The sequence below is a fragment of the Cimex lectularius genome, unplaced genomic scaffold, assembly GCF_000648675.2.
Source record: "Cimex lectularius strain Harlan isolate CLEC.00 unplaced genomic scaffold, Clec_2.1 scaffold174, whole genome shotgun sequence".
NCBI classification, from domain to species: Eukaryota; Metazoa; Arthropoda; class Insecta; order Hemiptera; family Cimicidae; genus Cimex; species Cimex lectularius.
The window spans coordinates 628,588-681,198 of record NW_019392881.1 but is presented as its reverse complement, the minus strand read 5'-3'; the positions used below and the strand labels follow the sequence as shown (position 1 = coordinate 681,198).

Here is a 52,611-nt window from a genome sequence, read left to right as displayed (position 1 = left end):
ACGTAATTTGGTTGTTTTCTGTATTTATTGTCTCTTAAGTGTTTTGTTCAATTTTTACATGTTTGTGAAAGTTCTAAAAAGGTACATTCTTAAGGAAATTTAACGTTCTTTTCATTTTTTTTTAAATTTCCCCAAAATGAATAGTTCAAGAGCTACCATTACAATTAAGACAAAACCGTAGAAGTCAAGAAACATAAAATATTGAATATTTGCGAAAGGGTTGAAAATGGACCGTGGTTCATACGAACGTTGTTTTTTTTTTTTTTTTCATTTGAAGTGTAGACACACCTGACAAAATTTGTCCCACGGATAGCGAATCATCCTGTATAAACCTTACAGTTAGACAGTTCCTCACTGAAGATGGCGCAATGCCGAAACACGTTCGAGTAACTCGGAGAAAACCCGCGAGTGGAAACAAACCCTGTCCCGGTTCAACCCTGTATACTCGCAAGCAAAAATTTCCGTTCTGTTCTGGGCAATTTTCATATTTTTTCATTGTTTGATAATCAAAAGTTGAATCCAATATTTTTGCTGTATTTCATTTCTTTCGTAAAGACACGATATTAGCACGTTTCCACAAATTTTGAAACCAAGAAGAGGATAGTGAAATTTGAAAGTTATCCCTATGTAATTGCCCTTTCTAAAAGAATGCGAAAGGACAATTTTTTTATATAACAGCCCAGTTGGCCGGGTGAATAAACAACGTTAAATTATCTACACAAAAAAAAAGGTAAACTCAACCATGAAAGCAAATTGGTGGACAGCACGGATTTAATTCTCACGACAGGAAGGCCCCGGGCGCCTTTATGTTATATCACATTAATTATCCCCAAGGGCCATTGTCCCTTCTTGTTGCAATTTGCAAATTTCAATTTTCCAGCTAAAACTATGAAAAACAAATTCAACGAGTGTATGAAATGTTGAAGCAGTAAAAGTCATAAAACCTACAGCTTTATTGAGTAAGGACCAAGGACGGCTGTACCTTGTAACAAAATACTGCTATTGTTTTATCTCCTACACCATCTGGTTTCCAGATCCGGTTTGTAAACGTTTCCTGATTTATTTAATTGATAGAAATTTTTTAATGTGTTTATTTCCCCTACATATACCACATGCTGTTATTCTAAGATACAAAACGGAAAATTACTTGCATTTCTCGCGACAAAAATATAATAGCGCTTTTTTTTAAGGCACTATCTTTCTTTATTTAAATTGCGATTTTGATCAATATAGTTTATTATCCCGCAATTTGTATTTTTCTTTTATTCCATTCTTCCACTCCGGCAGCCTCAAAAGTTCCTGTTAAAAGAAATCTTGCACGCAGAACTCTCATTCAAACACGATCAGATAAACATTCAAAGGTATAAAATTTTGAGCAAAGCCTATATTTTATTATAAATTCCAAAAAAATTTTGGTGTGCTCTGCGAAACAGAATTATTATTATTATTAATCTGGGATTAAATGAGGGGGACATTGTGAGTAGATTTGGATATCGTCAGCACATAATTGTAATTTGGAGTAATTTAAACAAAGGACGTTATTAAAAATTGAAAACAATAAGGGTCCTAAAATTGCACCTTGAGGAACGCCAGACAACAGGAAGATCAGGGGAGTTTTTTTATTAGATATTTTGACAACTTGTTTACTACCTGACAAAAAATTACATATTAATTTAAAACTGAAGGACGAAAAACATTATACATTTGGTACTAATCACGTGGTATGAATAAAAAAGTTAAATCGCAGACAAAATGAACAATCACACATAAAAGAACCGAGGAGTAGAAAATAGAGCCGAAATTTCTAATCAAAAAGCAATCGAATTCATAAAAGGACGCATGTCATGGGCCGTGTACACACGGATTCGTCGTCGTCAGGGGGGAAGAGCTGGAGAGGTGGGAACGGTCCTGGCCACGTGGTATGTGTTGCGTAAGAGAAGAGCTCCTCCAACATCATGCCATCCTGTCACATATGTGAAAGATGTGACTTTGGTGCGACGACGCGTGGTACGCAATGTGTGCATGCATGTAAAAAGTACACACCCCCTTCTTTACGCGAGGGGGTGGGATTCGTAAAGCTAACATCCCCTAATGACGACCACCCTTTGAAAAGATGTATTATTATTATTATTCTATATCGCTTTTATTTGACTGCATTTCTTGTACCGTTTTTAACCTAATACTTTTTCTTCAAATATGATTATTATAACAACGTAATAATTATTTATTTTTAATAACTCTATTATAACCAATTAAGGCATACAGAGGAAGTTGATTGCAATACAATGTATAGTACATAAACCAACAAAATGAAATAAGCGATACAAATAAAACATAAAAAATATTGAAATTAGACAAAAGAAATTATAGCATATATTGTATAAAATAATAAAGTGGTAAAAGAAAAATATAATAATACATTAAATAAAAGTTAAATTGAAGGGAGACTCTTTAAAGCTGCACCTTCTACACAGAATATAAAAATTATCATTGATTTTTTAAAAATGGAACTTAATTTTAATTCAAAAGCCCAGACATCCCAACCTTTAGACTTAACTACCACAGCCATCTAATGCTAAAAATACAATAAAAATGTAATTAAATGAATGGGGTGGCGACGGTGGATTGAATCAGTAAAGAAGCTTTATAAAGTGCTCTAAGGAATATCTGAAGAGGGGGGGGGGTGTCTTCCTCACCCGACTAAGGGTAGGCTATGTGAAGTTGACACAGACATTTTAAGGCCAAGGCCAGCATATGTGTCTGGCATGTCGAGAAAGGTTTCTTGATGTATCCCACCTAACTGAAGTTGGAATTCTTTGGCTCCATATGGAGAACACATAAGAATGCCACCTGATATGGTGATGGTGATGAGGATACTTGGAACTGGGGTTTGTGCTCCCCAGACACTGCATCCCTCCGGCTTATTGTACCTTCCTCGTTCCTTAGTTCAGTGCAATAGACTCAATCCTTCTTCTTACAAGTAGGTCATTGACTATTACTGTTACAATTTCATTTCCTAGATTTTTTTTGTAAGGATAAATCTCCATTGAGCATTGCTTCACATTTGAAGATGGCTGTTTCGTTTTCTCAGATGCCAGTGACCGTGTAATAGTCCTATCACTCCTCTGAGTCTAGCCCTCTCCAATTGCAGCAGTGAATTTGCCAGTCTTGGTAAGGGCTGTTTCATCATAAGTTTACTGTGTCTAACATCACTAGTTTATCCACCCAATATGAGAATTTTTCTTCAGCATGACAGTGACTATCTAAATTCCTTGTTCCGATTCTTGAATGAAACAGGGTTGTTTTATTGGACAATGCTGTTATCATTGTGTATCCTAGTGTGAGTTGAGAGTGAATGAATTTATTAGCATGAATGTATAGTATGAGAGGATCAGTGGTGAAATATTGAGTCATCAACCCTCATTAGGTTAGTTGTATAATAGATTTATTAGTCAATCACCTAGACGAGAACATGACACCCCACCAATCTGGGAAACATAAGTGCAATAATTAAGCAGTTGGTCGAAGGGTGTTGCACATCCAGGTGGGAGCCTTGTGATGTTTCTCATAAATCTGAAAAACAAAGTTGCCATAGTTGGACAACAGTTCAAATAAATAACTAACGTCGAGTTTAGTGTTGATTGTCACAAGGCCAAAAATGTGTAGTGACGTTGTACATAAATTGGGGTTGCAACAACCAGGCGCATGACATCCTTCTTCGTTGGTTCACCCGCAGTTTGGGAACTCCCCAGACTTTTATAAAAAGGGATGATTTGGAAATCAAGTCACTCAAGACAAAAAACTCACTCCAGGAGTCAATATGGAACAGAAGCAGCCACACTTCATCTAAGATTCAGCGAACCAGAGCCGGTGAGGACCAGCCATTGCGACCCATCAGATCAGCTCAATGATCGAGAAACCAGAAAGGTGCTGGGGATGCTGATCATGGCAAGCATTGCTTGGGTAAGTCCCTTGTTAATCCGCTCAACCCAGATTTAGTTGTTGCTGATTTTTTAGATTAAGATTTTGTTGTTTGTGTACATTTAAAAGACGAAACTATTTTAAAGTAAATGTTGAAAAATACACTCTCTGGTTTATTAAATTCTAGATCCGCCCCTTCCCTTACACAAGAATAAGTAATGAAGTGCTTACGCCAACTACTCTCTTATCGCTTAGAGAAAAGCAAGCGAATACAAAAAGATTATTCTGAATATGCCACTTACACCACTCCAATCTTTTCCCATATGTCGAGTACCTAGCTCGATCATCATAAAGGAAATCCCACTCCAAATTAGTAAACCATTGCCCATCTTAAATTAACAATTTATCCTCAAAATCCTCGGAAATTGACGAATCATTGGCCCTGTGATCATTTGGAGGAAAGCTGTGGGCCTCCAAGGACAAGGCCATACTCGGAGAGATCACTTGATAGTCACTGTGTATGACTTGCCTATGTATGTGAATCTACTGTACATTATCATTTTTACTTGTTGTATACATGCAATCGCAAAATAAAAATAAATAATAAAAAATGGTTTATCTAGATTAGGTCTAGATTTTCTACAAATCTCTTACTGTACAGAAAACTGACCTAAAATAATATTTTTAAATTACAAACTTTATTAATTAAATTAGTAAAGTCAATTGATAAAAATGTAATTTTCAGGCCTCAGGTGGTATAATAAAGCAACTATTCAAAAATATCACAACATTTATACTTTACAAAATTTTACAATATTTTTTAAAAATTAATAACTAAAATATTTCACTGTACAAAAATATTTACATTTCAAAAATTGACCTAAAAAAAAACCCTACGAAAGGTAATGTGCAGTCATTGCTCTCATAAAACGCCCTTTTCTTATGTTTTCAGCCTCTCTTTTAATCTCATCGTTGTTGTTGGAGTTCAATTCAAGGAGACCAATGGTTCTGATCTGAAACATACCATTATGAGACAGCGTACTCTCCCACCTCCCGGACTTTGCACCTACCACTTTTTGTTTTCTGTGATGCTCCCCTCGTTTGGTATGTAAGTGGATGAGAAACTCCAATATATTTACATCCCAAATGCAATCGTAGTAGGAATCCATCGAGTCGTTGCAGCACCCTTCGGAAAGGCTCTTGAAAGCTGTCGTGTAATCGACATCTTCCAAGAACTGGCACAATATCCCAGCCTAAAAAACCAAAAACAAAGCTGTAATGAATGTGGAATGGATAACAGGATGATTTATACCTGTGTATAGCATTGCAATGCGGTGCAGGAAGCTATCATTCTCTTATAAACGTGATCCTCGATTATGTTTTTATGCAACGGCCTTGAGAAATAATCCGTTCCAGCTATGGCCGCCTCTATGTAACTTTTGAGAGCCGCAGAATGATGACCGTTTGCTTCAATTAAAATATTAATTAAAATATCAATCAAGTAAAACTTAAACTTTCTTACCAAAGTGAAGATCTCCCTTTAGTTTCAACCAGGGTACATTATTTGGAGCTTGTTTCAAAGCGTGTTCCAAAACCTCCATTAAAACTTCAGAAACGTACTTCACATTGTACTGATTTGCGCTGAAAAATAATTGTAATTAAAAATCTGCGACAAGAGGCAACAATCAGACTTCATACTTTTTTATTGTATTCGGCCAAACTTGTGTCAGCTGTGCATACAGTTCCAACTGTGGTTGATCAGCAATTAGAACATTATGCAATTTTGCCAGTAAAGAAATTACAATAACTAACGCATTCAGTTCAACTATTACACACAAGGCCTGTGCTATTACAGGCGGAACATCTCTCCGTTTCTGGTTATATGTAGCAAACATTGCTAAAACTGAAGAAAAACATTAAATATATAAATAGCGCTAAATTGTATTAGAAAAAGAAATTGTTAAATATACTTTTATCCCAGGCATCCGTGGATATTTTTTTATTGTACTTGTTGATGTCTTCACAGGCTGCTGCTATAGCCGTGTAAAGATCACCAAGGGCAACAGAATGTTTGATCTGTGGCGTGGCAACTAGCGCCGACCACTGCCCAGTGTTTAAAAGCGTCAAGGCGCATTCTTCTCTCAGAGTCACTCTCGGAAGACACCCTTCGATTTTAATAAGAACCTGAATACATTTTTGCCCGAGGCCAGACCAATCTGTAAATTGTAATTAATTATCCTTCCTGAATTTTCTTGAACAATTTCAATTAATTTCAACCTACCTAATCTCTTCGCAGGCCACTCGGAATGAAATTCGTGGATCTCAACTAAAAGTATTTCCCAGGAAATGAGCTGAATTATTTTTGATGTCGCATTCTGGTTTGGAATTTCTTTGGAGATCTTATCAATGGCTGCTCTCATCAGAGCTTTTGCCTGACTGTAATTCTAAAAAAGAAGGGTTATATTGGGCTGGTACAAAAATAATGCAGGTTTTGAAAAGGCAGTCAAAACTATATTTTTAATGTTTATAAAACCAAGAAAATTCATTTATTTTCCATCACAATCTATACATCTTTGCCAATATGTAATAAGGGCTTTTTATTCCGCGGACATAAAAATATTTATTTCGACTCACAATAGTCATGAAAGGCGTTTTCGGCTTCACCGCGTTTTCTAAAAATTTTATCCCTTAAGAAGTAATCAAAATGCCTTAACGGGCCGTGGTAACCGAGAGGCTGAAGCATCATACTCTCAGCTATTAAATCCCATGGTCATGGGTTCGATCCCCACCGTCACCTCTAGACTTTTTTCTGACGCCTAAGGGGACCTTTGGCTACAATTGAAAGAAATTGACATGACACTCATCAATGGAAGGTCTGGGGTGGGATCAGATCTCAGCGACCCTGAATTTGATCCCAACCCCCTTCAAAAATGAGTTTCTTTGATGGAAGAACACTGGCACACTATATATAGGGGACAAGTAATTGGTTTAAAGAATAATAGCTTTGAACTGTTTCAGGACCTAAGACAGGACAAGCCAAGAGCGTGTGTTGTGGCTCACAAGGAACTAAAACCAATTCTCATAACTAGGTTTTGTTCTAGGGATATCATAACGATCTCTATTGATTTCAGGAGAAGGGGTAGTCGACATAACCTCTACATAGCGAGTGCCTACCTACCCCACGATGAGGACTGTCCAACCGAGATAGTCAGGGAACTCACAACTTATTGTGAGGATAATAATATAGTACTTATACTGGGCTGTGATGTAAATGCACATAACATAGCATGGGGCAGCTCAGATAATAATACAAGAGGTGATACATTCCTGGAATTTACAGTGAGTAAAAATCTATCAATCCTGAATGTAGGCAATACTCCCACATTTATAACAAAAAATAGAAGGGAGGTCTTGGATATCTCACTAGCCACCATGCCTTGTGCCAATTGGGTAAAGGGGTGGAAGGTGACACCAGGTAAGATCTCTTCAGATCATTGTTTAATAGATTTTTGGATCTCAGGTGAAGTTGAAAAAATAAGGTTTAGGAATCCAAAACAGACAAATTGGGATTCCTACATCAATAATATTAATAATAATATTACAGGTACACCTGCTCCTACCAATATAACAGAGCTGGAGCAGGCTGCTAACAAAATCATACAGGTCATTAACTCTGCATATACGGAGGCATGCCCTGAAAAAATACTACGCCAGAATCGACATCATTGGTGGAACAGAGCTCTGGCTAGTGCGAGGAAAAGGGTCAGAGTCTTACACAAGAAAGCCCTGCAGGAGAACTCTGAACTGTCTTGGAGAGAATATCTCTCCAAGAAAAAAGAATACAAAAAAGAGTTGAGGAAAACCAAACGAAAGGCCTGGAGGGAATATTGTCTGAAGACAGAGAATATTAAGGAAAGTGCTCGAATTTTTAAACTTTTGGAAAAGGATTATATTAATCCACTAGGTCTATTGCAGGACGAAAACGGGGTGTACTGCACAACAAGCGAGGAGACACTGAACCTAATGGCAAGGGCCCACTTCCCAAGTTCAGGCTCCTCCGACACCCAAACCATGAATAATACACCTATGCCGAATTGGAGGAAGGCATATGAAGTGATCTCTTGGGACGCATACAAATGGGCGGTATGGTCCTTCAAGAAGTTCAAGGCTGCAGGGATGGATGGAATATTTCCTGCCCTCTTACAACAGGATACACCTGGTTTATCCAGTGCTGTATGGGATCTCTTAAGGAGTAGTCTGGCGTTGGGGTACATACCAAAACGCTGGAAGGAAACAAGGGTAATTTTCTTACCCAAACCAGGTAAGGTCTCTTATCAATTACCTAAATCATACAGACCTATAAGTATATCTTCTATTTTCATTAAAATAATAGAGAAAATTTTAGATAAATATATTAGACATGACTGTGGTATCAATACCTTGATACATCCTAATCAGCATGCCTATTTACCAGGAAGATCAGTGGAAACTGCTCTGCATACACTTGTAGGAAGGATTGAAAAATCATTATACAATAATGAGTACACCTTAGGATGCTTCTTTGATATCCAAGGAGCGTTTGATAATGCAGATACCTCATGCATTATAGCAGCACTAAATAAATATAACATTCACCAACACCTCATAGGATGGGTGAAAACATACCTAGAGGGTCGGATGGTAAATATGTGCTTAGGTAACAGTACTCTGAGAATCAGGGTCACTGGAGGCTGTCCACAAGGAGGATGTTTATCTCCTCTATTGTGGTTAATCACAGTAAACAGCTTATTAGAGCTTCTGAATAACTCAGGCTTTTATAGCCAATTATATTCAGACGATGGTACCATAGTGATCACGGGTAAGGACCCTCTGACTCTATCACTACTGATGAAGGAGGCGATGGGGTTGCTAACCGGATGGTGTAGCGACAAAGGTCTTGTGATAAATCCTGCTAAACTGGAACTGATAATGTTCAGCAGGAGAAGATCAATAGGTAATTTTAAAAACCCAAAATGTCAGGGCATTGAATTAAAATTAAAGGATACAATCAAGTTCCTAGGGATAACGCTAGATAGGAAACTTGATTGGAAAGGCCACATTAAAAACATACATAGGAAAGGCACTATATCCATGGTGCAGTGTAGGAGAATCGTTGGTAGAACATGGGGTATTAAACCATGGGTGGCCAAATGGATATACACCGCGATCATACTACCAAGATTTCTATTTGCAGCCCTAGTTTGGTGGAATGGGCTAGAAAACAAAGGGGCTATTAACAAGCTAAGGTCATTCCAAAGACTAGGTTGTATGATGATGACGGGAGCTTTTCCCACTACACCAACCCTAGCTTTGGAAGTGATAACAAACACCACACCTCTACACATTGAGGTCAAGGTTAAAGCACTAACCAGCTGCTATAGATTAATTAGTGAAGGCAGCTGGAACCATAAGGGAAATAATATAGGACACTCGAAAATTTTACATTTATTGAGTAAGGTCAACAACCAACTACTGGGTGTAAGCGATAAAAAGGTGAAAACACCTTTAGGGAAAAAATACTTTCAGGTAGTCACTCCCTGTGACTATAACTATAGGTCTGATGATGACCATCGTAGTCTAGATTGCTACACCGATGGCTCACTCATTAAGGATAAGGGAAGTGGTGCTGGAATACACATACCTAAATTAGGGATCAGCATCTCCTATCCTCTTGGTAATAACACCTCGGTCTTTCAGGCAGAGGTCTGGGCCATTAATGTCTGCTGTAGAACACTGATGGATAACAAGATTAAGGGAAAAGATATTAAAATTTTTTCCGACAGTCAGGCCAGTCTAAAATCATTACAAAAAGAACTATCAACATCTAGACTGGTAGAGGAAACCGTTGAACTCATTAATAGGACTATCACCAGGTATGAGAATAGGGTAACCCTCGTATGGATACCTGCTCATAAGGGGCACTATGGCAATGAGGAGGCGGACAGCCTGGCCAAGGAAGGTTCAAATACTGAGTTCGTCGGACCACAACCGGTATTACCCCACTCTTTAAGCACAGCAAAAGAGAGTATAGGTAGCTGGGGCATGAAACAATTCCTAAAGGAATGGAATATGTCCCCAGGATGCAGACAATCGAAGGAGTTTCTGAAGGAAATCAAACCTAAAGAATCGAAATGGCTATTCTCTAACTCTAGGAGGGGAATAAGGAGGCTGATAGGTATCCTAACGGGCCATTGCCCCTTGAGAAGACACCTCTTCATAATGGGTACTCTACCAGACCCCTTCTGCCGCTTCTGCGAAACAAAAGAAGAAACGGCCCGACACTACCTCGCAGAATGCGATAGGTATGCTAGGGAAAGATTTAATACTTTCGAAGGAGAGGACATAACCAAAACACTCCCCAGGATAAAATGGTCCACAATCCTGGGGTTTGTGAATAGGTCCAATAGGTTTATACAGGACTCGTGAGCCGACCAGGTCCCGGACCTTCTAGGGATGGGGTACGGGCCTACTCAGGCTTTTAACCCCTCGGGTCCTGGTCGCCCGCCCTGTGTAATATATATAACACTGGCACACCGGGAGCTCAATTCACACACGTGTTGCGAGCTCCCAAAAAAAAATGGAGCCAGAAATAAAGTACTATAAGCTGTACAGCTACAGTGCTCAGGGAAACCTCCTCCTCCAGTTCCTGGTATCCATTGTTTAAAAAAAATTAGTAATAAATAAATAATTTAAAAAATAATTCAGGAAATTAAAATGAACAACCCCAGCAGTACACCACAAGTCATCATAATCGTTTTCATTAGGTTCTATTAATTAAATTACATCTATTAGGGACTATCTATTAAGGAAACAACATTCAGGAGATGAATGTTAAAAAAAATAAAATAAATTTTTTTTATAATACCTCTATTTTATCCAATTCGTATGCTTTGGCAAGAAGGACAAAAACGTAATGCTGAAGATTCCCGCCACCAAGACTTACGATTGCATTAGATAGAGACACTGGGATTTCCCACTAAAAAAACAAAACAAGACAATAACATTACAACAATAACATTAGAATTAATTAAGTTTTTTAGTCGAGATAAAAAGTCAATGGCACGAGCGGGATTCGAACCCACGATCTTCGGCTAGATATGCCGCTGCTCTACCACATGAGCTATCATGACCTCGATCCGCTCGGACATCAACTTCCTATCTCAACTGCACCTTTTGAATCTCAAGATACGGTTGAGATAGGAAGTTGATGTCTGAGTGGATCGAGGTCATGATAACTCAAGTGGTAGAGCAGCGGCGTATCTAGCCGAAGATCGTGGGTTCGAATCCCGCTCGTGCCATTGACTTTTTTATCTCGGCTAAAAACCTTAATTAATTGTAATATATTAATTGGTCAAGCAGACCAATTAGTGAATTTAATAATATTAGAAAAACAAGGTGGAATTGTAGGAATATTACTTACATTCCTATTCAATTTGGTCATATTGATATTCATGTTCCTTGCCGTCAGTTTGGAAATGGCTGTTTCGATATCAGTAGAATCATAACTTGTTGTCAATGTTCTTTCTATTGCGGCCATACGTATGCTAGGGGACTCTATACAAAGAAATAATTACTTTCCATAGTAGACTAAAATGTTTAAAAAAATTACTCACTGTGTTTGCTAGCTAAGGACAGACTAGTTTCAAGATCCATATTTAGTATCTCAGGCACAGGATCGGTATAATCAGACTCAACTGCTGAATTTATTTCTTCCTCGGACAGGAGCTCTTTGGTGGTTTCAAGCTCCACTAATTCCCTACATGACAAATCGCCATTAACAAGAGTTGTCCCGACCAAATATTTCAATCGGTTCCTTTCTACCTCTGAACTCCTCGGTATAACTGGGATTAGCGCCTAAATAAAAACAAACAAAAATGCGTCACAATAAGTTTTAATTAAATGAATATAGTTTAATTACATTTTGCAATGCTATCGGTGTAACTTTGGGAGCTTGCCATGACCCTCCTTCCAACGCCCTTCTGACCATATTCGAAGCTTGGATTTGCACGAGAGCATCTCTGTATACAGTTATTTTTCTAGCTGCTATTTCAGACGTTATATCGAGTTCGAGACAATCACGATACAACTGAGGAATCTCCTTTGTTAAATTGTCCTTTTCCAGAATTTTTTCTATACTCTAAACAAATGAAGTCAGCAGGTGGTAGTGAAAATGAACAGATTTAATAAATTTACCATGTATTGCTGAGAAACAAGCTTATGAAATTGTTGGACCAAAGATGGAGTGTGCTGCGTTCCCTTTGAGATACCTAAAGCCAAACACTGCCCTGCGATCATTTCAGCTGTAACTGTAGAATAGGGCTCGTCATCTTCTGGTTCGTTAGCTTTCCATTTGCTAAAAGCTGTACAACACATGTCCAAAGCTTTTGCCGCCTCTGAGTATATCTCTCTGAACATGAGATACTTTGTCAAATCCATGAGGAGCTAAAAGAAAAACAAATTCATTAATAATTTTTAAATTTAAAATTTGTTTTGTGTTTTTAGCAAACCTGACACTGAAATTGGTCTATTGAAATAACTTTTCCCAGGTTCCATTGATGTTCGACTTCATTTACATCGCCCGTGAGAAGAGTGAATGAAGCCATGGATGGTATGATGGGGCAAACGTCGTGTGCCATCTGCGACATGTCTTTAAGAACTGCATAGCTCCTTTCAGCATTCACATCGGAAATTTCCTCACAAACGTTCTCATTTGGCCTAAAATAAATAAAGACAATAAAAACCCTTAGAAAATGAAAATGCTTTTTTTTTTAACTAAAACACTTACATGAGTCCGTTGAGAATCTTAGTTTTCCCGTTAAGTGTTGAGTTGCAGAAAGTTCTCAACATCCATCTGTGGTATAGAAATATGGCAAAAAGGACTTGAGGTTTCACCTCACTGAATTTAATACTGTTGTGAACCGAAACATCTCCGTATTCATCGGACACTAAATTCAAAAAATCTTTTAAAAGCGTCGCTTGTAATGGCAGAGGTAATCTGAAAAAAATATGTCATTAAATACACAATTAAACCATTTAGAAACAAATGAACGTACTTATTTTCAAATAATTCTAAATCCCATTTTAGATAAGCGGCCACTTGCAAGGCGAGTATCTTCAATGCCTGACATCTCTTGCTCAATCTTTGAGGACCGTTCGTTTCAGCTCCTGGCTCTATTTGCTTTTCAGTTAGAGAGAGTGTCAAGAACTTTACAATTAATTCAGTAGGAGGTGGATCTAAAAAATAAATTACAAATTTATAGAAACACGATTTTAAATACGTGGAAAAGCATTTGACAGACCAAAACAGCACAGGTGGGCAGATCATCACTGAGGGTAAACCTGTCGGTATATTTAGTTCTAATTGGCCTCTAACATGAATACTTACTGCTTTTTCCTGTTATTTCTTTTGGACATGGAGGAAGGTATGTAATAAATGCATTTATGTTTAGTGGTCTAATTGACCATATTAATTATTTCAATTAATTATTCATTTTATGTAAGGTCTTGGTTGAGATGAAAATTTTGTTGTCACGAGCGGGATTCGAAGTTGGTGTCCGAGTGGATAGAAGTCACGATAGCTCAACGCAACAATTATTTAGCAACAATCCGGATTTCAAGCCCTTTAGCTCATCGTCAGGTTGAAGGGTTTCTAGGAACATGTCTCTCGACATGAATTGCAAAAGTGAACCTGATGATACCCCCGGCAAATTATTTCAATTAATTATTCTTTTTATGTAACGTCTTGGTTGAGATGAAAAAGTTAGTGTCACGAGTGGGATTCGAAGTTGGTGTCCGAGTGGATAGAAGTCACGATAGCTCAAGTGGTTACAGCAGTGGTGTATTGAGCCGAGGGTCGTGGGTTCGAACCCCACTTGTGACACTAACTTTTTCATCTCAACCAAGACCTTACATAAAAAAGAATAATTAATTGGAAGTATGTAATAAAATTAACACATTGACTGCAATGAAGATCCAACATCCCATCTTCCTGCCTGGTTCACTCTCATACTCGAGACAAGTGTTTACACTTTGATGCGCACTAAAAACGCAACAGCCGGTTAGTTCACCCCATTTCGCAGTATGGCTAGGTCTCCACAACGCGAGACAAGTTTCGCAGAACAGTTGCATGAGTGCCTTTCGCACAGTGGAAACCTGTCTTTAAGCTATAATAAATTGAATTTGTCTGACTTTCAACCCAATACAAGTATTGCGCTGCATTTTCCTCAAATATATTCTAGACAAATAATTTTTACAATATGCAGATAGAGAAAAGTGATTGTTGGACAATGAGCTTGGTGATTAATAGACAAGGCACAGGCCAAAAATGGGTAAACAATTGGAACTCTCATATTCGAAACAAGTGCATATACATGGAGCAAAACTAACAATGCGACACACTTTGATGTGCACTAAAACAAAACTGACAGCCAGTCGGCTCACCCGGTTTCGCAGTACGGCTATGTCTCCACAACGGAGACAAGTTTCGCGAAACAGTTGCATGAGTGAGTTTCGCACAGTGGAAACCCAACTTTAACCCATAGTAAATTGAATTTGTCTGACTTTCCTCCAAATACAAGTATTACACTGCATTTTTCTCAAATCTATTCCAGACCACCAATAATTTTTACAATAATGATGAAAGATAAGAATGATTGTCATTTGAGCAATGAGCTTGGTGATTAATAGACAAGGCACAGGCCAAATTTGGTAAACAATTGAAACTCGATACTTTCAGGTCTTGCTATATCCAACCTGATTAAGAACAATGAACGTAAATAAAAAAAAAAAAAAGCGTTTGACATACCTGCACAAGTGTTTTTGAGGTGTTTTTCCAGGTGGCTGGGGTCGAGGAGGAACTCGAACCAGAGCGAAGTGTCCGGCGAGATGGGCACGGTGCCCGGCCGAAGGAGGTCCACGTCCATCGGGTCCGATTTGTGGCCGGGCCGGCGTCTCTTCCAGGTCCTCGTCCGTTCACCAGGTTCTGCTGAAAAATGGCAAAACTTGCAGAAAAGCGATCATAGCTGAGCACGGCGTACGAGGCGTATACGCGGCCGCCGGAGGTTTCCACCCGGTTCAAACATGTCCGAACGCCGCGGTTAACCTGCGCCGCCAGCTTCCGCCCTTTTTAGCTCCCCCCACCAAAGCCGACATTCGGAGGGGACGCCTTTCCGCGAATTCTCACCTTTTCCAGATTTTTCCCTCGGTCTACGAGGCTTTTCCTTTCTCTTCTCCGATCTCTTGTGCCTCGATTTCTTTTCTTTTCTCTTTTCCTTTGCCCCTTTCATTTTTTACAATGCAAATCGACAGTTTCGTCGGATTTCCTCTCCATTTTTGTCCGCTGTCATTTTCGAAATTTTCATTTCTAAATTCTGCATAGGAAATGGCCACATTCACAAACATCTTATTCCCATGCTTTTATTTCTTGATAATCAAGATCATAACAATACAACTTTTATAATAACCTCTGCAAAATAAAATATTAATTTTGATAGTCAATTTTTTTAATCGTCCCGACCGCTTCTCATAAATATGAGAGGTGGAGTTATTTTATTTATTTATTAATACAAACCGACAAAAAAATCTGAAATTATAAAAATGCCGACAATACTATTCATTTAAAACAAAATAACACAAATAAAAAGAGATATGAGGGAATGAAAAGAAAATACGTATACATTTAACATGTATAACATAGCCATATATATTATATGTTAAATGTATACATAGTATTTTCCATCCCTCTTCTTCTCTTCTATTGTCTGGTCTCAGATAATGGATCTAATTTTTGATCCACCATCTTCATTATGATTAAAACTGTATTTCTGTTCTGAGTGTGGATATCCACATTGTCTTTTCCATTCCATCAGTTCTCATCTTCCTTAAAGTTCAATATTCTTTATTAATCCTCAATCAACGTCCCTTATTAATACATCAATTAACAGGTCAACTCTCGCATCAATAGAATTCAACTAATGAACAAAATAAGAATTTTCATCAAAATTTCAATTGTGAAGTTGACTAACCTGATCGGTAACCCTCATTGGCCGTAACCTGTCATTGGTGTTAAGCATTGCGTGGTTCGGTCTGTCTTGTATAACAAGAGGTTTTTATTTAGGTAAGCTGTCAAATTTTTTCCTTCAATAAAAACAGTTATTAAAACTGAAATTATTAATTATAAGTGTTAATATTTTGTTTTAAACGGGAGCGGTTTTAACCGAGGGTTGACGTGTCGGGGTAACCTTTCTGTCTGCAGGCGTGCTCTCTTTCAATACGGTTCTGTTTGGTTTTATCATTTTTTCAAATCTGACTTCATTTCAGATATTTTCTTCGTCTTTTGAATTGAAAAGATGAGTCGTTTCTTCGCAACTGGAGGCTCGGACTCGGAGGGCGATAGCGCGTCCGAAGAGGAGCAGGTAGTCAGGACTCAGGCGATGCCCTTCCTCACTGTAAGTACTTTTCATCAGTTTCACATTTTGCCCGGTATAAACGTCCATATATACGTAAAAGTGCCTTTAAGAAACTTAATGTGCAAAGTATTGGGCATCATCATTCAGTACTATGGAATTTTGTTATCATCAGGATAAGTCATCCAAGATCACGGATGGCCAATATGCTGGCAAATATTCAACCTTAGTTTAAAAAGGTTCCAACAGTGATAATTTGTTCTCTACTCTACAGCAGTTTGTTACTGACAAAATAAGTAGACCAAGATCAATAGTGATAATCATGCTATCAAATATTCAGCCTTAAACTAAAATGATCACTGTATTATGGAATTTTGTTATCGTCAAGATAAGTTGGCCAAGATCATGGATGATCAATATGCTGACAAATATTCTACCTTAAGAGTAAAATGTAAATCCCGAAGGAGACATTTTGTTTTCTGTACTATGGGGTTTTGTTATCGACATATAAGTTGTTCAAGAACTGGGATGAATAATATTTAAAAAAAAAAATCACCAATTTACACGTCCACATATACTAATGATAAGAACCAAATCATAGATGATCAATATGGTGATAAATATTCTTCCTTGGACTAAAATGATTCTGAAGAAGACATTTTGTTTCCTGTTCTATGTGGTTTTGTATCGTCAGGATAAGTTGGCCAAGATCATGGAATCAATATGCTGACAAATATTCAACCTTAGAGTAAAATATAAATCCTGAAGGAGACATTTTGTTTTCTGTACTGTGGGGTTTGTTATTGACAGATAACTTGTCCAAATACTTCGATGATCAATATTAAAAAAAAAAATTGACTAATTTTCACATCCACATACACTGATGATAAGAACCAAATCATACATGATCAATATACTGACAAATATTCGTCCTTGGATTAAATGATCCTGAAAAAGACAATTTGTTCCCTGCATTATGGAATTTGTTATTGTCCGGATAAGTTGGCCAAGAACTTGGATGATCAATATAAAACACACAAAAAAAAACAAAAAAAACTTATTTTTGTCCTCATACATTTATGATAAGAATCAAATCATGGATGATCAGTATGACGAATATTCTGACTTGGACTACAATGTTCCCAAAGGTGACATTTTGTTCTCTGTTCTGTTGAATTTTGTTATCGACAGGATAAGTTGGCCAATATCATGGATGTTGCTGACAAATGTTCAACCTTAGTTTGTGTGACAGTTTGTTCTCTACTCCACAGAATTTTGCTACCTACAAGAAAAGTAGACTATTAGCATGGACAGTTGATAAATAGGCTGATGAATATTATACGTTGAGACTAAAATTATCCTGAAGATGACATTTTGTTTTCAGCACTATAGAATTTTGTTATTGATGGGATATGTGGACCAAGATCTGGCAAGAATTCTATCATATTAAGGAAGGCAAACAATAAAACAATTAGGCATTTCAGAGAAACTGCATTATTCTGTTGAATGCCTGTTTCTGGGCATCCAGCTAGTGCAAGAGCGATAATTTTTATGATTCCTCATAGTAAATGCTTCGGTTATAGCACTGCGTGTGTCATAGCCTTTAACAAAGAGCTCTAGACAATAATGGAGATTAAATAAATGCATCAATATTGGTCATGTGGTGTGGTCTTTAAGGTCATAGATTCTTTTTAAACTTAACTTTATTTAAGAGTTAGAATTGAACTATGGTATGTGTAAAATGTCAATTAAAGTGGATTTGATTTCTCTTAAATATTTGCTTTTCATATCATTCTGAAATTTTTTGTTCGTTTTAGTTTAGTGATGATGAAGAGGATACAAAACGTGTGCTTCGGTCCACAAAAGAGAAACGTTATGAGGAGTTAACGAACAATATTAAACAAATCAGGAACTTCAAGAAAATCAAGGATATGAGCAGCATGTTAAACAGTAATTTGTTTTTATATACATTCTCTTATTGATTCTTCTCTTATTCTAACTTTTTCTTCAAAAATTGCCCATTGAATTTAAGGCTTTGAAGATATGATGAGGGCTTACCAAAAGGCATTGCCCGTCATCCAGAAAGAGGAAAATGGCAACACACCGAAATTCTATCTTAGATGTCTGGTTGAGTTGGAAGACTTCATCGGAGAAATGTGGGAGGACAGGGAGGGCAGGAAAAACATGAGTAAGAACAACGCCAAATCTTTGACTTCATTGAGGCAGAAGTTGAGAAAGTACAACAAGGAATTCGAAAGCGAGCTGGCCAAATTTAAGGAAAATCCAGATCTGATGGATGAAGATGAAGAACAGCCCAAAGGTAATATTAATATATAATTTGAACCGTCAACTTTTTTAAAACTGTATTTTGTTTTAGAAGTCGAGGAGGAATCTGAAGATGACACACCCGGACCGACACAGTTTAAAAAAGGACCTTCTGAAGGAAGTGGTACCGACCAAAAAATCTCCAGGGTATGTTTTTAAAAATATTATAAAGTTTGGTCATACCATAATTATGTTTTAAATTTTGACAGGATGATGATGAAGGAAGTGACGATTCAATTGATTGGGGCAGTGATTCCGAATCAAGCACAGAATCTAGTGAAGATGAAGGACAATATACAAGCATCAGAGAACGTTTCTTGAAGAAGTAAATAAAATTGATTTCAAATTTACAATAAAAAAAATATATCCAAAAACCTGTATAACAATAAATGTTTAGAACTACCGATAAAGAAGAAGAGGAGAAGAGAGAAAAGAAGAAAGAAAGGAAAGATAAAGATAGGAAAAAGGTTAGAAAAGATGAAGAAGAAGATGGTGAAGGAGAATGGGAGACAGTCAAAGGAGGTGTTGCCATTCCATCCGTAAGTTTTTAATATAAAAACTTACATATAATTATTTTTGCATGATAACGAATCTTTTATTTTAAAATTTAAGGAAAAACCAAAAATGTTTGCAAAAGATGCTGAGATCGATATGAATCTTGTATTGAAAAAACTTGGCGAGATAGTTGCTGCCCGTGGTAAAAAGCGTACCGATAGGAGGGAACAAATCGAGCTACTCCATGAACTTGCCACAGTAGCCGATGCCCATCATTTAGGGACAGCGATCAACATCAAAATCAAACTCGCTATTATCTCTTCAATTTTCGACTACAATCCTAAAGTCTCCGATGCAATGAAGCCTGAATATTGGGCCAAGTAAGTAATTTTTGTTAAACAAGAGAAAAACAATTGTATACGTACAAATTTTATTTTTATAATAGACTTTTGGAGAGGATATCTGAAACACTGGACCTTCTTTTGTCCACAAATGATATTATAATTGGTGAGAACATAACTGAGGAAGGGGAGTGTTTCGATAAACCGCCTTATAGAATTAGAGGGTGTATTTTGATGGTGGTCGAACGCCTGGACGAAGAATTTACCAAACTGCTCAAAGAGTGTGACCCGCATTCTAACGAATACGTCCAAAGGTAGTTGAATGTCGCCCGTCCCAATCGTACATAGTTTCAACGAATTATTATTTACAGGCTGACAGATGAAACAAGAGTTTGTGCTATTATCGACAAGGTCCAGATATTCCTCGAAAGGCAGGAAGTCCCTTCAGACCTTTGTCGTATTTATTTGAGGAAAGTCGAACATCTGTATTACAAATTCGATCCGACTGTTATTCAACAGAAGAAGGTAGAAACATCTGAACTTTTCAATCTATCATAATTATAACAATGTTTAATTTTATTTAATTTTCCCTTTTTCCCTTTGGAAACAGGAACAAGAAAAAGACAAGGAGGTGTTCGGCTCATATCTCCAGAAGCTTGGCGAAGTAAGTTTAAAATTTAATTAGTATTTATTTAGCAGTAATTATCACGTTCAGACTGGCAGATTTTCAAAATTTACTGTTTCTTGTTTTCTCTATAATACTTGCTTTGATCAGAACCCAGCAGATACCATTTGTTACTGGCTCCTCTTCATACCGTTAACAATTCACCTGGTCTCCGGCTGCTTCGTCTCCAAAAATAAAATAATGGGGCGTCACACTGTTTTTTTCCTCACCTTTTCAGGAAACAGACAGTGAACCCTCGGGGTGAAATAACAAAACAGTATATTAAAAAAATAAAATAACAAGAAAGTAAACTATCAATGCCCTCTGTATTGTGAATAAAATGGAAAAAAATAAAACTAGTTCTCTTCAACAATAAATAATCATAATTATTATTAATTCATTTTGCTTAGTTAAATGCAGTATTTTAATAACATATTGCCATAAATTGATATTATTCACAACTTTCTGATTTTTTAAAATTTCAATTAATGTTATACAATGTTATTTAAGGGAGAACCTGTCACCGAGACAAGCATTCAGGTGATGGATAAGCTTTGCAAATACATTTACGACAAAGATAACACCGACAGGCTGAGGACGAGAGCCATTTTGGCCCATGTTTATCATCACGCTCTGCACGACAACTGGTTCCAGGCTAGGGATCTTATCCTTATGTCTCATCTCCAAGAGGCTATTCATCATTCCGACCCTCCGACTCAAGTTAGTATTTAAAATGCACTGATGGACAAATTTAATGCACCACTCAATTTATCTAGTTTAAAATTAAATCCATTATCTTTCCACATTAGTTTACAGGTAATTAGGAGCTATCATAATCAAAATAAACAGTAAATAATGTTTTCTTTACTTCCTTTGTTGTGTATTAATCCCATTTGCATTGAGTAGCATTATGGCCTTCCTTTCTAATTCCTCAGCATTTTATCAGAAATAACAAGTTTTTATTTTTAATTTTCTTTTTTTTTTCTTTTCTCAATATTTTTTTATAAACCAAAATACATAAAAATTTAAGGGTGGTACATTCATTTTATCCATTACTGTTTATGTATTTCTTAAGTGAAAGTATTTAATTTTGTGTTAGATCCTTTATAACCGGACCATGGCCCATCTGGGGTTGTGCGCTTTCCGCCACGCTAATATCAAAGATGCGCATAACTGCCTCGTTGATCTTATGATGACTGGTAAAACAAAAGAGCTACTTGCTCAAGGCCTTATGCCTCTGGTTAGTACAATGAATCGCAATGGAATTTTGTTTAAAATACTATAAAATACATTTGTTTCGTTATTTAGAGACAACATGAAAGAAGTAAGGAACAAGAAAAAGTAGAAAAACAAAGGCAAATGCCGTTCCACATGCACATTAATTTAGAGCTCATAGAGTGCGTCTATCTTGTTTCTGCCATGCTCATCGAAATTCCATATATGGCTGGTAAGTATTATATTAATTTAAATGGTAAAATTTTCTTCAAAACATTTAAAACTATGCATTTTAAAATTTTCATTATAAAAGTAATTGGAACATTGTTTTCTTTTCAAAACATATTTTTGTTTATTCATCTTTCTATTCATGGAAACTTTTGTGAACATTCAAATATCATTTGTCCATTTAGTTATCTTTGTGAAATTAACTATTTTATGCATTGCATGATTACGGTTAAAATTATTGTTAATTTTTTTTTCACTAGCTCATGAGTTTGATGCAAGGAGAAGAATGATTTCGAAGACATTTTACCAACAGCTCAGGAGTAGTGAGAGGCAGGCTTTAGTCGGTCCTCCTGAAAGTATGAGGGAACACGTCGTCGCCGCTTCTAAAGCTATGAGGAATGGAAACTGGGCTGCTTGCCGGGATTTTATCATTAACGATAAAATGAATGCCAAGGTATTTTTTTTTTTTTAACTGATCATGTGACATGCTTATCTTAATTTCTTCCAGGTTTGGGCCCTGTTTTACGAAGCCGATAAAGTACGTGAAATGCTTACTAGGTTAATCAAAGAAGAATCGCTACGGACTTACCTCTTTACGTACTCCCATGTATATGCATCCATTTCGATTGCTACACTCTGTGACATGTTTGAACTTGATAAATTTATAATTTATTCTATCGTCAGTAAAATGATTATTAACGAGGAACTCATGGTAATACTTGATTTTATTAATAATCAGTGAATGGATTTTTTTTATTAAAGGATTTTTAACATTTTTAGGCTTCGTTGGATGATCCTTCGCAAACGGTTGTAATGCACAGGAGTGAACCCAGTAGGTTACAGTCGCTCGCTCTACAGTTAGCGGATAAAGTAAACAACCTCGTCGATTCAAATGAAAGGATATTTGATACAAAACTTGGTAATTACATTATTAAACCCAACACTTGGCATATTCAAAACTATTTTTTTGTTTGTTTCTGCAGGTAACTTTTTCCAAAGAGGAGGTGCTCAAAACGCGTTCAGACCGTACAACAGATCTGGCGCGGACTGGAAGAGGCGAGACCGTGGTGAAATGCATGGAAGAGCGTATTAAAATTACATTGCTCACAATTATTGAGTTTTCCCGTTATGAACTAATTTTTTTGTAACGCCATAATTTGAATTAAAGTGGTCAACTTTTATGAATGTTTGTTATTTCATCGCAGTTTTGTTCTTTTCAATCAAAAACATACTACACATTGTTACTCTTATGGTTAAATATTTTTCTTTCTGTTTCTGTATGAGCATTTGTAAGAAAAAAATATTAGAAAATAACAAAAACTTGATTTAATGTTAAAATTTCATTCCATTTAATCCTTTCCTATTGGCTGTGTGAATTTTATACTAGATTTGTACACACACCGCATATTATTCCATTTGAACATAACATAATTAAATTTGTAATACCTTTTACAAATGAAATATAATTATTAATCGATACTGAATTATTATTAATAATAATAAAAAAATTAATCTATTCGAGCAGTATTTTTCCGCCCATGGCGAAATGCCGAAGCATCTGAGAGGCAGACCAAAATGATGAGTAACGACCAAATTACAGGTTCATCACCCCTGCAGACCGTCCACAGGAGGAAATTTCACAATCAGACATAAATGTTAAATTAAATTGTAAAGAAAATTTTTGAAATAAATTGGGAAGAATTTACCGTTTCGATCCAAATGTAGTGTGTTACCTTCTCAACAGTATTTAATGTTATAAAGATGCATTTTCATTGACAGTTTTATGATCTTTGAGGGGAAAATTGTATATTTTACTATTTTTTTGGTTCATACGATCATGAACGGACGAATTTGACAACTTTAATCTTAATAAATAATATCAAAAATGTGTGGTGATTCGTGACCGTTGATGATTATTCAGAGATCGTGAGTTTCGGTCTGGTGTGATGTAGGTTTTAGAAATACATTTTCTTTACCGTGCCAACGTTTCGATCTTTATTGAGCTCATCTTCAGGGCCGGGGATTTACAAACATTGTTTAAATTTAACAAATACATGTAGGATGTGGAAAAGAGTGAATTTATACAATGCAAAAAATATTTTTTATATTCAATCAAAGTATTTCTACACACTCAAAGTGTGTTTTCTGTGTAATTGTGCAATTCTTGCGTGTCGTGTTGAGAGTGCCAGTGAAATTTTGCTGTTTTATGTTTATATACGTTGGATTTTGAAGGGGTGGGGAAGGAAGTCGGTACAGAAAGACGTTATTGTATAAGGAGTTGGCTTCTTCGAGGTGAAAATACACCACGTATTAAATACATTTCTATCGTCCGATTTCAAAAATTATAAAATAATTCAAACACTTTTTTCCAAAATTAAAGATCCCACACCAATAACAAATAAATCTGACGAAAAGATGAATCAATTGTTTAAACTGTCTGGCAACTTACATGGGTCTTACATCCCAATATTTAGATAAGAGAGTAAAGCAACATATCTATGATTGCAAAAAACCCAAGCAAAATCCTACAGCACTCGCTACCCACCATTTTGAACATGAACACAATTTCGACTTCAACAATCTAAAAATATTACACACAGAACAAAACAAACATAAACGTAATTTCTTAGAAATGGTTTATATCAACAGAGATAAACACAGCATCAATTACAGAACAGATACATGTAAACTCAGTCGCAGCTACGCCAATATCATTAATCAAATTCAATATAGATAACATACATATATCATCACATCAAATATTTTTCACATAGTATAATTTTCCAACAATTTAGCTTTCCTTTTCCTATTTATCCCTTTCTATATAATCCTGAAAGGATAATCTGGCCGAACCATTACCAACGTTTTTTCCCTTCGTCGGCTCTTTTTACTTCAAAGAAGCCGACACCTTATACAAAAATGTCTTTTCTATACCGACTTCCTTCCCCACCCCTTCAAAATCCAACGTATATAAACATAAAACAAAATCTCACTGGCACTCTCAACACGACACGCAAGAATGGCACAATTACACAGAAGACAAACACTTTGACTAAGTAGAAATACTTTGATTGAATATTTAAAAAAATATATTTTGCATTGTATAAATTCATTTTTTCCACATCCTAAAATGTTAAATTTTTCAAATGTGTAATCGGATTGGATTCTCGAAAAATCGAAAAGTGGCAAAAAGGAGGGAAAATTCAAAAGGTGGGGTTGAGATAGGAAGTTGGTGTCCGAGTGGATTTGAGGTCACGATAGCTCAAGTGGTCGAGCAGCGGCGTATCTAGCCGGAGATCGTGGGTTCGATTCCCGCTCGTGCCATTGACTTTCTTATCTCAAATAAAAACCTTAATTAATTGTAATATATTAATTGGTCAAGCGGACCACGAAATTAGTGAATTTTCCATTAGGATGTTAAATAGTTATCATTTTGCATGTATCATGGTATGATTAGTTTAAATAGGATCTTCAACTTTGCAATCTTCTAAAAAAAAAAATTTAATTTTGCAAATAAATGTATTTCCCTTGTGGTGGAAGAATTGTATATTGTTATATTTAAAAATAATTGATTGTACAAAATTATTTATAATAGCCAAAAGTTTCAAATATCGTTATTAATAAAAAACATCTTTCCATGATTTTATTTTTGACATTTTTCTTTTGAGTAAGGTAGGGTGACATAGCGATTAAATAGATTTTATTTATACAACATATAAACATGTTACAATAAGGGATACTTACAGTACAACAATATACAAGATTCATTTGTTATTTTGTATTTTAAATATATTAATCAATAGTGAATTTTATTGCTTTTACAAATTAAAAGTATTAAGCCCTTATAGTTAGATAAACAATAAAAACATTTTATGTATATATTTATAAATAAATCTATGACTTAGTTGCTTGAAGTAGAACTAATGTACCCTGGTGAAGGGGAATCTGCGTGCTGTGCCCCTGTCAGTTTATTTTTTCCCTTGAACAAAAGAAAAATATTAATAAAACCAATTTTTTTTAAGTCGTGAGGAGCGTCAGATGTAAAGTATTTTAGAAAAACATCTTTTTCATTTTTTTGCGGTGTTTCGACCTGTATTCGGTTCTTCTTCAGGGTGAATTACAAAACACTTGTTGATTGGAAAAAAATATAACACAGATGTAAAAATAAATTTTTAACCAAGTATTTCATACTCACATAAAGTGTGGTGCTGTTCTCGTGGTTCATAATGGTTTTGTGTAAAATTGTTGTTAAACGTGAATTTGTATTCTGCTGGTTTTATGTGATTGTGACAGGATGGGGGACCCGGTAAATCTGGGAAATTTTCTTTGATGCTAGGCGGTTTTTTTACTCAAAAGAATTCGAGATTGCCGATTTTCTGGATTGGATTTATGATTCAATATTGGAAAGGAAGTTAATTATTATGGACGAAAGCGAAGGAAAAGGAAATATAAAAATAAATTCCTTCGTTATCGTCCATAATAATTAACTTCACTAGTTTCGTGGTCCGCTTGACCAATTAATATCTTACAAATAATTAAGGTTTTCAGTTGAGATAAAAAGTCAATGGCACAAGCGGGATTCGAACCCACGATCTTCGGCTTGATATGACCTCGATCCACTCGGACACCAACCTCCCATCTCAACCACACCTTTTGAATTTTCCCTCCTTTCCGCCATTTTTCAAATGTGTAATCAAATTTTTCTCGGCGACAAATGAAATGGCCACGGAGAGCTTTAGTGAAGTATACTTCATTTTAAATTTATTAAATTCACTAGTTTCGTGGTCCGCTTGACCAATTAATAGTTACAATTAATTAAGGTTTTCAGTTGAAATAAAAAAGTCAATGGAAGGAGCGGGATTCGAACCCACGATCTTCGGCTTGATACGCCGCTGCTCTACCACTTGAGCTATTGTGACCTCGATCCACTCGGACACCAATCTCCCATCTCAACCACACCGTTTGAATTTTCTGTCCTTTTTGCCATTTTTCAAATGTCGTGTAATCAATTTGATTCTCGGCGACAAAGGTGTGGTTGAGATGGGAGGTTGGTGTCCGAGTGGATCGAGGTCACAATAGCTCAAGTGGTAGAGCAGCGGCGTATTTAGCCGAAGATCGCGGGTTCGAATCCCGCTCGTGCCATTGACTTTTTATCTCAACTGAAAACCTTAATTAATTGTAAAATAATAATTAATTTCATTTCCAGTATTGAATAAACCCTGATTCACAAATCCAATCCAGAAAATCCGCAATCTTGGATTCTTTTGAGAAAAAAAAGTATTATCAAACGAAATTTCCCAGATTTATCGCGTCCCACATCCTGTTACAATCATATAAAAACATCAGAATACAAATTCACGTTTCACAACTATTTCACACAACACCAATATGACACCACAGGAATAGCATTATACTTTATATGAGAATGAAATATTTGATTCAAAATTTATATTCACATCTTAAATTGTATTTTTTCCAATCAACATATGTTTTGTAATTTACCCAGACCCTGAAGATGATCGGAATAAAGGTCGAAATGTCGGCAAAAAATGATGGTGTTTTTTCAAATACTTTATTCCTGACCGCACCAATTATTATATTCAAATAATCAAAAACACTTACATATTCCAAATTGCTTCTATCAATTTTCTGATATTCCTTTCCAGATCGAGGCCTTAGTATTGTAACTGCAGAATGGCATTGCCTGAAATTTCCAACATGATTTAAATATGCCTTTATTTAACTTAAAAATATATTTTACCTTAAATTATCATGTTCAGAAGAACTGTATGAAGATAAAGAAAGAGTTTCAATATAATCTGACATATCAGATGCCCCACTGCTACTACTAATGGAATCTATGTATGGAATTGTTAATGCACCGGAACTGCTCGAAACTGATAAATCTGAAATTAAACGTATTGGTTTTTTTTGTCTTAGGTTGCATAATTTTTTCACGTGATACCTTTGGTGCTTTCTTTTTTCGGTGGACAAATCGGTACTTCTGCTTCTGCTGATGATGACTTTACTTCCGCTTTGCTGAATCTGAAGCTGAGGTCTTCGAGAGGATCCGAGGATTTAGATCTTCTTGGCATCGACAAGGGCATGGCGTCGAGTGATCTCTGTCTCACTTTAGACAACGGTGTGATGATGGTTTCAAATTCAAGAAATCCAGTTCCAAAATTTTTCAAAGATCCCGTCGAAACTCCCGAATCGTTTGACGAAGACGAGTCCCTATTCGATTTGCATGGAACGCTGGACGGTCTCCTAGAGACCTCTAGGTCGAAAACACCTTTTAAATGTGGCAGAGGCTTTTTCGGCGTTTCTTGTTTTTCGCTTGGCAAAGAGTCGACGGAGTTCGACTGGGAATTCGGCGTCAGCGTATTGTGCGTTGAAGATGAAGCTGTCCTTTCTGTTATACACTCCAAACCGTCTAGGTATCTCCCTGAATCCATGGAGTTTGACCTTCTTCTTATTTGTGCTATCCTTCGTCTTTCATTTGTAGCATAACAGCTGCTGGGGTCGTGCCGTCTTAGGAAAGGACTTGCTGTCTCTGACCTTGGTTGAGTGGAAACAGGTTCATTGTAAGGCTCAGATGAACAGTTGCATTTTGTACTGGATGTGATCGGTTTCATCGGTAAGTATGGTGGCGTGTTTGTATCTTTTTCCGGGTCTCCGACAGGATTCATGACTAAATAATTGTCATCGGTCTCATTAACGTTCTCCTTCTTCTTATTATTGCATTGGCATTTTGTACACGCTTTGTCTAAAATAATCCTCAAATCTTTTACGTTCTCATAGTGCTCCAAAGATTGTGCGAAACCCATGTTGGCATAGTTTGGAACTTCCTTGGGCATTTCAGCAGTCGATTTTGGAGAACAGTCAGGGATTTCGTTTAAAATTTTTCTTTTACTCTTTTTCAACATGTCAACCTTTGCATAAATTGCACCATTTGAAAACGAATTTCCAGTCTAAAATGTAAAATAAATGTCAGTACATTTTACGAATGGAATGGTATGCGAGTTATTACCTGTACACTAGTCGACTGTGTGTCACGGACACAAGTACACACTAAAACAGGTTTTGGGACACATGGGACCCTCTGGCAAGGACATATCTGCACAACATGGCAGGAGCATCTGAAAACAAGTGTTGTTTATGTAATTTATAAATTATTTTATATCTGCGTTTGCATTGAAAAATGGGCTAAGTGGAAAATTAAAATATCAGAATCACTGCAGGAAGTTATGCTAATAATGGCGAAATTAGGAAAGTATATTCATAATACATGTGTAGAGATTAGTGACCGTTAATCGATAGTAATTCAGATATCGTGAGATGCGGTCGGGTGTGATGTAGGTTTCAGAAAAACATTTTCTTTATCGTGCCAACGTTTCGATCTTTATTGAGATCATCTTGGCACTCTCGACACGACACGCAAGAATGACACAATTACACAGAAGACAAACACTTCGAGCCCTGAAGATGATCTCAATAAAGATCGAAACGTTGGCACGATAAAGAAAATGTTTTTCTGAAACCTACATCACACCCGACCGCATCTCACGATATCTGAATTACTATTCATAAGACATTTCATCCGTCTTTTGATTTTGGGAAAAAATTCAAACTTCAATATTGATTAATTAATATTTTTGAAAGGTATTGGTCGAGATAAAAAAGTTAGTGTCACGAGCGGGATTCGAACCCACGACCTTCGGCTAAATACGCCGCTGCTCTACCACTTGAGCTATCGTGACTTCGATGCACTCGGACACTAACTTCCTATCTCAACCTCACCTCTCGAATTTCCCTCATTTTTGCCATTTTTCTAATACCGTGTAATCTATTTGATTCTCGGGGACAAATGACATGGCCACGGAGAGCTTTCGTGAAGATATACTTCAGTTTAATTATTAAATCCATTGCAGTTTGTGGTCCGATTGACCAATTAACATTTTTCAATTAATTAATATTTATGAAAGGTATCGGTCGGGATAAAAAGTCAGTGTCACGAGCCGGATTCGAACCCACGATCTTTGGCTAAATACGCCGTTGCTCTACCAGTTGAGCTATCGTGACTTCGATCCGCTCGGAAACTAACTTCCATCCCAACCTCACCTCTCGAATTTTCCCTCCTTTTTGCCATTTTTCCTAGCTAACCTAGCTCAAGTTTCTCTGCAATTTGGTTATAATAAAATTAAGTAATTGTTGAATAGTTAAGTCACCTTGGAGGGGGATGGCAGTGTGCTGAGATGATACTTTGCTGGCAGTCCGGTAGGGGATGGTTTTGGCAATGAACATGGTGCATTACCAAATTATCCTTGATCTTCTTCGGTGTGTCGTAATATTCATCAGACGATGAAGCTATTGACATCCTGCTGTTAGGCTGGTTCATCTCTTCTTTGAGGTTTAAGTAAATTGACCTCGGAGTGTCGTAATTCTCGTATTGGGCCGATTCCGCCATTGGAGGGTGTGGTAGTTGTTTCGCAGGCTTGTCGTGCACCATACACGTCAAAGATTGCATTGTATACGGAGAAATCGCCCTCGATCTGCACAGAAAATGGTTCAGTACTGAGCCAAACACTTTAAAAGATAGAAATTTACCTGCAGCCGGAGTCACTACTTATCACAGAAGAGTTACAGCAAGATGCGCTCCTCATTTCATGCTCACAACTGGTAGTTTCCATTATCCAAGCTGGATTAAAACCAGTTCCAGGCGTATTGGAGACGGTTAAAGATCTTGGCATTGTATTATGTTTACAATTCTGGCATCGATTTGAATCTGTATTCCAATTTTCATTTGGCTGTAACATTGACGAAAAATGAATTAGCCGATTTATTTGGGCACTGGCCAGTGAATGAAGTACCTGTCCGTCTATAGCAAGATCAGATACTGAAACTGTATCCCCGTACTCGGAGCTGTTGTTGACTTCAGCGGATTCCCAGAGAACGTCGGAAAATCTGTTTTCTGTCCCGTCCACTTTCGATCTAGTGCTTGGACGCCTTCTCGGGCTCTCCATCACTGTGGACACTAAAATTATTGTATAAAACGTGTTGACATTTCTTAATTCATTTTGATATTTACAACTAGCATTTCTAGTGACTTGTTTTCGCCTTGGGATGAGTTTTCCTTCTGAGGCGACTTTGAAAGCTTTAGTGATCTCTTCGCCCTGATCTGTGACAAGAACATAGACGCCTTCAAGGCGACCACATCCAGACCCGCACTCAAAACAGAATCTATTATCAACCACGCCATATCTCCTGTAAATAAATAAAATAAAATTCCAACCTGATTTGTTTAACAGTTTTTCAAATTATGAATCAAACAATACTAAAATTGTGTACTACTTAATTTTCACATATAATTTTGAATTTAGGAACATTATTTACCGTCATTAAGATCCGATGTGTATTACGTTCGTGACTGAATGTGTACCATGCTGTTTGGAAGACCATTTATAACCAAAGCCCACGCTTTTTGACAAAATAGTATGTCTTGACATAATAATTCAAAAACTGGACATTTAAACATCCATTATTTAACCAAGCCCAGGAGATATTTAAAGAAATATAAGGGTGAAAGTATATTTCATTAGACATATTTAACAAATATCTTTCACGTATTTCGGCTCTCAACTCGAGGAATCCTGTACCTCATTGAAGATGGCGTGAAGCGGAAACCAGCGATTCGGACAGACCAAAGAAACTGACCGAAGTGTCGTTCAGTTCAGCTGTGTTCACTGACTCGATTGACCAAATAACTTCTTTCAGTTAATTAATCCTCATGTAAGGTATTGGCTGAGATAAAAATAACATCAAAATAAGAAAGATAAAAATCAAAATATTTAGAAAAGAAAGATATTCTTCAAAACATAACTTCTAAGAAATAGTTGCTTGCAAAGTATGTGAAAACAGTGCAATTTAAAAAAACGTAATGACTTTTAATATACTGGGGTAATTTTTGCTAATAATATTTGCTTAATTATGCTCTCATACATTAACTAAATATAATGTATAATTATTCTTTCTAAGGTCTTGGTTGAGATAAAAAAGTCAGCGTAACGAGCGGGATTCGAACCCACGACCTTCGGCTAAATACGCCGCTGCTCTACCAATTGAGCTATCGTGACTTCGATCCACTAACTTCCCATCTCAACCCCCACCTTTTGAATTTTCCCTTCTTTTTTGACATTTTTCAAATGTCGTGTAATCTATTTGATTCTCGGCGACAAATGATATGACCACGGAGAGCGTTAGTGAAATTTTTGAAAAATGGCAAAAAGGAGTGCAAATTCAAAATCAAAAGCTCAAGTGGTAGAGCAGCGGCGTATTCAGCCGAAGGTAGCGGGTTCGAATCCCGCTCGTGACACTGACTTTTTTATCTCGACCAATACTTTACATAAAGATTAATTAATTGAAAGCGGTTATTTGGTCAATCGGACCACGAACTGTAATGGATTTGAACTAATACAGCTTAGAAATAATTAGGTCTTTTTTTTCTGGAAACTCTAAGGAAAGCAAACTTTCACTAAATTTCCGCCAAATTCAAGATTTGTAGGGTTTACCGAAAAAAATTGTGAACGCCACAGCTTCAAGATTGTTTTTAATTAAAGCTACGTGTGTGTAGTTCTCAAGGATTTCTTTCGTTTCTTTGTCGGCCGAAGAAAAATCTACTTCTCCAAACTTGGCAAACCACTTCTGAATTTTTTCCTTCTTTGGCTAAAGTTTAAGTTAAAATAAATCTTTGTTTAGTCTCAAAATGGCACTAGTTAAAAATTTATATGTTAGCTAAAAACATTGAAGTCAATAATAAACAGTAGATATAAATAAACTGGGTGGTTTTGCGTTGGGTCAGGAAAAATCTTATGTTATTTTAAGATCGATCGGATGCAATATCATATAAATTCTTAGTGTTTCGTTTACAAAATTATTGGCCTGTTTTTCTAAACATAATTTTCTTTTTTTTGTGTAGGATGTAGGGAAGTGTTGGGAGTTTATTTCACTCGTTTCCTCTCTCACTCTTTCCCTCTCAATTCAGAATTTTTATGGAATGCAGAAAAGAAAAGGAAAGGACTTGCGGAGAGTTGAGAGCGAGCCAACAGCACTTGTACCTAACTACCAAGCCAAAGTGGCTTCTCGCTAGAATCCCAGGGCACGACAATACCCTTTTATACTACACTTTCTTTACATGAGAAATAAAAACGTAAAAAAAGGAGTAAAAAAAGTAAATAAAACAAGATTTCGCCTCGACGTAGTAAAATTTCACACACCTCAAGTTTTCCCATGCTAAATTCAAATAGTAGGAAGATTTTTTTACCTCAGTTGTGAGATGTTCCAAACTCCGATGAGTCTCGGCGGGACGCCCATGGTGAGGGAGAACCTGTATTCTTGAATGTGGAGTCTCGCCGGGCCCGGAGGGATCTTCGCCTTCGGGGGTGCTGATCCGATTTGTATGAGATATTGTTGATCTGAAATCGTTACAAAGGTCACAATACATCATAAATTATAATCTAAACTTTATCTGCTACCTTCTCCGAGGTTGTTGGCGATTTTGACCTGCCATTGAATGAGCCTTTCCCTCGTATCGAAAGCAAGAACTACAGTGACGTCTTGGCACAAGATGGCGATTGTGTTGGACTCTTTGTCCAGTGTGAAACCTGACACAATGAAAACAAAATCCATAGGTTTATGATTAAAAAAAAAAAAAAAAAAAAAATACTTGAAGAGAAGTTTATAATACTCTATTAATGAGAGCGAACCAAATCGTGTTTTAATCTGGCTATAAACATTATGTCCCCTTGCTTAATGAAAGAGAAAATGAATTTCAGTTTAATTGAAATAAAATTTTATCTCACAATATTCACTGAATATGAGGGAAAATCCCTTCAATCTATCTAAACGAATATTTACAGAAAAATAACATTTTTAATTAATCATAATAAAGTTTAAATATAGTTATTATCAACCTACCAGAGAAAGATACAGAGAGAGAGAGAGAGAGAGAGAGAGAGAGAGAGAGAGAGAGAGAGAGAGAGAGAGAGAGAGAGAGAGAGAGAGAGAGAAAGAGAGAGAGTGATATAGAAAGAGAGAGAGAGAGAGAAAGAGAGAGAGAGAAAAAGAGGGTGAAAGGGGGGAGGGAGAGAGAGAAGGAGGGAGAGAGAGAAAGAGGGAGAAAGAGAGAGAGGGAGAGAGAGAAAGAGGGAGAGAGAAGGAAAGGGGAGAGAGTGAGTGAGAAAGAAAGATAGAGAGGGGAAGGGGGAGAGAGAGAGAGGGAGAAAGAGAGTGAGAGAGAGGGGGAGGGAGAGAGGGAGGGAGGGAGGGAGAGAGAGATAGAAAGGGAGGGAGAGAGAGAGAAACAGAGCGAGAGCGAGAGAGAAAGAAAGAGAAAGAGAGAGAGTGAGAAAGAGAGGGAGAAAGAGATAGAGTGATAAAGAGAGAGAAAGAGAGAGAAAGAAAGAGAAAAAGAGAGAGGGAGAGAGAGTGAGTGAGAAAGAAAGAGAGAGAGGGGGAAGGAGAGAGAGAGAAAGAGAGCGAGAGAGAGAAAGAAAAAGAGAGAGGGAGAGGGAGAGTGAGAAAGAGAGAGAGGGTTAGAGAGAGTGAGTGAGAAAGAAAGAGAGAGAGTGAGAATGAAAGAAAGAGAAAGAGAGAGTGGGAGGGAGAGAGTGAGTGAGAAAGAAAGAGAGAGAGGGGGAGGGAGAGAGAGAGAAAGAGAGCGAGAGAGAGAAAGAAAAAGAGAGAGGGAGAGGGAGAGTGAGAGAGGGGGGAGGGGAGGGAGAGAGAGAGGGAGGGAGAGAGAGAGAGAAACAGAGAGAGGGAGAAAGAGAGTGAGGGAGAGAGTGAGAGAGAAAGAAAGGGAAAGAGAGAGAGAAAGAGAAGGAGGAAGAGGGAGAGTGAGAAAGAAAGAGAGAGAGTGGGAGGGAGAGAGAAAGGGGGAGAGAGAGAGGGAGAAAGAGAGTGAGAAAGAAAGAGAGAGAGTGGGTGAGAAAGAAAAAGAGAGAAAGAGGGAGTGAGAGGGAGAGGGAGAGGGAGAGAGAGAGAAAGCAAGAAAGAGAAAGAGAGAGAGAGGGAGTGACAGAAAGAGAGACCTTTTTCTTTTGTACAATAAAATATGTATATACATACTAGAACAATAAAAGGCATCTGCTTAGCACAACAAAATTCTTTCTTTCCCTCTCCCTCTCCCTCTCCTCAACCCTCACCCTCTCCTCACCCTCTCCCTTCTCTCGTTCTTGCTCCCTCCTTCTCTCTCTTTATTTTTGTAAAACCGAACTCGAATGTAAGAAAGGTCAATATGATCTAAATCTGCGAGTATTAAAATAATACGTTTCAATTCAATTCTCTCTCTCTCTCACTGCCTCTCTCTTGCACAATAAAACATGTGTCCACTGGCTAGACAAAATAAATGACTTCTGTTTAGCTCGGCACGTAGAAAAACGAGGTAATTTTCAATAAAATGAGGCAATTTTACCTCTAGTTTCTCTCCTTGATACTCATTAATGACAATCATGAATGTACAGAAGCAATAATTTCTCTTGGGCGCTTTAAGTGAACAGATCCAACATAAATCGTAATCTTAATTGTAATTATAAACATTTACTTTCGAGCAAAATAACGAAAATTGTAAAGGTTAACACATAGAACATAGCGAATATTATTATATTAAAATTGTAGATTGTACTGTACTTTGATTAAATTTCCTTAAAAAATCAAATTAAATCAACAAATATCAAAAATTACGTGTATGCTTAAGACTATGGACAAGGACAATTTGTAAGAAAATAAAAACATTAAGTTACTTCGTCACCATTCGGAAAAAATATTCCCTTCATCAGGACTTTGAAACTATTTTTAGTAAATCACAAGGTTGAAAAATATGTACTACTTACAGTACAGAAATTTACTGTTTTCTTCCTGATTTTTCAATACAAACTTATAATATTAAAGGTTGATGTCAATTCGAGATAACTTAAAACTAAGTAAACATATAGGAAATTTATTTAGTTTCTACGTAATACAGACAGATTATAAAACATAAATCAATTGGATTTAATCCAATAATTAGGGATACTCACCTGTTTCAACCCCGAGAAAATGCTGAAGGGAGAGCGACGCCTTGGTTTGGCCTTGTTTATATCTGTCCTTGCTGTCACGATAAAGCTGGAGGTGCAAGCAATCTGCAACAGCCGAAAAAAAGGCCAATTAGACAAAGGAAAAAGTAGTTTGCTTGAATTACCAGCCTTTTCTATAGCCTGGTTGGTTAGGAAAATATGAAGTACGTCTAAAATGAAAAAAAAAATATCATACTGTGCTGCCGCAAAAACATGCAAAGTTTGGAACGAAATGACCACCAGCGGCGATTTGATTTTTTTCCTCTTCCTAGCTGGTAGTAACGTACCGGAAATGAAATGCATATCAGAAAAATGTTCATTAGGAAACATGATAACATAATTGATTGAATCGAACTATAAAGAACTGACATAAAATTCAAGACCCAGACGGATTTCATGGAAAAATTGAACGTGTCCCCTTCTTCGACACCAGTTGTTTTCAACAAATTGCAAAATCTTTGGGCCTTCCAGAAGCGCAATTCAAAAAGGTGGGTATACCGCTGGAAGCTAATTGAATGGAAAACTTTTGAGGGAATCTGCAAAGCTCCAGGAGCTTGTAGTTATTAACCGTTACCAATGCAACATTTTAAAACATTCCATTTCGACATTTTAGTTTTTTCTGAATTTTTCCTGCAGAATTTTTTCAACAATTCTGCAATGTAAATAGGTTTCCTTACAACAAATTTAACGTTCTTTCAGGTGGCACGAATCAGATTTTTCTACAGCCAGCAATTCTTAAGTTTATAAGCAATTTAGTGAACCTAAGTAAAGAAAAAAAATTGAAATTACTTCTTTACAATTGAGATTTGGACAGGGGTTTACAAGAATTTTTTTTGTTGAATATGGTGAAAAAACACCTGAAAATTCAGTCCAGTCAGCCAGTCACCCTGTATGTATTTCTACTATTTTTTAAACGTTATGGCCATTTTAAGAAGTTTATAAAACCAGATGATCGTATTCGTGAAAGCAACTCCGATTAAACAAGATGAATCTATAATGTAAGGTGTTACAAGATTTATTCAGGATCCCTCTTATATTTCAACCCCAGTCTTATCCACACCCCTTTTATTCATCCTCACCCTTTTACCGCCCTCCTTTTCTTTCCATCCCTCATATTCACGAGGCAGTATTCTAAACTGAAGTCATGACTTTTAAATTTGTGTCTAGATACAGCCGTTAACAATTTGTATAACTTATTACAAATTGGACTTAATATCTACTTTATTTGATATTGTAATTCATTTATATGACGATTTCTATTTTTGTTAGATTTCTTTTGATGCAGGGTAAATAGCTTGTTCAGTTACCTCACCATCTTTACGGATTTATGACTTCTAGGTTTGAATTATTTGTTCGTTTTCTTTTTATATTGCGAAGTGTTTTGAAAGGAGTGTGTAATTAATTATGTATTTGAGCAGATCATTTTTGTTTCTATAAGTTTTCTCCCATTGAACATGTCGTGTTCGTATATTCGTTTAGTACGTAATTGAACTATTTTACATTTATCTTTATTGTCGAGGGTCTGTCATGCTTTTTTGTAAGGTGAGTTTCAGTTTTTATTCAGTATTACTAAATGGTCTAATCTTTGGATCTTCCTTTTATTTCAGCCAGAATTAAAATGCCTTTTTTTCTTAATTTGTTGATCACTGAATACATACCGTATTAGTCTTATTGAAGTTTTGTCTCATAAGTTTTCCGACGTCTTCAGTGAGGTTTTTGCCTAATTTATTACGTATGTGGATATGGTTTTTTGAATATCTATTTTTGGAGTGTTTGCTATGATTCAATCTCTTGCACGGTCCAGGTTACCATGAGCATTGAATACTGTCCAAGTAAATTGTGTAAAAAAACCGTTATTATTATTTATTCAATTAATTAATCTATTTATTTACGGTGTTGGTTGTAATGAAAAAGCTAGTGTCACGAGCGGGATTCGAACCCACGACCTTCGGCTCTTGAAGAACCATTTGAGCTATCGTGACTTCGATCAACTCGGACACCAACTCCCCATCTCAACCTATAACTTTTCATATTTTCTCTCCTTTTTGCCATTTTTCAAAGAAGTCATGATCGCTCAAGTGGTTAGAGCAGCGGCGTATTGAGCCAAAGGTCGTGGGTTCGAATCCCGCTCGTGACACTACCTTTTTCATTTCAACCAATACTTTATATAAAAAGATTAATTAATTGAAAGAAGTTATTTGATCAATCGGACCACGAAATCTGATGGAGTTAATTTGAAATTTAAAAAAGTTAATTTACGGAAAAACTACAATTAAGTTCACCATGTGTCTGCGAGTCAGTGAACACAGCTGAACTAATCGACACTTTGGTCAGTTTCTTTGGTCTGTCCGTTCTCGCTGGAACTTCATACCATCTTCAGTGGGGAACAGGGTTCCTCGAGTTGAGAGCCGAAATGCGTGAACGATATTGGTCAAATATGTGGCGGTATGAATTGAAATGGAATTATTATTTATCAAAGCAGTTTTGTTTTTATATATGGTTTAGATACCAGGGAGTGTGTTATGTTGGAGATATTGAGCACAATGGATGAGCTTTTGAGATAACCCTGTTGCTTGTAGCTTCTGGCTGCTTGCTACACTCGTTGACGAGTTTGATTTATGCCGCTAGACATCGGTATATTTTCTTCATTAGTTTGACAATTGTGTCTATGTGGTGGTTGTTTTTCCAGTTCTATTTTTTTATTGATTTTTATTTTTGTATTTTCATAAGCTAGTGGTACTAATGTTAATCGACATGTACTGGAGCACTACCATATCTGTGTGGTATGAGTTAGCGCGTATGATGTCTATTGCTGCTGGTCATCTGTATATCACGAATGGAAATTGTTGTAGTGGTTACGCCAGAATACTTTATACTATTTTGATCAATTATTTTGCATTGAGTTCAGGTTTAATATTATGTTTGTATGTTGGCCATGTTGCTGATGTCAAATGTAACTGTAGTAGGTAGGAGTAAGACTTATTAATAGTAGTAGTTTGTTCTTGGTTTTTGTTATGGTCAAAATAATATATGCTGCTGTTTCTAATGTCCAGTTTCTTTAGTTTATGCAATGTTTTTATGCTAAGGCCAGTCAGTATGTTGTCATTGTATGCTGCAGAGTCTACTATGGCAAGGGTGTCATGAAAGTGTTGCGGCCATAAAATTTGTTGGCACTTTATATTTGTCTAGAACAAATTTCCAGGCGTTATATTAACAACGGAAGGTGGGGAAAAAAACTTTTTATTGAAATTCCCCTGCGAGCCCTTGACGCCGGCAGTAATTAAATTAATTTTCACATCGCCTGGCTGAAAGTGCGGAAGAATCAAAGCCGGGAAAAAATTGAAATTGGATGATTTCAGAGCCACACCGGAGGCGGCCGGGGTGGCGAGATCAGATTATTAAAATTGAGAAAGGACGAGAGGTCGAACGAGACCTCTCGACTAACTGTTAAAACTGGATGTCTTGCCTCCCAGACAGATTTCTGGGCGACTCCCTTAGGCGGAAAATTAATTAAACAGTGTTTAATTAAACGAAGTGCGGCTCATTTCCAGGGGTAAACGGAAACTGCGTGTACAACCGGGTATCTTTCCAACAATCTCCACATTTACGTCAGTTCAAAAAGCGGGTAATTTCATCAAATCCGCTATACTTCCCGTGGATGGGACGTCTTGTATATAAATAAAGTAGTTTATATATCTATGACAGAAAAGGACAAAAATTTACACTTCTTTGGCTAGTCTTCATGCCAATTCTCGGAACCAATCAATTCGCAGTCTCTACTGACTCGCTCAGTGCCATCAATCCATCCGTGATATGTTCTCCATGGATCCACTAATCCAAGAAATTCCGGGAGAAAAATCTTAGATCCCGACATATGTTGGCACAGACGGAACTGAAAAAGCCGACCAAACGAGCAGCAAGGACAAGCATCATCATCAAGCACAGTGTATTTAACGGAGACGAATTATCTTATAAATCAATTGCTGAAAGGCATGACCATCATGACAGACAAATTAAATGAAATAAAACCGTTGGTCACATCGGGGACCGTGGAGGAAATAGGAAAAAAAGAAAGAACCACTGACTCGCCTGCGGATAGGCTACACCAAGCTGACACATGAGCATTCACCAATGAAACATAACGGAGGTGCCTTTTATGAGTCCACAAGTATCTGTAAAGCACATATTAACTGATTGCAGGGGATTAGCAACGCGAAGAACAGTGTCCTGACTGCAGATTTTAAACAATTTCTAATGCACAGTAATGGTTATAATAAAATTGATTAGATGCCTGAATTAGGGAACCCTTAAATATCCTTTATCTGACTGAATGCATTTATCAGCGTGAACGTTATACTTTGATGTGTGTGATGGAATATCGACTATCCACCAACACACCAAGTAGTTTAGGTTATTTAGTTATATATATATATATATTTACCATATGATGGGGAGGTAATCACTGGCGTAATATCAAAAACCCCGATGACTACCTAATTTGTGTGAATGTTTTTATTTGTCATTGTGCATTGTAATCATGTGGACAAAATGAATTAATTTAGAATCATTAAGAGTTGGTGTTTATGTGTTTTTCACATTTAAAAAAATAATATGAAGTGAAATAAATTCAACGTGCGACCAGATCGATTTTGATCAATTTAAATCGATATAATCTTAAGTTAGGCCAATGGATTATTCTTCGCAGCCTAGAAAAAAATAGCTGAATTCGGGATTTATTTTCATTATAAAAATTTATGATTAAACATGTGATGGTGGCCCATACAAATTAAAATTGTCAAATTTTCAAATTAGGAAGAAACCCGACAAATCTGATTGGTCGTGGATGAGTCAGCTGGAAAATTTCAAAAAGAGGGTAGAGATCAACAAAAAGACCATCAGCCGCCATTTTGTTCGGCCCGAAAGTTGATCCTGTTGATTATGTTTCATTGACTGTAAAGATTAAAAAATATGTAAAATTTAAGGGGAAAAGAGTTTGGAAGGTGTTTGATTCAGATAGCAAACCATTAGTGTAAATTTTATTTTGAGATTTTAATGACAAGGCTCGAAGGGTTTCTTTTCGGGATTCTCCCTTACAACATCAAATTGTAAATCGTTTTTATTTTTATTTTATGTGTATCAATTATTCCCTGAAAGATTGTAATCAAATTTTAATGTTAATTAATAAATTGCATTTTTTGTGGTTATTATTTTTTTTCTCTCATTTTTCTATAAATATTTAATAGCATCACAAACACAAAATTATTTTATTTATAGAGATTACATTGTTTACGTTATTTCACATAAGAGAGATAATGATCGTCTATTTTAATTTCTATTCTATTTCTTATATCTAATTATTCTATTCTATCTCTTATATCTTCTTTCTCTTATCTAATCTATTTCTATTTTTAAAATAATTTAAGATTAACACCACTATACATGATTTAATTTAACAATTTATAATACAGGCAGCTTTAAACGTGTAACCAGAACAGGAAGATCAGATGTTATCAATTTTAATCCAGCAACAAAAGTTCAACCGTTAAATCTCGTTAGGTGAAAAATACGTTCAGCGATTTAATTAGTTACAAAGTGAGGTTGCAAGTTAAGTTTTGTTCGGTTTACAGTCGAATGTTGTTGACTTAATCGGCCCACTTATCGGTCTTAAACGGTTAGGTAAGTCTAAGTAAAAGAACCCTTTTTATTTCCGCCTAAATAAAATAACGGTTTACACTCTCATTCCCAAAAAGATTTAAGGGTAGTAAAATTTAAGTAAATTAGGTTAAAATGGCGTGAACGAGATAAAAATGACTTTAGAAAGCCCTTGGTAAATGTTTAATGAAAGGCTGAGGGAGGTGAAGAAAAGAGAGAGAAAAAACTAATGGCCACAGATGTAATTTATGTTAGTTGTAATCCCTTAATCTCCTTAGTGTTAACATGAAATAAAAGGGAATATGACATTGCCTAAGGGAGATCGGTCCTTCACCCCCCCCCGACACCCTTCTGTGCCGCAGGGCTTGCAGAAAGGGCAAGGGCAAGTGAAATAAAGGAAACCGAGGCGGCGGGCCCTTTATTCCGGATGTAAAACAAGTACAGTCCCACTTGAAACAATTGTAACACGCCAAGAAGTTCCAGGGCCAACTTGGGGTTAACACTTTTCCCCTTGAAACAAGTAACGCAGTTTTCTAGTTTGAGCAGGTTTGGCTTTATTTATTTTGCCACTTACCTTTTTGAATCACCACCTCATGTATACCAAAGCCTACATGACATTCTCAAACAAAATCGTAAATTTGATAACATTGTATAAACTTATAGCAATAAAAAAACAATTGCACGTACTCAGCAATACATTTTTAGGTCCTCCGGGCCGGATGGTATGAATAATTAACTACTGGTGAAAGATACATTTACTACTATTAAATGAAATCAAGCTGATTATGCGATTAATCCATAATAATTGACCTATTAATTTAAGAGTAAACCCTAATTCATTATAATTTTTATTTAACACCTTGTTTGAGATGAAAAAGCAAGTGTCACGAGCGGGATTCGAACCCATGAACTTCGGCTAAATATGCCGCTGCTCTAACCACTTGAGCTGTCGTGACTTCCACTGGAACCCCAACCTACAACCTTTCGAATTTTCCCTCTTTTTGCCGTATTTTAAAATAATCAGGATTCTATTCTCGAAGAATTATGAAATGTCCACGGGGAGCTGTTAGCGAAGTTATTTCTTAGTTTCTTAAGAAGTTACTTCTGCAATTATTATATTGCGCAATTGACCTATTAATTATACTTTTTATCTAAGGTCTTGCTTGAGATGGAGCCGAACGTCATGGGTTCGAATCCCTCTCGCGACACTTGCTTTTTCATCTTCACTGAGACCTTAGATAAATAGGATAATTAATCGAAATAATTAATAAGGTCATTATGATTATTAAATACACATGATTAATTAAACCCAAAAATTGAAATGTAGCAAAATAGATATAATGTACTTAAAAGTTTCTAATCCTTTCAATTGTTTAAAATGTAAAGATTGGTAGCTAAAAAGACAAAATTTCGACTATTTCATAAAATCCATCTAATTATGTGATTACTTATATTATAAAATGCAATCCATGATATTCTGCCTATATGATTAAATTCTAGTATTGAAAAATAGATTATCTAAAATGGAAATAGTGTACTTAAAAGTTTCTATTCATTTCAATTGTTTAAAGTATGAAGAAAGTCGCAACAATTAAAATAGTAATTTAATTTTCAAGAAAAACTGGTTCGTTTTTGGTTTTTCAATCCTACGGCCTTCAATCTTGTTTAGTAAGACAAGATTTCGACTATTTAATATCAATCAATCTGATAGATTGCCTAGGTCCTTGATAAGACTAGGTCCTCCGGGGCGGATAGGCTTAATATATGATGGATAGGTTGTAATCTTTTGAACATTTGATCATTAGTTATAATTTATATAATTGAAGTTTTTAAGAGAAAGTTGATACTGAATATTTATAATAATTTACCTGTTATTACATGAATGATCGAGCGATATTTGAGACAGATCGTAATTCAAAATTAACGGGATACATTAATCTTTTGAAGAAAAATATCGGGTCACAAACAAAAATATAATAACCAAAATTGTTTAAGCTTTTCAATGGATTAAAATGTGAAAAAGTAGAATTCAGTAAGCGAGTTGATAATATAAAACGTGAAAATATGCTATTATTGAAGATTAGATCCTCGGGCTGGACAGGCTTAGTATTTATTGAACAGGTTTTAATTTTTTGTATATTTGAATCATCAGTAGAATTTTTCAAGAAGAGTAGATGAATGAAGAAAGCTTATCACCCGTGAGTAAATATGAAAAACATCGGAGTTTGTAAGTTTGGTAGTAATATAAAACGGGAGAGATTGTTATTATAGTAGATTAGGTCCTCCGGGCCGGATATGTATACTGTCAAATAATAGTAGAATTTCATATATTTCAATTATTTAGAGTAAAAGTTAGGAAACTTATTACTTAAAAAATGGTACATTCTCACTCCTTGATCAAACGTTGAGACAGTTTATAATTTAGGGTTTATCGATTCCTCTCGGAAGCTTTGAGCAATATCTTATCCCACGGAGACGCAAATAGAAATTGAGCAATTAAAAGTTTCTAATCCTTTAAATTGCAATTTTCTCATGGGTTGGGAAATAATAATCGGCCTTAATCAACGAGCAAATTGATCTCACAAGTTCCCAGCCCGACAAAGGCGGGATAAAAGTTTACACTCACAATAATACTTATACCCAGGATTTAATATACAGGGCGACTCGGGTTTTATAGCTCGGCTTTTACGGCCGCTGTGGTTTACACCCCAGGAAAGGGGCAGTAAATCTACAGGGATAAGGAAGTGTTCGATTCGGACATGTAGAACCCGTCACGGTCGAGGTACGTGAGCGATCGCGCCCGTCCGACGACTACAGCAGCCAATCTGTAGACCCTTTCACCGTCGTATTTTTACGATTCGGTTTTTTTTGTCTGTTGAACTTTGAGGAATAAAAATATTACGCCATGAATTCGCCGGGCAGTTTATTTTTACCGAACGTCATAACTTAAAGGTAAACAAAATTATATTCCGAGATTTTTATTTTCACATCCCCTCTGTCATATTTCCACCGGTTTAAGTTTGTAATAAGACGGGCGAACTCTTGTAAAAATGAATAACTTGCTTTGGTAAATAAAGTGAATAAGAAAAGTAGAGTGAAGCATGTCCGTCCGAGGGGCTCGACACTTAATAGAGTTATTTATTCAGGCAGTCACCTGTTCCTGATGGCATCCAACCTCATTCATCAACCTCCCTTTTTTCCGCCCCTCAGAAGGCCTCCACAATCTCTAACGCCGTGAAGAGGAGGCCATTCCGACCCCTCGGTTGTAAATCTATACGGTCTTGTTTTCTTATAAAGTCATTAGCATTGCATTTATCCTGATTTTGGGTATATTGAGGGTATTTATTTTTAAAAAACGAAGGGCTAAAAGGAAAGGGACTCTTCAGACCTCAATGAAAAATCTCTCTATTTAACCAAAATATTAAGATACACCGACAAGCAAAAAATTCCACCCACTTGTAATATAACTTGGTTTGTAAATATTTTTAAATATTAATCAAAGTTTCACGTTTTTTAACTTTAATAATTGAGTCTTTGTCTAGAAAGGTAAATTGCTATGAAAAATGAGAAATGAAAAATTGGACAGATAAAATTTGTTTATTAGATTTTTTAAATTAACATTTCAATATCGTGTTCCTCTATTTCCTCCTTTTGTCTTAATTACATCTCGATGACGCCTCGGCATACTTTTTACCGGCGTGAAAATATCTTTTTGCTGGAGGTTAGCTGATTCTTCACGAAGAGACCTTTCAAGATCGAGGAGTATGGACGTGCTCTTATTCGTCTTTTGTGGTTATCCCATAAATGTTCGGTGGGGTCCAAGTCTGGAGAACGGACTGGCCAGGCTAAGACCCTGATGTGATGCTGTTAGAGGTACGTTTGTACTATGCGAGCGACGTGTGGACGGGCATTATCGTGCATTAGAATAGGATTATCGCTGATTTCATCAGGATAAGGAACGCATGATGTTTGAAAATTTCATCCTCAGCAAGACCTCCACGAACAACAACCAACTCCGAGCGACTCTCCATTGAAATTCCCGCCCACGCCATCACTGAGCTAAGTTGAAAAGGTGGGCTATGGGAAAAATTACAGGCTTCGTACCTTTCATTTCGCCTTCTCCACACTCTCTAACGCCCATCTGAAGATCTACGCTCACCTGTAAAAATTAAAGCAGACCAATGGCTGTTCTCGAGCAAATTTGAGCCGTGCAACTCTGTGAGTCTGATTGATGATTCTGGTCAATTTTGGTCCCCCACCTGGACGAAAAGCCATTAGTCCATACTGATTTAATCTTCTTCGAGCAGTGGGTTCAAAAATTTGGACACCTCGAACTTCCCGGAGCTGATAAATCTTTTGAACGTCGTAAGGTGCCGGTTTCACAAAATTCTCAAAGTAAAAAAACGATCATCCTGTGGTTGCCTTAGAGCGTCCAGAACAGGGCTTCCAATGGCAGGACCAAGCTTGTCGAAAACGTCTAACGGCGTCTCGCAGTATTTCGTAGGGAACTGTAATATGTAATATACAATAGATCTAAACTAGCTAAATTGTAACATAATTGGCTAGGCAGATTATGAGAGAGAAAAAAGCGAGATTGATAGATAAATGGATAGGTAGACAGATCGATGATAGATATCGATCGACAAATAAGTAGATAGATATGCAGATCGTTAAATAGGTAGATAGATTAATAGGCAGAGTGAGTGAGGGAAGGAGGTAAGGTTATAAACTATTTATAAGATTATGAGAGAGTGGTGAGAGAGAAAGTTACCGAGAAAGAGAAGGATTCAGAACTTTAAAAGTTTAAGTTAAATAAATAGTTATATAAATATATAGTTCGATTAAGGGAGAAAGAGAATGAGAGAGAAAAAATGAAAGATGGANTATATGGTTGGATGGATGGATGGGTGGATGGATAGATGGATGGATGGATAGATGGTTGGATGGATGGATGGTTGGATGGATGGAGGGAGAGAGAGAGAGAGTGAGAGAGAGTGAGGGGAGAGGGAGAGAGAGAGGGAGGGAGAGAGAGGGAGTGAGAGAGATCGGGGGGGCACGGGTGAGAGAGAGAGAGAGAAAGAGAGAGAGAGAGAGTGAGGACATCATTCATTTATTCACTCTTCAAACTATTAAAAAACTTCATTTTTGATTAAGATTTTTAATGGATTTATACCATATTTTGCGAGATTAATGAGGCCGTATTTCAATGGCAGTATCTTAGAATAAATTTATGTGAACGCGATAATTTGTATAATACTTCAGTTCTGCATTATTTCGCTGTATTTTGGTCAAACGATTTCCGGTTTTAGCCCTGAACATTTTGTAAAATAAAAGAATAAGTGATAAAAAATTACTGTTCAACACATATACATTTTCATGTTTATATAAACGTAATAAAATCCAAGTTTAAGGTTCGGGTAATAAAATAAACCTTATCCACTATCTACCACCCCTATAAATCTTGTGAAAGTTCTTATCCGAAACTGTTTATTATTTTTCCCTTTGTTCGGCTCACGGCCGTCGAAACAACTTCGTGTTGGGTTTTCCGGTTTCGGGTTTTCACCACAGAGACACGAGATAGGAAAATGAAAAAGAACAATTACTCCGGACGATGTATGGGTAGAAAAATGGAGAATTCACCCCGATCGGTGGCCCGATGAAATGCTTTCACAGATTGTTCGAACTGGTTTTTGCCGTTTTCCGCTTTTCTGACAATTTCACGAGGGACAACGGTTCCCGAGGCGGAATTTAGGTCGACGTCTATTATTCCTCATTGGACAGAAATTAAAACGATTGTCTCAAAAGCGTGAAACCTGTAAAAATTACAAATAAAGCTAATAAAAATTTGGACCTGCGAATTAGTTGATTCGCAACATAATTAAGGAGATAAAAATAAATCAAAATCAAATATCTTAACCTAAACCTTACATAAAAAGAATAATTAATTGAAAAAAGTAACTTGGTCAATTGGCAATTAAAACATAAATGAATAAATCAAAATAATCAATTTCTAATTTGATTTTCATAATTAGTTTATAACGACATCTAATGATTTATTTTTTATATTAAACAATAACCTCTTTGCATTATAATATTACCTGTACTAAGAAAAAAGAATGATTGATCGTAATAGATCATGTAGATTTTGAGAAAATGGCACCTAAAATGGCAACTTTTTGGCTTCTCTTTCATCAATTAAATGAACTTGCAAAATTGTTGAAATACATTAGATTTTCAAAGTTCAATGCTTAAGCAGAAACAGCAGAATAATTTATTGAAGAAATGCATATCAAAATGGTAATCCTCGAGTATAAGTTGAACAAAAACTAAAAAACAACCGTCTGTTCGTGTAAAAACGGTTCCCCCATTAAAAAAATTGAACGAAATTAAACTGAAAAAATATGGATATTTTAAATTAGAGTTAAAGATAATCAGAGAGTTTTAATTACAATTAAGTTGGACCCCCTACGAGCTTGATGTTTTATAGCCCATTAGCCCAGCTTCAAATGACCTCTGGCAAGAAAAAATGGCATAAATCATATGAACAAACCGCATGACGTTTATATTTTTTCACAGATTGCCAGCATTTTTTGTAATAACACTGACGTTTAATTGGGCGGCTAAAGTTTTAAAAATATCAACTTAAATTCAGTAAAGTTACAACCATTTATTTTGATAGACCATATATTGTGATTCAATTAAGATTTTATGTGTTTCTATATCTCAGAGTGAAAAGGGGAGAGAAAAAGAAAAAGAGAAAGAGAAAGAGAGAGAGAGAGAGAGAGAGAGAGAGAGAAACATAATAATGAAAAAAGTTTGCTAAATCATTATTACATACTTAAATAAATAATACCATTAATTTTATTAATTATTTATTTATTGTAACATCACAAGTTAATGTAACATAAAAACAAATTATCAAAACAATTTTGTGGTATACAATTCTTTATTCTTTCGATATTTCTCTTGCATAATTTTTTATAACGTATTGATAGAATCGAAAATAAGAACTTTTATTGAAAATAAAGAGCCTGATAGAATATATTATACGTATAACATTTATGATTATTATATATTAAAAAAATTAGGAATGTTTATTCTCCATCTGATGAAAATCCCCCCCCCCCAAATAAGATACAATTCTGAGGGCCCAGTGTGTTTGCTCAAGTTGGAATATTTCATTTTTATAATAACCCTCTTTTCATAATATAGTTTAGTCAATTTTTAGCCGTGTGATGAGAATTTGCTTGTAACTTGTTTCTTAAGGTTATAAAAAATAATAAAAGTAAGGTAAGAAGATAAGAAGCTTATTTTTCTGGATCCTGTACTAAGAACCCTGTTTGTTCCTACTAAAATAAATACTAACGTCGAAATCATTTTTGCCTAGGTATTCTCAAATAGAATCAACCGTCATACTATAACTAACGTTAATATTTTTCAGGTTTCAGGTTCAAAGAAATAAATCACGGATGGTTTCCTCAAGAAAAAGCAAATGGATTTTCTAGAACGCTTTTCGTAATAAAGCGTAAACTTTGAACATGTCTGGAATTTTGTCGTTAATTGTTTAAAAATTATTTGGAACCTACAACAGTACATGGAGTGGTATAATATTTATATAGAGTAGTAATTTTAGATAAATACAATCAAATACCAATGTACCCAAAAATGGCTGGAAGAACGCAAAGATTAATGCTCAGGATCATAAAGGGATACCGAAACATCTTCCAATTCTCATGAATAGCGGGTACACCTCTGCTAGATCTACTCTTGGAGGAAATATCGGATTTATATAACATTTTCAAGAAAGAAAGGAAAAAGATATACCCAGAATTAGACCTGCCAACGCCTGTAGAAAAATGGGATCATACGTTAAAAACTATAAGAGCATAGCAGGTACTATGACATATTTCCAGACGGGAGTAAATTCAACAGCAGTTTGGGATGTGCAGTGGTGCAATCATCGGAAGAACCAATTTTCGTAATCAAAACAAACGGAAAACTGCTCAAATCATCAGACTGGGCTGCTGGCGATTCTGAAAGCTTTGTTATGGCTGTTAATGAAGGAAGAGAAGGAAAAAATAAAACAGTTCGAATTTGGACTGACAGCCAAGTTTCATTGCCTGCAATAAAAAATTTAAAAAAACCATCTTTCATTGCCAGTATAGATCAGGAAGAACATGTACGAATTAATAAAACATAAAATATGGAAAATAGTTATATCCTGGGTAAAAGTACACGCAGAAAATGCTGGTAACGAAATAACTGTTCGAAAAGCTAAAGAAGCGACTAAGGATGATACGTTGACACCTGAGATGGAAAGAAAGCCCATTTCCGCACTACAGAAATAAATTACAAAAAAGGAAAACTGAAAAATGGAATCAATAATGGGAAAACAGAAATAAGGATTAATGACAAAAAGTTTCTTTCCGTCAGTCAAAGATAGAATAACAACTGACATCGAAAGAAGGAATTTGGTCAATAGACCAATAAATATAATGGATTTAATTAGTAAAACGAAGTATAACTTCAGTATCAGCTCCCCGTGGCCACTTCATATGTCGCCGAGAATCCTGATTACACGACATTTGAAAATGATAATAACGAGGAAAAATTCGAAAGGTTGTAGGTTGCGGAGTTGGTGTCCCAGTTGATCGAAGTGTCGACAGCTCAATTGTTTGAGCAGCGGCGTATTTAGCCGAAGGTCGTGGGTTCGAATCCCGCCCGTCGCACTAGCTTTTTCATTCAACCAAAACCTTACATAAAAATATTAATTAATTGAAATTAGTAATTTGGTCAATAGACCACTAATTACAATGGATTATTATTTACTTATACACCATTTATTTTCGTACAAAGAAAAACTCATGGATAGATTTTGCAGTTAGTAAAAAATTATGATTACATTGTATTACATTAAATTGAATCTATTTTATTTAGATATTAATCAAATCTTTTGGATTTTTTTCTATTAGTTTGTGTGTTGGTAAAAGTCAGTTGCCGCCTTCTTGGAGTACTGAACTTACCTCTGGTGCTCTAGTCGCTTCATAGAAGGAACATGTGTATATCAGGTATTCCCAATTTTGCATCCTTCCGATTTGGCAGCGCTTAAGGTATACTTTATGTTGGTCGTGGTTTGAAAGTATCCGTGTCGTTTTAAAATTTATTTGGTTGTCAGTTGTTATTCTACCTTTGACAGACGGAAAGAAACTTTTTGTCCTTCCGCATTATTTCTGTTTTCCCATTTTCCGGCTTTCCTTTTTATAATTTGTTTCGGTAATGCGCAAATGGACGTTCATCTCAGGTGTGAACGTACCATCCATAGTACAGCCTTTCGAATTTTGAAAATGGCAAAAAGGAGGGCAAATTCGAAAGGTTGGAATGGAGAGTTGGTGTCCGAGTGGTTCGAAGTGTCGATAGATCAGCGGCGTATTTAGCCGAAGGTCTTGGGTTCGAATCCCGCTCGTGGCACTAGCTTTTTCATTTCAACCAAAGCCTTACATAAAAAGATTAATTAATTGAAAGAAGTAAATAATAATAATAAAATAATATGCCAAAAATGTACAAAATCAAAATATACAAAATATAAATAAATGTAAAATAATCCCGCAATCTCAATGGGAGCAGGTTGAATAAACTCCTTCTTATAAAGGTTACTTTCAAGGAGAAAAAAATAGAATAGTACCAGTTTGATTCAATAAACTGGAATAGTTAGTAGTTTGGTCTTGACGGACCTTATTGATTGACTATTCTCGCAGTTTTCATCTGTCTGTCAGAAAACAGTGTGATATGCGGACCAAAATTATAGTCCAGGACCATTCTACGGTTCATAACCGCTCAAATATATAAAATCTCACAAAGAATAATTTAGTTATGATGTCTTATGTGCGCCCCCTAAAAAAATAATTGTTTAAAGATTTTTCTAGATCATTTTAGGGTGGTGAAGGATGACGGCGTTATAACGGAACTTTTCCGTAATTCCATCATTGCCCCCGCCGATCTTCCGGTTTTATAGGGTATTATTTATACCTTAATGCCTTCGGCCCCTTCTTACGGTTATGTATAAAACGCCTAAACGCAAGGGGTGGCGCTTATTGCCTTTTCCCCGGATTGAGTTATTAGCCACGTCAGTTCCACATATGTACCAAATTTTTATGCGCGGCTCCCCAAACCGGTTCCCCCATCGCAGTCTACGTACAATCCTGGGCCAGACAGGGTTTATTGACTCGCCACCTTTTCCACCCCCTTTCTTCTCTGACCCTGGGGAACATCATGCACATTTCATCATTTTTTTTACTTTTGGTCATGGATAAATATGAATGAATCTTTCCCTCAGGGGTATTGTCCCTCACATTATTTTTCAAATTGAAACTACATCCCTAACAAAGTTATTCAATTTTTATTATACATATACATAGCATTTGGGATACTTATGTTTATAAAGAATAACCCAGAGTTGATTTATTAACGTCTGACAAGTTTACTTCTGTAAAACATAACGTCAACACATTCTGAGGCTGCCTGTTAATTGTTAAATAATAATTATCGATTTTCCATCTATTTATTTCCATGTTACATGTACAATCTAATACGAAAAAATAGTTTGGTGGAAAAAGAGAAATGCTAAATATTAAAATAATAAAAACTGAAGAAATTATTCTGTTTCAGAAATTGGTCAGTAACAATCAAATACATTGGCTAAAAGCATTTGTTATCTATAAAAAAGGTTTTTGGTCATTTTTCGCAAAAATGTATTTTATAAAGATTCGTGTTATTACGTAATTCAATATTATTTACAGTTAATTAATCTTTATGTAAGGTATTGGTTGAGATAAAAAAGTCAGTGGTACGAGTGGGATTCGAACCCACGACCATCGTCTAAATACGCCGCTGCTTGAAGGTCATGGGATCGAATCCCACTCGTGACACTAACTTTTCATTTCATCCAATAACTTACATAAAGGTTAATTAATTGAAAGAAGTTATTCCGTCAATCGGACCACGAAATCTAATGAATTACTTACTGTTAATTATATAACATTGTTAATGAAGATTGTGATTATTCATTGGGAAATGCTGATATAGGGAGATTAATAAATGAAAATTTTAAAAATAATACAAGTGCATAAAAAATTGTTCAAGCTCATCAGAAAAAATTATAAATAAAACTGCTCTACTTAACCATCCATAACCATGCTGTACAAATATTCAAGTTGTTT

The 52,611-nt window shown here is 36.2% G+C and overlaps 3 protein-coding genes across 3 annotated transcripts; 1 reads left to right on the top strand and 2 right to left on the bottom strand.

The window, feature by feature from the left end:
• Positions 1-4,745: 4,745 nt before the first annotated feature.
• On the bottom strand, positions 4,746-15,418 carry LOC106665050 (integrator complex subunit 8). Its single transcript, XM_024229011.1, has 16 exons — positions 14,765-15,418; positions 13,014-13,194; positions 12,746-12,955; positions 12,468-12,675; positions 12,154-12,402; positions 11,879-12,097; positions 11,574-11,814; positions 11,381-11,514; positions 10,826-10,936; positions 6,203-6,365; positions 5,892-6,137; positions 5,620-5,824; positions 5,444-5,562; positions 5,234-5,388; positions 4,992-5,174; positions 4,746-4,934 (listed from the first exon to the last, which is right to left on the bottom strand). Exons 1-16 carry the CDS (start codon positions 14,880-14,882, stop codon positions 4,815-4,817), a joined length of 2,862 nt encoding a protein of 953 aa, XP_024084779.1. The 5' UTR covers positions 14,883-15,418; the 3' UTR covers positions 4,746-4,814.
• A 552-nt stretch (positions 15,419-15,970) lies between these two features.
• LOC106665051 (eukaryotic translation initiation factor 3 subunit C) lies at positions 15,971-22,957 on the top strand. Its single transcript, XM_014391211.2, has 18 exons — positions 15,971-16,075; positions 16,279-16,406; positions 18,182-18,314; positions 18,397-18,684; positions 18,742-18,836; positions 18,899-19,014; positions 19,087-19,228; positions 19,302-19,564; positions 19,630-19,839; positions 19,897-20,050; positions 20,136-20,189; positions 20,700-20,909; positions 21,289-21,429; positions 21,498-21,636; positions 21,893-22,086; positions 22,141-22,344; positions 22,413-22,551; positions 22,616-22,957. The coding sequence occupies exons 2-18, from the start codon at positions 16,308-16,310 to the stop codon at positions 22,723-22,725; spliced, it is 2,691 nt and encodes an 896-aa protein (XP_014246697.1). The 5' UTR covers positions 15,971-16,075; positions 16,279-16,307; the 3' UTR covers positions 22,726-22,957.
• A 2,277-nt stretch (positions 22,958-25,234) lies between these two features.
• Positions 25,235-35,822, bottom strand: LOC106665056 (the record flags this gene model as incomplete). Its single annotated transcript, XM_024229018.1, has 11 exons — positions 25,235-25,611; positions 27,255-27,336; positions 27,394-27,538; positions 27,598-28,603; positions 28,663-28,771; positions 29,861-30,184; positions 30,240-30,439; positions 30,503-30,896; positions 32,953-33,103; positions 33,164-33,292; positions 35,708-35,822. Coding segments are annotated over 11 exons (2,733 nt in total), but the record flags the coding sequence as incomplete, so codon positions are not given.
• Between the last annotated feature and the right edge of the window lie 16,789 nt (positions 35,823-52,611).

Bases quoted from the DNA above. Each gene is read 5' to 3' on its own strand.
- LOC106665051 (XM_014391211.2), top strand. From the start codon at position 16,308: ATGAGTCGTTTCTTCGCAACTGGAGGCTCGGACTCGGAGGGCGATAGC. The intron at 19,840-19,896 runs GTAGTTGAATGT...TATTATTTACAG, and splicing joins TCTAACGAATACGTCCAAAG to GCTGACAGATGAAACAAGAG. The intron at 21,430-21,497 runs GTTAGTACAATG...TTCGTTATTTAG, and splicing joins CTCAAGGCCTTATGCCTCTG to AGACAACATGAAAGAAGTAA.
- LOC106665050 (XM_024229011.1), bottom strand. From the start codon at position 14,882: ATGGACGTGGACCTCCTTCGGCCGGGCACCGTGCCCATCTCGCCGGAC. The intron at 6,366-10,825 runs GTATTATAAAAA...CTTCTTTTTTAG, and splicing joins ACGAATTGGATAAAATAGAG to AATTACAGTCAGGCAAAAGC. The intron at 4,935-4,991 runs GTAGGTGCAAAG...GGTATGTTTCAG, and splicing joins ATCACAGAAAACAAAAAGTG to ATCAGAACCATTGGTCTCCT.